The sequence below is a fragment of the Crocodylus siamensis genome, chromosome 6 (assembly GCF_052110815.1).
Source record: "Crocodylus siamensis isolate JL-2025a chromosome 6, ASM5211081v1, whole genome shotgun sequence".
Taxonomy (NCBI): domain Eukaryota; kingdom Metazoa; phylum Chordata; order Crocodylia; family Crocodylidae; genus Crocodylus; species Crocodylus siamensis.
In genome coordinates, this window is record NC_143400.1 from 38265984 (window position 1) to 38329750 (window position 63767).

The 63767-nt window shown below is 42.3% G+C and overlaps 1 protein-coding gene across 2 annotated transcripts; it reads left to right on the plus strand.

Moving 5' to 3' along the window:
• The first annotated feature begins 16991 nt into the window (after window positions 1–16991).
• ADAM28 (ADAM metallopeptidase domain 28) lies at window positions 16992–56791 on the plus strand. 2 transcript variants are annotated; one of them, XM_090051693.1, is made up of 24 exons: window positions 16992–17123; window positions 24439–24551; window positions 25495–25571; window positions 28680–28758; window positions 30096–30172; window positions 31468–31660; window positions 32652–32714; window positions 35355–35426; window positions 36882–37051; window positions 38756–38840; window positions 41846–41976; window positions 43344–43521; window positions 44784–44873; window positions 46516–46711; window positions 48545–48647; window positions 49564–49720; window positions 49822–49902; window positions 50905–50983; window positions 51447–51549; window positions 51984–52083; window positions 53658–53723; window positions 54186–54263; window positions 54433–54492; window positions 54833–56791. In XM_090051693.1, exons 1-24 carry the CDS (start codon window positions 17075–17077, stop codon window positions 54863–54865), a joined length of 2433 nt encoding a protein of 810 aa, XP_089907819.1. In that variant the 5' UTR covers window positions 16992–17074; the 3' UTR covers window positions 54866–56791. The 2 variants fall into 2 exon arrangements, with proteins under 2 accessions (XP_089907819.1, XP_089907820.1); XM_090051694.1 differs by having other exon boundaries at window positions 51987–52083.
• The last annotated feature ends 6976 nt before the right edge of the window (window positions 56792–63767 follow it).

The window sequence follows — 63767 nt, forward strand, 5'->3', positions numbered from 1 at the left end:
AAGCTTCCTTGCTTGAAGAGGTATCTTTATTTGTAGAGCTCCAGTGTAGGTATCTTTATTTGTAGAGCTTTGTTTTTATTTGTAGAGGTCATACTAACAAAACACAGAGTCCATAAATGATACAGTTGTGGAAGTGCTCCTATCCCTAACACAGGCTCAAAGTCTCCAGAGGTCTCCAGAGTCTTAGAACAGTTTTATAGAGCCCAAAATAAAATAGAAAAAGAGAAAACCTGGATTTGGACCTTCAGAAGTGAATAAAGATTTGTGCAGTTTTTTTACCCGGAGAAGGGTTAGTAAACGGGTATGAATCATGAGACAGCACTTAAGAAATACAGGGCTCCACTACATTACAGGGATGCTGCTGCCATGTCTGGGTCACTCGAGCCCCTTGTTTGAGATGCGAGCCCCTTGTTTGACATGCAACCTATACCAGAAAATGCGCTGGGGGGAAGAAGTGGGGAGTCCCTTGCTTTTGTTTTTTTGGCTCTGAATCGGAACTAAACCATAAGGGGAGATTCAGAGCCTGAGATCCAGGGCTAGATATTGTCCCTAAGCCCAGAGTTTTCTTGCTTTTTGGAAGGGGGCTGGAACAGTGGGAAGGGGAAGAGGTGGTAGCTTCTAAATACAAGTCTGAAACAAGCCCCAGCTTTAATTCACATTGGTATGTGTTACCTTGTGATGCGTTCCAGGAAAGTGACTGTCTCTGTGTATTCAAGACCAGATCACCTTCTGTCTGATTTCTGCATACTGATTCTCAGAGATACATTCCTGTCCTCACAAATCATAAGGTCCATCTCTTCCTGGATTTGGGCTGGTACTGTAGTTGCATGCTTGACTCTGGATGAGACTCAATCAATGGTGTGCATCAATGGGACAGATACAAGAAACACCTCCTGTGGGTTGGAATGGAAAGGCATTTTTATTATCTCTGTGTACAAAATGATTTTGTACACTACAGAAAGGTAGTAGTACCAACAAAACCAAATTCTCCGGATCAGATATGTCTTTAGGGAAGTATGGGATGTGACTGGCAGGTAGGAAAATTTTGCCATAACGTCATCATGCTTAAGAAAGAAAGATAAACTCTGTTTCTGACCAGAACCATATCAGGCATCTGGGAGTCTTCTGTACAGGATCCATCTTAACAACTGTGACATTTCTGGACCTTTTGTTACATAAGCTAAAATGGGCTGAAAATCTAAGAAGAATGCAAGGGAATTTAATTAAATTTAATTATCCTGCAAGATGCTCTGATCAAGTAAAAATAAGAATGTTCTGGGGTCAGATTTTTTGGTCTGCTACACAGCATGTGAGTGGCTAAAAGTGTCCTAATAGGAAGCCACTGAGGAATTCTTCCTGTGCAGTGTACCCTGCTTTTGCATAATCTATTCGGGCTGCCCTTCCTACCCTGGGGAGACAGGAATAGCGTTCCATTGGTAGGCTAGGCATTGCTCCCCTCCATTAGTGTCAAATAGGGGTGTCCTTCTGTTATCCTAGTTTGTGCCAGACCCAGTTAGTTCAAAATCAGGCAGTCACAGCAGGCATGTCCTAGCTACTTGCTTCCTGCAGCTTGGATGGCCTGGAAAATGAGAGCCCTTGCATTTTTGCAGGGCCTTCAATGTGGCAGTCTCATGGCATTTTTCAATATTGGTGCTTTAAGCCTTCCTGGAGAGAGACTGCTACATTTACTTTACACCTGGTGAAACTGAAACGGAGAAAGAGTAAGTGACTTGCCCAGAATTTAATTACATGTAATTAACTTGCATGATGCTCTGATCAAGTAAAAATAATAATAAAATGGAGAAAGAGGAAGTGACTTGCCCAGATTCAGACAACGAGTCAACGAAAGAGGAGAGGACCGAACCCAAAACCTAGACCCTTGTTAGGCCGCATTGTTTGCAGAGAGCTTTGGTGATGTGCCGGAGCTCTCTGAGTACGATTCCTAGAAATGGGTCCCAGATTATAGCAAACCTATAGAGAAATTCTGCCACATTATTGTTTATGCAACTATATTAACTGTTGCCCACCTTCAGTTGTTTTTGATGCCTCAACACCTGGAGAGTATTTTCAAGTCAAGCGTACGATTATATCCATTTTACCCAAGAAGATGCTAGTCTTAGTTTCACCACTGTAAATGTTATTGAGTAGAGTGGAGCTAGGTGAACTTAAACCAAGTTAACCACAGCAGCTATAGCAAATTTATCCTTGTCAATGTTCCTTTATGGCCCCTATCACTATAGTATCTGAGCACCTTAGAAATGTTAGTAGATGTATCCTCACAGCACAACCTCCAGCTCAGAAAGGATTAGTATTCCCACTTTACAGATGGAGGCTGGAAGCAAGACTGTTTAAATGACCTACTTAAGGTCACACAAGGCCAGTGACAGAATTGAACTCAGGTGTCCTGAGTCTTAAACCAGAGCCAAAACTGCTGTTTAATCCTTTATTTAACACACAAGAAATAAAGTGCTATATGATATTACAACCCATACTCTGGTAGAAAAGTTAACATTCTTATCCAAATAATCTAATCCCAAACCGCTGTCAGATGAAAACAAAGTTTACATGAGATTGCCGCAATAGAACACGCTACGTTTGATCTGTCAAGGATTAACTCTATTTATAGCTGACATTCGGTTAACAAATCTCACAGTAACAAGTCCTTGATCATTCAGGTATCTCAACAGTTAGTTCAGTGACAAAAAAGGTGGAGATTTTTGGGAATATAAATCTTCAAATATTAAATGTAACTGTATTAGCCCTGAAGTGACCATTTCTTGAGCTATATGTTAATCATTCTGAAGATTTACTTCCTAATGCACTGGTTACCAAAAAAAAAAAAATTATTATTTTTTTTTAAACTTTATGAGCCAGCTAAATTAAAAGTAAAACATGATGTGCAGTCAACACAATATTTATGTCCAGGAAGAGCACACACCAACTGCAGAGCCTGACAAAGGGTTTTTAAACCTGAAAGCTTGCTAAAAATTTTTTTTCCAACTATTTAAGCTGGTTTTATAAAAGATATCAGATTCACCCAACGAACCTTGTCTGCCTATGTATTCAATAATGCATATGGATTAGAATTCTGTCTAGCCAGAGCACCTAGTATCGTAACACAGGTCTAAGTGAATATGTAGAATGCAGGAAGATAATGCTTCAGAGGTTGGAGTGCAGGATGGGAAATATTTATCAAGCAGATTATCTCATAGACAGATAGGACGTGTCCAGACAAGCACACACATGCCTCTTGCAGTGTCTCAAAGCCCTTTCAGAAGCTGCAAGAGGCACGTGCAGAAACAAAAAAATGTTCTCTGCACTGCCCAGCCCCATCCTCTGCCCCCATGGTTCCCTCCCCTCCCCTCCATCCCCCCATCCTCTACTTACCGGCACGGAGCCTGGGTCCAGCTCTCTGTGGCTGGCATGCCCTGCAGGGGCAGGCAGTGTGCTTTAGCACCAAGGCAAGGGGCAAAATTAAGACCCCTGGATATCCAGGGGTCAAAAAATACACAGGGGGGAAAAAAGCAGGGCAGAGCATGGTCCAAGACTGAGGCAACCGGAGGCTTGGGTCCTCCACAGACACGCTCTGACAGCCAGCCCTCTGAGCCATCTCTATGATGGAGCGGTATAGGGGGGCAAGTGAGAGTTGGGCTGGGCAGGGCAGGGCACCCATCGGGGGGCTACAGGACCCATCAGGGGATGGGGCCATGTGAGGCAGCAATCTGGTGGGCTGGGGGAGCTAGCAGGGGTGGGGCATGTGGGCACTGCAGGGAGCATAGCTCCTGCAGGGGCCATGTGGCTCCTGTTGGAGGGGGCTGTAGTCCTTATTGTGGGGCTGTAGAACCTGTGGGGGTCTGTAGCCCAGTAGGGAAGCAGTCCATGAGCTGTGCAGGGCGCTGCAGGGGGTAGGGGACTGTAACAGGTTGCCCTCCCTAGCACCATCTTCCTGGTAATCTGCACCTTACGTGGGGTGCCCTTGGAGCCTTCTTTGGGGTTCTTATGTCCCACCCTATACTCTCCTGCCACATCTTGATGGAAATTATTATGATGATGTTCTTGCGAGCAGGAGACTGCCTATTGTATTGTGTATGTTGCAGCCTTTCACCTATGTGGGCCTGACCCCTGTTTTTCTCTAGCTAGGCCTCCCAGTCTAAACCCACTAAATGGGGTCTGACTCCAAAGCTCTAGCCTTTTCCGGTGTCTTTAGGCTCATGGCCCCCTTCCCTGCTCCAATCTGGAGCCCAGCCCCCCCCAGCTCAGAGGCCTGGGCGCTGGCCCCACAGCCAGGGGGCTGTGAGTTCAAAACCAGGAGATGACCCCAAACTTGCATCCCCGCAGTCCAAAAAAACCCCCAAAGCAAAATAAAATTGCACCCCAGGTGCACCAGACCTCCCTGACCTTTTTAAGATCCTGCCTTCAGGCGCCGGGGGTCTGTGCCCCACCAAAAAGCCACATCCTCACTGACATTGGAGTCTGTGCCCCCAAAAGCCGTGCCGGGGTCCCCAAAATGAGGCCTCCTCACCCAAACTGCTGGTTTTATTCAATGACCAAAAAAAAAAAGGAAAAAAAAAAATAACTGTCACCAATCAATATGATTAAGCAAAGCGGCAGGTCAGCTTACATTCGCAGGGTTCGTGCCTCAGCTCCCTTCCATCGGCTACAGTCCTTGCTGTGGTGCAGCTGCCGTCTCCCCACGGCTTCCGTAGTTCCCACCTTTGGACTGCTCACCCATCCTCTCTATGGAGCTCTCGGAGGCACTCCTTCCTCTTCGGCTGCTGTCCCCCTTACTGCCTTTCTGCCCAGGGTTTTTATAGTCCTGCCCCTTCCGGTCAGCCGACTAGCTAGACAGGCTCAGCATATAACCACTTCCTCACCAGCACTCTGTACCCAGAAAGTTCTGGCCCAAAAGGGGCAGATCTGCTTTCAGATGACAGGGCTAGGGTTCCCTGTTACACCCGCCCCCTTCTCTTTTGTCTGGGTTCTTCCCTTCCCCTCTGAACCCTTTTCCTCTTCATACTCTCTAGATAAAAAAATTGGCACCTACACTCTTAGTCCCTGGATGATGCTCCACCTCAAAACAGTATGGTTGGAGTCTGAGGGCCCATCTCATCAGCCTAGAGTTATTGGTCTTCATCCTCTAAAGCCGTTGTAGCAGGGCGTGGTCTGTAATTAATGTAAATTTCCAACCTAACAGATAATATTGAAGCGTTTCTATGGCCCATTTGATCACCAAACATTCTTTTTCTATTGTCGCATAATTCCTTTCTGGGGGGTGTAACTTTCTACTAATGTATGCTATTGGATGTTCCTCTCTTTCCTCCATTTGGACCAACACTGCCCCAAAAGCCCAGTTGGGCACATCTGTCAGTACCACAAATGGTTTGTTGAAGTCTGGCGTATATAGTAGTGGCTGCATACACAGTGCCTCCCTCACCTTTTGAAATGCTGCTTCTGCTTATGGTGTCCATCTCACTTTGGTTGGAGCCATTTTGTTAAAGGTTAAAGGCACCACTAAGTCTGTAAAATGAGGGATGAATTTCCTGTAATAATTTGCCATTCCCAAAAAGGCCCTCACTTGTCTCTTTGTTCGTGGAGTTTGATATTTCTTTATTACCTCTACCTTGTCCAACAGCGGTCGTACCTTCCCACTTCCTACCTGGAACCCAAGGTACCGCGTTTCTTCCTTTCCAATTGTACATTTCTTCGGGTTAGCAGTTAATCCTGCCTTCCATAAGTCCTGCAATACTGCCCGCAGTGCTGTTAAATGCCCTAGCCAATCTGCGGTATACACAATAATATCATCTATATACACAGCAGTGTAACCCCCATGTGGAGTCAGGACTCTGTTCTGAAATGTCACAGCCTCCCCGTGCAATCCAATTGGCATGCGTCAGAAATGAATTAGGCCCATGGTGTGGTAAAGTCTGTATTTTCTTGGCCCTCGGGTGCTAAGGGGACCTGCCAATAGCCTTTCGTGGAGATATAGCTAGCTTGCCCTATATTCTCCACCATTTCGTCCACTCTTAGCATTGGATAAGCATCAAACTTGGCCACCGTGTTTACTTTTCAGAAGCCAATACAGAGCCTGATTTTTCCATCTGGTTTCGGCACAGCTACAATGGGACTGTGCCACTCACTTCGGGACTCTTGTATTATGCCTTTCGCTAACATCATCCCAAGTTCCTCTTTTATCAGGCCTTGGAGTTGTTGTGGGATTCACCTCCAGTTCTTGTGGATCACCTGGCTTGGAGGGGTCCTTATTCGATGCATCACGCCCTGAGGCTCCCTGGGGACCTCTTGGAACACGTCTCCATATTCCCTCACTAGTTCCCTTGCCTGCTGTCTCTGGTCTTCTGAGAGTCGGGGAGCCACTTCCACTTCACTACCCCCTTCCCTCTCCCTCAGGGAGGGTCATAGTTTGGGTTCATCTGGTTAGAGGGCCAAGTACAGGCACTCTTATTCTTGCCATGGCTTCAGCATATTAATGTGGTATATCTGTTTTTTCTTTTGCTTGTCTGGTTGATATACCTCATAATCTGCAGGCCCTATTTGGCGTGTTCTTTCATAAGGGCCTTGCCATCACGCTAGTAACTTACTCTCCTGATCCGGCAAGAGAACTAGTACGTGGTCTCCTAATTCGAACTTCCTCTCTTGAGCCCCTCAATTGTAATGGGTTGCTTGCCACTCTTGGGCCTCCCACAGACTTCCTAAAGCTTCCCTCCGTGCTGACTCCAGGTGTTCTCTCAGTTGCATTACATATTGAACTAGGTTCTGGTCTTTACTTTGTTGTTCTTTCCAGCCTTCTTTAACCAAATCAAGAATTCCTCTTAGTTGTCATCCATATAACAGTTTGAAGGGGGAAAAGCCTATTGAGGCCTGGGGTGCCTCTCTTATTGTAAACAAGGGCAATAGCATCTGGTCCCACTTCTGGGGACTCTCTACCACAAACTTTTTCAGCATCTGTTTCAAGGTCCTGTTAAATCACTCCACTAGTCCGTCAGTTTGAGGGTGGTATACCGTGGTCTTTAGGTATTTGATTCCCAGTGTTTTGCTCACTCCCTCGAACACATGAGATGTAATAGCTTCCCAGATGGCCACATAGGGGGCACATATGGCAGCAGTGCCACACAAAGGCCAGCTTTGCAGCCACAGCCCACTAGCAGCTGGCCCAGAGGGGCAGATGCCTCTACTGGCTGTGCAGTCCCCATCCAGGTCTGGCAGGTGCGCAGCAGGTCATAGCCACGCAGCAGCCCCCACTGCCAGACTGCTGCAGTGGGTAAAGGGTGCAGGGAACTCTCAGCTGGTACAAGGGGTAGTGTCCCCAGGTACCAATTGCCTGGGCTCCAGAAGCTCCTGAGAGCAAGTAGCTCTGAGCTACTTGACAGGGCAGCTTTTTGTACTGATGGGGGCCAGGACAGGTGCTGGCCCCAGGTTCTAGCTCCCCCTGGCTGCAGATCCCAGAGGAGCCAGGCAGGGTTATTTTGCCCCAGGCGGAACAATCTGCACCACACCAAAGTGCATGAGGCAAAAAGCCCCGGCTCAAATGTGTACTGCGTCTATTTGAGCTGCTGCAAGTGCACATGCCAGCATGTATGGATCCTCCCATAGTAATAACTTGGGACCCAACTGCCTTAGGGTAACAAAAATAGACTGGAGACCTGGATTTCAATTCTGATCTCTGCCATTAACTTGTTGGGGGATCTAGTACAAGTTATTTCACCTCTCTGCCTCTGCTTCCTCTTTTGTAAAATTACAATAATGACACCAACCTTCTTCGCAGAAAGCTTTGAAACCACCCAATAAAAAGCACTGTGTAAAAGCTAGGTGTTAATATGTTTGCTAGCTCTGATACCATTTCACAGCAGAGCAGAGCAAAGATGATTTAAAGTGGGCTTCAGTGACATTTGCCTTCACTAGAAGGCTGCTTGACACTGGATGACTAAAGTAAACAAACTTTAGTGCAAATGAAATCAAGATCATGATGGAATAAATGAAGGAAAATTTGTCCCTTTTAAGGTTGGTTTACCAGTCCAAAATGAACTTATAATGCTACTGTTCTAACAAGTATCGCTTTATCAACTTCACATTGAGTTTCTAACAGATGCAAAGAAGTGGTGAATCAGTTCTATAGCATTCACCTTATCGGATCAAACCACCGGAAAGGAAAACCACTTTCTTCCATTTTATCAAGTCTGCACTCCTGTTTCCAAGTTACCACTATCTGGTGATTCAGAGGAAATCTAAAAAAAAGAGACAAAACATCCACAGCTAACTACAGAAGGCTGTATTTTGCTGACAGTAGCAGGAATTCTTTCTAGACCTGCATGAATTCACTTAGCAGATGAAATGTTGCAATATATATATAACATATCAATGTTGCGATTCTAAAGCTGTTGTAATATTTTCTTTTAACTTGTGACTCAGTCTTCGCTGGAATGAGAAGCAGGAAGCTGCATCCGCACATAATAAAATGGGTTAACTCTTTTCTACGAGGAAGTATGTGAGCACTAAGCTAGACCCTGAATTTACGCAGTACATTTAGTTCTATTCCTCGTAATTCCTCATGAGAACAGCCTAGTGCACAGTAAGTTACCTTAGAAAATAGAATAACTGCCTCACACCTTATGTGTAACTACCTCGCATAAAATGCATAGTAGTAAGTGTGCACAGAAAGTATGGAGTAGCTAATGTACTGTAAATTCACACCACACCCTCCTGTTTTAACAAGTCCCTCAATACACTAGGTAAAATCTTGAGTGACTTAATAGCAAGTCATTGATGGTCTTGATTCATCACTGCTTTGTGGCTTTTGTAGCAACTTCCAAATGAACACAAAGAGAGTGGGGACATTCTTGGTAGGTGTGTTTGGGGTTGAAGGACATTCTTAAGCACTTTCCTAGGTCAAGGCTTAAGAGCCACACTAACTGCTCCTGAAGTGAACTGCAATCTCCCATTGACATCAAAGCTAGCAAGCTCACATCTGTAAAAAATATCAGGACAGACTCCCCAATCTCTGGAAAACATCAAAACAACCACAGCTGCCCCTCTACACTTACACTGGTCTTCTCCATATGCTACCAAGGCTGGGTCTACAGTAGACTTCTACGGACACAGCTCAGACCAGCACAATCCCCTATTGAAGATATGGTTACACAAGGAGCACTGTCCTTCCGCTGGTAGAGTTTGTCACTCATAGGGATAGCACTTTCTCTATTCTGATACAGCTTTGCTGATATAGCTGCACCCACATTAGGAGGGTTTGGCTGCATTCATATTCAGGCAGAGCTCTCCTACACGTAGCTCATATTACCACATTGCTCTTTTGTTTGTGCTCTTACCTTATGTGCGAAGGAGGTGATAGGGTTCAATGAAGGAGGTGATAGGATTCAACAAAATGTTCAGTACGTACTTGGTGTGGGTGGGAAGCAATATGAAGCCATCAAACACAATACTCTTAAAATATGCCATCTAGACAGAAACTCTGCTTCTCCTTTTTGGGGTGCACAATAATAACGCTGTATGTGGCTCTCTTCCAAATTGTTTTTTTGTTCCTCAGAAGGTAAATAAACTATAATTCAGGCCCAGTAGGAATACTACTTGCAGATCAAGAGAAGGGACTTGCACCGCTGAACCAGACTACCATTTCAACATAGCTATGAAGGAGATATGGAAAAGACAAAGGCTTTGCTCCACTTACCCAGTACACTAGCAGTAGAAGCCAAATACAGTCTAGGAATTGGGCATTTCCACTAGGAAATAGGAGAGTGGTATCTTTTAACCCCATGAGCCAGACGAGTGATTGGTCTGCAGGCAAGATTGGATCCTGTGCACCAGGATTGGGGCCCCAGCAGCCTCACTGGGCCCCCTGTGTGCTGTGAGCAGGCCTCACGTGGCCCCAGCATGCTGGGATCGGGACTCTGCACTGGCTCTGTCCAGCCCTGTGCAGCAGGATCAGGCCCTGTGCCACCACGTCCGCCCAATCTAGCGTGCAGGACCACAACCCGCAGTGCTCCCCATGGGCCTGTGGGGAGCCCCACAGGCCAGATAACATGGCACTGGGGGCCAGACCTTGCCCCCAGCCTAAAGACTGAGCACCCCTGAAGTAGGAAACTAAGAGATAAACTGGGATTTTGACACTCAATCTGCTTTCTAATGTCCCCTGAGGCCAGCACAAGTTGCTGTCCCTTAGCAAAACCACAATTCAGCTGCTATTTAGTATAATAAGTTTAAAGAAAAGAGAGAAGAAACAACATCATAAAGAAGAGAACACAGGATGCAGGGCTTCATTCTCTATTTTGTGTCATGTTTACATCGCAAGGGTGTGAATCTCTGCAACTTTCAGTAGGTGCAAATTTTTGTTCAAGATGTAAGTCTATTGCAAAGCAGCCCCTCTATAAATATAAAGTGTTACCAGATGTCAGTGTTTCTTGAGCTAACTCCCTGTAGTATGTGTTGGATCAGTCGTACTTGTAATGCAGCATTATGGTGAGAAAGTGTGGGATAAACAATATATAGCAAGCAAGAAGTTATGGGAAATGAAGATATAGAATAAATCATTTTCTTTGAAACAAAAACAGGTAGGAAGTGACACAGAAGAATAAAATAACAGTTAGCTTATGTCTACACCATACTACATATGTATGCAATGTTTCACGTGCCAGGAAAAGTTGCAAAAAAGTCTATGGACTTTTTTGGAATGACTTGACAAGTTTGTTGAAATAATCAGTGTCTTGTAAAGTTGAGCCCTAATATAGGCAAAACAAAATGGGAGAATCCAGCTCTAGTACAGGGGAGAGTAGGAAGGAGAATGCAGGAGAAAGCTTCACACAAAAAGTAGGTTTTAAGGAGAGATTAACTTTTAAATCTGCTTCAAAGTTCCTTGAAGGCAATACAAAAACTCCCACTGGCTTCTTTAAGTTTTGGATCAGCAGATTTTAGATTTGTCTTGATTTTGTGATTTGGGTTAAGAAAATGGAGAAAGTCTGTCTTGCTCCAAACCAATATATCTGTTATCAATGATGCTGCAGAATGGGTTTCTATGTGCAGCATGTCTGAAGGTAACAGGATCTCAGCCACATGCTCGCCGGAAACATACTAGGGAAGGGGTGACTAGTTGGGCTGTGCGAAGAAGCACCGTTATGTTTTCACTTGAGTTTTCAATGGAACAGTGTTCTGTTTCAGCTTTAATTTTGATTTGAAACTGCTGTTCCGTTTCGCTTTGTCGAAACAATGACGCTGTTCCACACTGTTTCAACATTTCGCCCATTCGCTATAATGGGGAAGCTCAAAACAGCCTCTCTCATCTGGCAGGCAGATGGGCGCCCACAACCCCAGGAGGGCTGTGGGGGCTGTGCCAGTCCTCCCAGGGCTGCAGGCCCCCGATCTTCCTGCCAGACGAGGGAGGGAAGCCAGGTGTTGCTGCCTGGGGCTGGGGAAGGGAACTGAGCCTGATCGCTCAGTTCCCCTCGTCAGCGCTACGATTGGGCTGAGTTCCCATCCGCAGCCCAATCTAGCACTGGGGATGGGAAGTCAGCCCAGCTGCGACGAGTTCCTTTCCCAGCCTGATCATAGCGCTGGGGAGGGGAACTGAGCCCGGGTATGTTCCCTTCCCTTGTGCTGTGATCAGCTTCCCAGAGCCCGGCCCCAGGAGGTGGGGAGAGCCAGGGCTGCACTCCTGGCTGAGTCACATGGGGCTGTGGAGCCGCTGGGAGCACAACCCTGGTTCTTCCCTGTTTTCCACCACCTGGCTGCTGGCTGCTTCAAAATGTTTTGACCAGCCTCATTTTGTTTTAAGGCTGTTTTGAAGCCCTTCATTTCAATCCGATTTTGCTGTTTCAAGCTCAGACTGAGTCGAAAGAGTGTCAAATTGAAACAGCCGGCAAAATTTTGCACAGCCCTACTGACTAGTAGGGCTGTGCAAAGCTTTGGATGCTGATTTGATTCAGAAGACATTCGGCCAGATTTGGTGGCTGAATCTCTGCATCCAAATCAAATCAGGAGAGCAATAAAAAGGTCAGAATTGATTTGAAGCTCTCTGAATCAATTCAGAAAAGATTTGGAGAGCTTCGTGGAGGAGGGGGGAGGGGACCATGAGAGGACCCCTGCCAGGCCCCATTATCTGCCTGTGCCCCCAGCACTCCCCCTCCCCACTCCCAACTCTTAAAAAAAAAAAAAGAAAGCCCTGAACTCACTGGCTACTGCCAGGTGTGTGTGTGTGGGGGGGGGTTTCTGCTGCCCCTCACTGCCCCATGCTGTGAGGGGAGTCTACCACAAGTCCTCATCCCCCGCACACTCTCCCAGCCCCACCAATGGCTGTCCTGCCAGGCCCCAGATCCTGGCTCTTTAAAAAATAAAAAAAAAGCCACTATTCAACCGACTACTGCAGCAGCCTCAGGGCTTCAGGGGGCTCATGGCAGAGCTCCCCCATGCAGCATGGGGCAGTAGGGGCCAGCAGGGATTAGTCCTGCACCCGCTTGGCAGCAGCTGGTGAGTGCCAGGCTTTTTTTTAAAAAAAAGCCAGGAGGTTGGGGTGGGCGGGACCTGTCCGATTTGGAGATTTGACCGATTCAGCAGCAGCTGACTATCCAAATCAGATTCAGTCAAACTGACTCGGGACAGTGATTCAAATCACCAAATCAAATCACTGTCCCCCAAATCAGCCGAATCTGAAGCAAATACTAGCTGCTTTGCATAGGCCTAGTGACTAATGCTAACCATTTACTGAGAACTGGAGCTCTCTGAACTATTCTCTAGGTTTGAACCGTCCAGTTGGGACACAAGTCTCTGCACTATTTGTCTCTCATCTCTTATTAGATATTTGCCTCTGCCACTATAGTGCCCAAGAATTTACTCTTTAATGTACTAGAGACAGACAGTGTGATTACCCTCAGTTCACCAAGAGACACACAGTCATGTAGTCCAAGGTATTTACATAAACAAAGTTGCAGATGGGCTTCTAGTAGGATTTTCAAAAGCTTCTTCTACACAGGACAGGCATGTGATCCCTGTTGAAATAACTGGAAAAAAACCACTTCTAAGAATCTTATTAGGCTTCTTAATATCTTTGGCCCTAAATCTAGCCTTAAGACACTTTCCCTTGGCATCCTATAGCAAAACTGAGAATTAAGCTCTGTTTTCAGCTTAGTCCTCTAGTACTAAGGTAATCTTTCTGCATTTAAGATCCTATTCTGAGGACCTAAATGGTACTTAGACATTTTGCCAGTATTCTGTATGAAGGAGAACTTCAGCTTTAGAGAATCCATCTACCCATTCAATTAATACAAAGAAATAAACTCTGGCACAGTTTGAGTCAGAGTCCACTGCTTCTAGGTGTAGTGTCTGCACATGTGCCTGGGACAGCAGCAGTTAAAACCAGGGAGGAGCAGCCCTGGGCTGGCAGCAGGCTTGGGGGCTCAGCCCTGGGCACTGGGTGGCAGCACTGGGAGGCACGGGGCCTAGCTGGGGCACAAGGGTGCTGAAGTGCAGAACTATGCAGTAGGCAGCCCCTGTACTTTAGCACCCTTGCGCCCCAGCCAGCCCGTCACCGTCTACGCATGCATTTCAGCACACATAAGTACTCTGTCATAAGACAGTGCCGTCCCCAACAGTGCTATCTTATGGCAGAGTTAATTAATTTACTGTGCCCGAATACCGGCACACGTGTAGACAGGTACACTTTACTGCAGAGCTGATTAGTCAACTTAGCTGTAAAATGCACATGTAGAGGTTCCCAGAGATACTAAATTATTGTGGGAATTTGGAAACATGTTTTCCATTTTGCCCCTTAATTAAACACAAAGCATTTGATGCCTCTTTAAGGAAAATGAACCGGAGGTAAGATGCAAAGTTTCTAACTACTGAAATTAGATATGGGGGGGAACCAGACTTGCAAAAAAATTGCCATCAACTTTTACAATTCAACTTTACCATTACAGGGAAGATTCATGACAATGAGAAAGTCAGTGATGACATTTCTGTTAATCAGGAATTCCTCCTTGGAGGAATCCATCTCTGACTCCCTTTGGCGGCAGACGTTGAGGATGTTAAGCTATCAGAGAATCAGTGAAGCACATGAGGAATTATCTAATGTCCCAGTCTATAACATTAAGTTACATCTAAAGCCCTTTCCATTGTACCAGAAGCCGGTGCTGCTAACGCCTGTTGGTTTTACAGTGTACTGTACCTTTCTTTAGTTTAATTTTATTCATTTGGGTTTTGAAAGTGCTTTTTAAAAAAAGAAGAAAAATGAATTTATGAGATCAGTATGGACACTGCACTGGTACATGATGTTCAAAGGCATTGTACTGAGTGAATGCCTCAGGATGAATGCCTGGAAGGTAGCCACACATTTTCAAGCAATGGGGAAAAAGCCTGTTTACAACAGTGGGGAATGTGGCCCAATCATATTTTTTTTTATTTTCATTTGTATTTCAGCTTTTGTGGATGATGATGAGGAAGAGGAGGAGGAAGTAGAGCAAAAATTCTTATATAATGCTTTTCTTCCCTAGATCTCAAAGCACTTTACAAAGGAGGACCCCAATTTTAGGCATGAGGACATGGAGGCACAGGGAAGAAAAGTGCTTTGACAAACAAGTCAGTGGTAGAACCAGGAAAAAGAACTCATAATGAAATACTTCCTTTTCAGTACTGATACATACTGATTGAATACTGATATATATCCCCCTGCTTATATAAGGCCTCTCAGAAATCTAGTATCAGATAGGCAACTCACAAACATTAACCAAACCACACAATCCTCATGTGAGGTTTGCCATTATTAAAAAGTTCTTCATATGCGTACATACAGGCACTTTACAATGAGGCTGTTTGGGTTCTTTGTGTAGCTCATGCTTGCACAGTCAGTATTGGTTATACCCACGGGTTTTGTATGCAAGACTTTTTTATTTGGAAAAGTCTATCTTTAGAAAGTAAACTTTCTGTGTCACTCAGCTGGACTTTGGCAAAACACTTACTTCCAAAGATCATTCCTGTCCCAGGGGTGTCACGTTACAGCTTCATCCCAAAGAAGTTTCACTCCCAAAAGACTCAAGACACCTTTAGTTAATAATAGAAATAGGAGGACTATTTGCTATGGTGTTCTTTGTGTGAACAGAATACAAAATGAAAATAGACAGGTCATAACAACAGAGGGAGAAAAACTGGAGATTATCATTGGCATTGATGATAGTCTAATTGTAGCTTGCCAGAACGCCCGTATTCCATTCTTTGAAATCAAAGGGGTGTTCATCTAGTCATCAGAGGTGGGGACCTTAAGTCAGGACTTTGTGGTTTTAGTCCATGTTCTGCCACTGTGTGGTCTTAAGTAAGACTGCAGAGTTCTCATCAAGTAAATACCTCGACAGCATTACCCCACTGGGAAAAGAGCACGGGTGCTAAGGTATTTAATTGATTTAACCCTCTTCGACCTCACGTCTGCACCAGGTTCTGCTCATGCAAGGCTTCAGAGACCTTACAGATGCTACCTGACACTACTGGTTCTCTGCATGAGTAGGGTTTGCACTAGCTAATCCCAAAGCAAAGCCAGGGCCCACAGAGGGAGTCTGGTCTACCAGAACCCATGTAAGGGAGCGTTCTCCCCCTCTATGAAATACACTGAACAATGCCACCTGTCACTGCCAAAAGTGAGGCCAGGGTCGCAACTGCTCTGCAGTTTGTGGAGTCATGTATATCAGTGAAAAGTACTGAGATTTTATTCTTTATGATGCCCTACCTTTCCCCATGTCTCTACAGATAAAGTAAATACTGTTATTTAAATTGTTTCAGCCAAGATGTAAAAAAACTGAGAAACAGGAGGGTTAGTACTAAAAATTTCAAATGTGGATTTCTAAAGTTAGGCATCTAAATAAATATTTACATTTATAATTAAGGTCTGGTCCACAATGGGAAGTTTTACTGCTATCACTATTTCTGTCAGGGTGTGGCTCTCTTCTGGAGATTTTTACGCTGATAAAAACAGATTCCACATGCAGTTACACTATATAAAGGTTGCTTCTATAGAAACAGTTATTCCTTCTTCCATATGAGAAAAGCTGTATTGCTATAAACTTCATTGTATAAAGCATTTATATATATGGGTAGGTACACTGACTCTAGTGGTACTATGCCACGTTAATTATGGTGTTAATACAACACAAATTCCTAATGTAGATGAGGACTAAAGTAGACTTTTTTTCTTCTTTTCTTTTTTTTTCAAGGTTGTTAACTTCCTGGTTGTGTAATGATTCTTATTTCATGGACAATATCTTAATTACTCAATATTCCAAAACCTCTTTCTTTAGGAATCCAGTTCATTAACTTACCAAACATTATTAATATACAAGTTGGGTGGCAGGGATATATGGCCAGCACTCATAAAATGGAAATGATTCAGACTCAGGATTACGTTCACCTTATGGGCCTGGCTCATAAGTCTGACCTTCCGTATAAATCAGATGGTGATCAGTAGAAACAGGAATTCACATTGATTAAATGGTGATAAGTCAGGTCCTAAACCTTTCAACCATTGTTTAAAAGATCAGGAGAGATAATTTGCACTATTAATTCCCCATGGAAATTTAAAGTGCCCAGCATGCCACAGAATCAACCCTCTTATCCTATCCTCATATGCGTGTGTGTGTGTCTGTGTGTGTGTGTATTGATTACAGTACCCACACACATATTTATTTCAAGTTCAAATGATAGAAAAAGAATCACATGCCATCCCTTAAATTGGTAGTGGCCCTGCATATTTTCTACCAGCCAAGATAATAAAAGCAGCCTGAGGACAACTCCAATTCCTTATGCTTTTGGGCAGAAATCATTTGAAGGAGCAATCTATACATCACAACTCAAGTGACACTAACCAACAGGAACTTCCGCCTTCTGTGCCACTGTTGTAGCTTGAAAGTTGTGCAACACACCTTTAGTAAACACTTCCTCATGTAGAAACAAGAATAAAGCAGAAGCATTCATTCTCTCTCCTTCACTGCACAACTGAAGAGGGGTTAAGGCTGAGATCAGCTAGAGGCCAGTCTCTCTCAAGGGACGGGAACACTCTCCAATAGGATCTATTGATATGACTACGCTACTTATTTTCATGCTTCTGTTACTTTTTCAGCAACAAGGTAAGCTTTTCCCTCCTTTACTGCAAGGTAAAGGGTAAAATAAGTTTCTATACCTTTTTAATTATTAAGATGTGGTGATACTTAAGAATCATAATAGCATTTGTTATATTCATGCTCTATGGAACCATTTGAATAAAAGAGCGGTTCAAAGTTAAAAACTATTATAATTCTTGAGGAACCCCAAGAAAGAAAGAAAGAAAATAATAAATTGAAAGATTAAGAGATTGGATTAAAGCTTGGACTGAGTTAGTTTTAGTAGTCAACAAGAAAACAGTTTTCCCTTCACAGAGTAAGTAAGAATTTCTCTAATTCAGATTGCTTATAACATGGAGAATGCTTTAACTGGTAAAAAATAAATAACCTTATTAGAATTAAATTAACAATTGTCTTGCCCTTGAAACTAAATGAAGATGGTAACTGTTGTAATGTTTGTATGGCGTTTTCAATATTCAGATTAATACTAAAGTTAGGAATCCTTATTTAACTTTGTTCTGGGCAATGGACCATGACTTTTTTAATACATACATTTTTTTCTTGTAATATTGAAGACATTTCTGAGGAAAAGCTTCTTTAGAACCTGGAACACAAATACACATTTACTTGTGTACATAGTTTGTCTGTGTAATTCAAGGTCAGTTGGACATGTTTTTACCTTCACTGCACACTCGTATTGTATCTAGATATACATTCATGTGTGCGCAAGACTTCTAAGGTTCTCACCCTTAACACATAATGCTTCTTATTTCTTTATAAAATTGAGCTTTCTTTCCCAAATGCAGCTGAACACTAACTTGTAGAATTAACTCCTGATTAAAGATGATAGGGAAATTGCAAAATTAGTTTTACTTTATCACCATTTTTGTGCCTGTTACAACAGGCACAGAGTGTGTTTGGTGCTCAGAAAAGCTATGGAGTTAAAATATGGCCTGAAGCAAAACAAAGATGATATGGTACATTCACTCTAAAGACCTACCTGTAGGGAAGCTAGTCAAAACAGAACGTAACTGCTTACTTCATATACCTGAAACTTCACTGCTGTGAATCATTATAACATAGGCAAATGTCAAAATTAGCACAGGCTACCTGTGAAGCCCAGCCTAAACTCCAGTTGCCTGGGCTATAATTTGACCTGCTAAAACCACAGTAAAATATCACCCTGAATACTAGCAAAAGTTTAGGAAAGTTTGGGCTTAGTTTTAAGACTTAACCACTTTTCCTAACTGGGCTGTTTCATCAACACTCACTTAGAGAAGTGCTTCATCATCACACAAACAGTCTTATTATGCACCAAATAGGCCACTGATTTCATTGGAACCATTTGCACAAGAAGATATTTCTAAAACTGACTAAAGTGTGCTCATGAAGGAGCACAGCCTTAGGGCAGAAAAAAAGACCATGGACTAATGCATGAATCCATTAATTGAAACTAAACTAGACATATTGCTCATTAAACACACTGCACTGTCAGTGAGGTGTTATGAGCAGCCCCAGAACTGATTAGCTCCCCATAATTTTCAAGGCTTCTAATGGTAGCTTTGGAACTGACTATTAAAAGCCTTGAAAATGAGGAAAACTAGTTGTTTTTGGCAATGCTAAAATCACAGCGCTGACAGTGCTTTGTACTCGATCAGCATTGCTTTCACTGTTAGGGTTGTGGTTGTAAACAGTTACAAAACCAACCAGTGCAACTCATTTTCAAAAACTTGTAATTGCATTCCCTTCCCAGCTGCTTCCATTTCTCTGCTTCCCTTTCTCTACAGGTGTTACCTGGAGTACAGGTAGTTACAAGACAGAAAGATACAGTGACATTTAGTAAGCAGTTAACCAGAGGACAATTAAATACTATCTAAGGCCTGAAAAACCTTATGTGCTAAAGCACTTAATGCATTTAACTAGCATGGTGACAACTGATGTTACCATGTAAGCCACAGGTGACAAACTGGGTCTGGCACTGCATCACATAATTAAGCAAATTATGCATTTATCCAGTATGCATCAAGGCGGAGTACACTGTAATTGTAAAGCTAGAACCATAGAAAGCTGCATACCCCAGGGGCTGAGTTCTTTAAAAAATCTGAGAATATGTCTGCCATCTAGAGGATTAATGGGGGCTTTAAGTGGTGCATAGACTTAAAGCTGTTTCACCAACCAGAAATAAATTTCATTCTTAGAGCCTTTTTTTTTTTTTTTTTTAGAGCAGCTGCATCCCTGCTGCTCCCATTAACTTCACCTCAAGTTATATATGTGGGGCATGTCTGCAAAATAGGTCCTAAGTTAGTTTCTGGCATGAATCATTAATGTTCTTTGTACACAAAATTAGAAACATTCTTCAACACAGTTTTTTCTCAGTAAGGTCCTCACACCCGCATAGATACACAACACATCCACTTACATAAAGTCAGACAGAAAAGAACAAATTGAATCATCGGTCTGTCCTCCTCACCGCTTTCAGCATGCATATGTGTATTCCTCGACTACAATATATTTCCTAATATAGTATTTCCTAATATCTTATCTGGATTATTTCAAACACTTCCAGGAATCAAAAGCCACCATTTCTTTTGAGGATGCCATTTAAAGTTGAAAGACCTCACTCTTAGGTCGCATACCGAAAATAAATATTTCCGAGATTCCTGGTGCTTAAATTCACACCATTATTTATAGTTATAGTGACCAAACCTAATGGATTCTTGAGATGCTTGTATGCTCTAGACCAGTGGTCTCCAAAGTGGGGTGCATGCACCCCAGGGGAGTGCGCAAGATGATCCATTGGGGCACGGGAAGAAAATATTAGAACTTCTATTTATATTTATATCAATATAGATATATTGGGGGTGCGTGCTCAAAAATTTTTTTACTGATACGGGTATGCGAATATACATATACAATATATTGGGGGAGGGGGCGCTCAAAAATTTTTTACTGATGGGGTGCGAGATCAAAAATGTTTAGAGACCACTGCTCTAGACAGGAATATGCATATCTTAGATACCCTTTCTCATTGGCTCTGGTGTACCCCTCAGTTTAGCCATAATGGCTATGAACAGAAGTTAAACATAAACTGGTAAAAGTGACCGGAAACAGGTTTAAACCATAACAGAACAGAAGTTCAGTGCACATAAACCAGATTTACAATGGCCAAACCCAGTTTAAGATAATCCAGGATGACTATAGTAGCAGATTTAACTGATTTAGGTTCAACTGGTCTATGGCTACCTAGTGTGTCTTGCCAGAGCCTGGCACCAGTGGCAGCTGGCAAGATGCGCTGGGCACCCCTGGGGGCTTGTGTCAGGTGGTGGGGACTGAAGTGCTCCAAAGAGGGTAGGATCAGGCCCCACCACCTGGTGCTAGCCCCCCAGGCCACAAAGCGCATCCTCCTGGAGCCCAGCATTAGCCCCAGGAGCTTGTGTCAGGCGGCGAGACCCAATCCTTCTTTCTATGGAGCTGGCTTGGTGGGGGGAGAATGGGACGGGACAAGAGAAACCTCCCCCAGGGACTGAGACCAAGGTGGGGGGCTTTGTCCCCCCTCACCCTCCTTCACATTAGTGACTCGCACTGGCTTGGCTGCACAGAGGTTGAATCACACTCCTGCAGCTGGGCAGACCAGTGCTCGGTAGTATCCCTGGAGTGGGGCTCCCTCCCACGTGGGCAGATGACAGTCTCGGGGACCGGTCCTGGGAGTGGGGAGACTGCTTTCCCCCTTTCCCCTGTGCATCAGTGACTCTTGGGGCCCAGCCACAGGGGGAGAAATTACCTTCATTCCCTCCCCCACCCCACAACTGGGCAGGCCTGGGCTGGGGAGATCCCAGGCCAGCCTGGGAAGAGCTGTGGGGCTCTCCCCATAGCCAGACACTTGGCTCAGCGGGGCCAGCACTGGGAGGGGGGATCTTCCCCTGCCACAGGGAACAACAGAGGGTTGGGGGCATGTGCTATTTAGCAATGGTTTCTGCTTGGCTGTGTTGGGCTGGCCAACAGCTGGCAGGCTGGGAGGCATGCTCTAGTACCCCCGGCCTTCTGGCCTGGGTCAGTGCAGGCTTCCACCTGCCTTTCCCCGAGTGAAAATTTGATGTTAGTTCAGTTCCTGATTGGTTCAATCTACACAGGTTAGAGAAAACTGTGAAGAATGAATTGATTCTGCCTCAGGCTTTTTGACAGTCTGTACTTAGCCAATCTCTCCAAAAGAGGGGAATGGTGGTAGCCCAGTGAACCACTCAGATGCATTTTGGTATATTAAACCCTGTTGAAAGGGAGGCTAGGACAGATTGAAATGACACAGACCTAACTGATTCATAGCAGCCAGGTAGGATGGGAAGGTACCTGATAGGTTCATGTGCCTTTGCACACGTACATCAGTTTGCAAGCAATACCTAGTAAAAGCAACAAACCACTTACTAGAAATACAAGACCAGAGCAATGGCATATTGCTACTAACGTGCATCGACTGTAATGATCAAGGTCTCTAAAAGTTTGATAAGAGCCCAGGCAACCTAGTTCTTCTGTAATGAAATATCTTAGAAGACTGCCATACAACTGCGTTATTGCTGCTATGTTGTATTTAATGATACCCAGCAATGTACCTGATGGCTACCTGCTATCAAATCCAGAGAGGTCTCTGTTGGAACAACAAACAAAATTACACCCTAATTCAAGAAAGCATCCCCATTCAGGGCAATACTTAAATATGTCCTTAAATCCTATTTAGTTCAGTTAGCATCTGCTTAAGTGTTTTCTTGTACTTGGAGTTTGGATCCAACAAATGGGTTGTAGGGAAGGTTGGAGGAGAGAGGACAGGGTTAACAATCATAAGATTACAAGATTGCTCAGCTAGTGTAAAGTGTCTTGAAGTAAGATAGGATGTTTGGGTTTGAGTTTTATACTGAGAGCAAACACATCAGGTAGCATGAGTATATTAAAGCCAGTGTCTTGTAGTACCCAAAAGGAAATTTGTACCTTTGTACTCCTACTCAGAAAAGACTGCTATTTAGTCGGTCAGTCTGAAAAAAAAATCTGATTTAAATAACTACTTGGATACACTGGACCAGATGCTCTGGCCCTTACCCTCTGGTCTGCACTGATGTAATATCTAAGCTAAGTGCCACAAGAGTCAAGATCATACCTAATCCAAACTACAGGCTTAGCTATCACCTGAATATAGACTGGATCTGGGAATGAGGAGCTGGAAACCATTCCAATATCCACAGGCAAAATACCTATTTTAAGTTGCAGGCAGTCCAGGATCTGAAATACAATCTGTTGTCCTACTCAGGTAAACCTCAGAGTAACACCCAATAGGGATATTTGAGAGCCTAAGACAAGGTTGCCCTTCTGTCTGGGAAGGAAACATGCACCATCAATATGGCTACGGACAGATAAATAGTGACAGTCCCACAGGACCAAGAGAAGGATGCAGGAAGCCTTCACATCTTGCAATGGTAAACTGGTTACCTCTACCCACCTATGCATCACTGGAGATAACACATACGCCACAGGTTTCATGCTTCCCCTTCATCCTTACTCATACCTACACAGCTGTCAGCAGGCACTGCCTGACACACTGGCCTCAAAGAATAATCTACCTTGGAGATAAATTTAGTTGTTAAACAATGTTTCCACTGCATGTCAAGGCACAATCTGATCCTAACATGAACTGCAGCTTTCTCACTCAATAATGGTATAGTAGATAACTAAAATGTCCTGCAAAATGTGAACATGCAGACAAACTGGCTAGCAATGAGGTACACTGATTACTTAGTAAATTATCTTGTATTCTGTCAGGATTCTGTGTACGAGTATTTCCAGGGAAATGTCCTGTCAGTCCTCCACTGCCCAAGCTTCATTGCCACAGGTCATTTTAACATCTAACTTACAACATGCTTAGATTTCTACAGGGTCTGTTCTTGAAATCAGAGAAAAGCCTCAAGAGGAACAAATTAATTTTGTAAACATCCAAATGCATAAGTTATTCTGAATCAAACACTCGTATTCTAACAAATAGTATCCCCTGCATGCAAACCGCTGGGCATGGTCCATGGCACGGTTACTTTTGCTCCATCTTCCTTTGAAATCTTTTTAGTTTTCAAGAAAAGACAAAGAGTTAGCTGATTTGTGTTTTTTTCACTAGAACGTATTCCTCTGCAAAACAGGAACAATAACAATATCTGTTTCCTGTGCATGTTGCAAGTGTTAATGTTTGCAAAGGCAACCTCAGATGAACGAAGCATGGGAATACCTGCCACTACTGTAAATGAACACAGGCCTGCATTTTCAAGAGTTACAGGTATTTTGAATGCCTTCACTTTTCAGGGCCCAACATGAGACACTGACTCACAAGACACTTTATGCCTCTTACCACATGAGAACTTTAAAGTGCTCAGCACTTACTGAAAATCAGGTCCCTTTAAAATATCTCAAGCTGACACTCAAAACCCAAGGCAATCCAAATAACTAGTCACTTTTCAAAAAGTAGGCTACCATCCAGAGGTGTGTGCTTTTCAGCAACAAGTGGAGCCCAGGTGCTTGTGCTATGAACTGTACGGAGTAGCCAAAACAGATATTCAGTATGGTGGCTACATGCCCCTCCCACTTTTCTCCTGATGTATCCTCCCGTGTCTTCCCCCATCAAACTTCACTTTGTCCATTCTATGCAGGCAATTAGACTGTATCGTCATAATGGTCCTATTTGGCCTTAAAGTTGTCCATGTATGTAACTAGATTCATCACAAAGCAGTTTGGACAAAGTGTTCTCATAACAAACACAACATATTTCATTACGTTCTGTGAAACCTCAGTATAAGGAGCAAGCAGCGAATTGGAGAAGAATACAACAAAAGGACAGAAATAGAAGGCTGTAAAAGCAGAACTTTCAATTACCACATGCATGTAATCACACCCAGTAAAATATAATCGCTGAAAACATACCTATAGGAAGAGGATTAACTGGAAATACTTCTGTGAAAAGACTAGCTGTGTACATTTCTAAAGAAGGAATCTGAGAGTGCTGCAGGCTAGAAGCAAATGCTGTGAGTTTACTTACCTATCATATATGTGAGAGAAGACAGGAAGAATTCTTTAGGTGGCTTGCACATGTTTCTGCAACGAGGTCCAGAGATTAACTTTACAAAGCCACACAACCTTATCCATGCCATATGCAAGTTTCCAATGAGGAAGTAAAAGCTGAATCTTGAATATCTGCCTCAGTGTGCTAAAACAAGATATCAAAAAGAATGGTGTGACAGTCCAGTAAAACATAATAGTGGTTAGAAACTTGGGAATTTAACAAGTCAACAACATTTGTTTTGATAATGTTTTCCCCTAGGGAGTGCTAAAAGGAAATTACCTGGGATAAAGGAGTATGAAGTGGTATATCCAGAAAAATTACATGTACTGCATAAAAGAGATGTAGCGGGAAACCAAAATCCCAATGGAAAGGTAATAAGAGAGTTTTTTGTTTATACTGGGAGAATGGGAAAGTTTGTCTTGGGTAGAGTTGCCTTGACTTTCAGATCAAGTTCAGATCCAGACATCATATTGTAACAGTTGGAGATGGAAGAGCATGACTAGGATATTGATTCCAATGCCTTGCAAGGGATAACCATTAAGTACATAATAATAATACTCATTAAGTAAAAAGAAGTAGCAAAATGTAAACCTTTGCTTCATGCAAATTTATGCACAGTGAAACCAATACAGTAGCTGGCATTACTAGTAGTTTTTACATAAAATCAGAGCTCAGTAGGCAGTGAAAAACACCAGAATGGAAATACATCGTGTGTCAGGATGTTGAACTCTAGGTCTAAAGTAAAGCCTTAATGCCATCCCACAGACTACCTGTGAATGGAAGCAGCACAATGAATTGGCCAGCACTATGAGTTCTGCTCGCCACTCTGCCTAACCGGCTCTCTGATATAGAGGAGCTTCTCTGGGTGTCTCTGCAGCTGTGAGATGTGGCAATGAAATCGACTGTGTTTCATAAAGGACTCTAAAGCTACATGCCTGAAAGCACTTAACTATGTGCCTAACATTATGCACTTTTTAATACTGGTATTATCTGGGCTCCATTATGTGAAAACACATAAACAGAATAGCAGACGGCTTTGCCCCAAAGAGTTTACAAATAGACAAGCAAAGAGTAGGGTGAAGAGACAGAATATGCCAGGAGGTTCAAAATGCTTTAAAGGAATCAGATGCTTTGATGAAACAAGATGGGATCAAGTTAAGCATGTAACATCACTACTTTCCTGAATCAGGTCTTCGCTGGCTGTTTATGCTAGAACTGCCAGAGGGTTTATTATTGCCTGGGATTTTTTTGGCCCCTCAAAACAGTGAGGTCCCACTAATCATAATCCACATTCTAATCCTTAAATGTTTGTAGGTAAAATATGACGACACAATGCAATATGAAATTAAAGCCAATGGAAAGAAAATCATACTTCATCTACAAAAAAATAAGTAAGTTTGATTTCTTTTTATTACAAAAATATAACTCCCTATAACCAAGATCATTGGAGAGAGGTATTAGAAGGTATGCAGGGCAGAGTTTTCAAATTAAAATGGTATTTATGCTCCTGAGAGTCTGGTGAAAATTTAATACTCAAATACCAGATCCCGAACATTGGACTGGAAAGGAATAGAACAGAATCAAACTGAAACAGGGCTTGGGTTGCATGATGGCACTCCAAAACCAGCATCTGATAGCTCTTTCAGGGTAATGACAAGCATATGACATCCCACATCATGTTGTAATACCTGATACGTTCTTCTGGAACTGAATACTGTGAACTTGTATGGAAACATGACTTGACAGCTACTGGAGTAGAAATTACTTAGGCTGGCTGTACCTCAATTTCCCTTCTACAAACTGGAGAGAATGATACTGACCCACCTCCAGAGATTATTGTGGCACTTAATTCATAATAATCTTGGGGAACCTCAGAAAGAAGGTGTGAGACAGAGAGAAAGAGAGGGGGAGAGGTCTTAGATTAGGCTGATTATTCAGTTTTACTATTGTTCATTTAGACAATCATACTTGCCTCTATTGTTTCCCATTTACTCTCACTTATTTTTGAGACTTCACCACTTGTTTACTATATATAGCTTAGATTATGAACTCTTTGTGTCACAGCTTGTCATTGTGTTATATACCGTCCTTGTGGCACAGAGCATTATAATACATAAAGGGCACATCTACATGAGACGTTTACAGTTGAGCTGTCTAATTAGCTCTGCAGTAAAGTCTCAACACCTACACACGTAGCCCTATTAGGCCGCAGGAAACCAATTAACTTTGTCACAGGTTAATACTTTGTCACAGGTAAATCCAAGTGCTATCCTGCTGTGGTGTTTGTTAATGCTCAGCGATGCATATGTAGATGCTGATGGGGCTGGCTGGGGCACAAGGGTGCTTCAGTTTGGGGCTGCCTGCCAGCTAGCCCTGCACTGGAGCACTCTTATGCCCCAGCCAGCTCCTCCGCAGCACATGGAGCCAGGTCCAAGCAGCCCTGGGCTGGCAGGCTGACTCCCCATACCCCCAGGCTCTCTGCTAGCTGGAGCTGCTCTGCTCCAGCTCACCATGCTGTGGTCCCAGGCTCATGTGAAGACACAATGCCCAAGAGCAATAAACTCTGGCACAATATGCACTGGGGTTTATTGCTCTGCGCTAATAGCATGTATAAATGCACACAAAGATTCATATTCTGATCAGAAAATCCTGATTTCTTTTTGAAGTTGCTAAGTATCCACCTAATAGGAAAGAAGTCATCCTGCTGGTTCACAAAATATTAGGCTTTTAACTCTTAACTACTAAACCTAAACCCAAACAGATCCATCTGTAGTAGGGCCAGTAGTAGTTATAATGTTGTCTGTGAAGTAAGGACTTTATAATATATATATGTATGTATGTGTGTGTGTGTGTGTGTGTGTAATTTATGTCGCAACAGTAGGTTGCAATACAGAATGAAATGAGTGCACAAGAGAAAACATACAATACTATGCAAATATTTTGTCTGCTGGGTGTGACAATATTTAATATTGTGTGGATTTCACTCATTTTTAATCAGCATGGTTTTAAAAACTTTAAATACAATCAAAGAGGCAACACATTTGGGCTATATATAAAAATGCATAAAATAATAAATGTCACCCCCATTTTTTATCTAATTAAAATATTTTGAGGGAAGTGGGACATATTCTGTACTTGGCTCCAGTCTTTAGAAAATAGTGACTCTGTAAAGTTGCTCATAGAACTGTGGAACTTTAGTTCTACCAGAAATAAATGAGACCTCAATTTAGTACAAACTTCAAAGGACCTACTCACTTGCTTAATGGTGGGTAATACATAAGTGCTTTCCTGGACCTGGGCCAGACAGCTCAGACTCTTGCAGGACTGAAACCTTCATGAGCAAAGTACAAGGCACAGGTCAGAATGCAAATGAAATGCAAAGGACTCAATGTGTGCAGAATTAAAGAATTTATTTAATTAACATTGTGGCCTCCCTTGAGGTTAAGAAACATACCCTCTCACCCATTCATTCATATATATTAAAAACTATAGATCTATATAAACTTCAAGTAAATTAGTCACCGAGAGAAACTAAGCTGAAAAACTTCAGCCCTAAAGGTTAACATTTGATAAAATTATAAACAGAGGTTTAGGATAACAAGTGTTGGGCAATTATAAAAACTGGTAGAACTTCTATCTCAAACATGGTGTCTGTGTGTACAAGCATGTGCAGACTTTGTCCTATACTTTGGTTATTTCTATCAGTGCAAAATGTGCATAAAACTGAGAGATGTGAATAGTCACATTTCATACCCACAGTGTCTATAAAAGAATGCAGGATAACTGGGTGCATCTACATGTGCAATTAAGGCGAAGCAATAACCCCTGGCACATCACCTGCTCCCTGGTGTGGTGTCTATTCATGGGCCTGGGACCACATCAATATGACCTGGGGCAGAGTAATCCTGGCCTGGCCGGAGGCCTGGAGGGGCTAGCCCTGGGCAGTGGAGGGGCTGGCTGGAGCACAAGGGTGCTAAAGTGTGGGGCTATGCAGCAGGCAGTCCCCTTGCCCTTTAGCACCCTTGTGTCCCAGCCAGCCCCTGTCAGTGTCTACAGGTAGGTTTCAATGTATGTAAGTACTCTGCTATAAGACAGTACCGCCCCAAACAGTATTATCTTACAGCACAATTAATTAATTTACTGCACCCTAGTACCAGCACACGTAAACAGTGATGCCTTACTACAGAGATAATTAGTCTACAGTAAAGTGCATGTGATGACGCACCCACTAAGGATAAAAGCTGCACACGGTTACAAACTGTACATTCATATGCTATCCAGAAAATATAACAACAGAATCAACTGGCTTCAGCTGTTATGTTTTAGAAATTTCCCTTGGTTTGGATTCGGTATATGAACAGGCCAAACTGTCCATCCAGTAGGTTTGATGCTAAAAATAACCCTGTGCAGGCTTGAGACTCATTATGTAACTGCCTCTTCCCCTGATTGCTCCAGCTTAATTATTATCATGAATAAAAGATGCACTGTATTCTCTCCAGGAGTCTATTCGCCAAGAACTACACTGAAACTTATTACTCACATGATGGTCAAGAAGTGACAACAAGTCCTCAGATCAAGGTAAAATACAAAGAGTTTCCCCCAAGTCTGTAATCATGTGGACTTCCATGTGGGGTCTGCAAATCCGTGAACAAACAGCACAAGACTATGAAAATAGTCAGGTCCTACGCAGGCAAAAAGCAGCATAGCTCCACTTGCTTCAGTGAACCAAGAAATGTTTGTTCCTTAACCACAATGGAACCATGGTGATTTACACTAGTTGGGAATCTGGAACAAAGTTTAACTTACAAAAAAGAAACCCACCTTGTGCCTCCAGAGCTGATGTGCACATACACTGACTAGCTTCAATGTCAGCATATATCAGAGTGAAACCGGCTGAGACTAAACATTTTTACACCAGGTGACTTTTGTGCTTTCATTGTGAAACTATGGCATTCATTTTTACAGCTTAATCTAGGTGAGAACACGGACTCAGATAAACATGCATTCACTCACTCGATTACTCACTCTGCCACCCACACACAGAGCAGACACATTACAGCTTACACCAGGTGGTTTCTTTGGACCATGACAAATCAGTTAGTTATAAGCACAAAGCCACTGTACGAGTTCCTTTTTAATTAAATGCCTGTCTGTGGCCTTGTCCATACTAACCGCAACAAAGTTTGCATTTTAACCTTGGCGTGTGTTTGTGCGCACGCGCGTGTGTTTTAACAACTGGAGTGTAAAAAATAAATATGCTCAATTGTGGAGTAATTACAAAAAATAACAGGAGTTTAGGTGGAGTAAAGCCTAGGTTAAGACTTTCGAAGCCCTGGGTTAACATTGCAGAGGCTATTTCTGATTGTTCCAATATATTTATTTTACCAAATGGATGCGTATAAAACAAATGGCATCCACATTTGGTTAAACACGATTCCGAATGAAGCATGTTGACTAAGAATTCCAGCATCACTGATACTTCTAAGTGGTCAAATAACTTTTGGCTTCTCTTACAACACTTGGAGGTATGCAACAATTGTTCATCGCTTTCTCTAATGTTTGTTTTATCAATAATTCTTTCCAGTATTTAGGTGCCTAACTACCTTTAAAAATCTCGCCCTAGGTCTCTGAAATATTTTTCTATGCTGGACAGAGGCTGAACTGGGTGGATTTGCCAGCTTTCAGGCAGTGTTGCATTGAAAGACTAGCATAGTGCTCCCCCACCAGACCAAACTTATGAATCATAATTTTTTATTTTCATTTGAGGCAGAAGTTGAAACTTTGGAAATCTGGACAATTAAAGTGGATGATCTAGAGGGTTCATTATGTGTTTGACAATTAAAGTGGATGATCTAGAGGCCTATGCCAAGCCAGTAATTTGCCCAAAATAACAATATAACACTGCTTTTCAACAGGACCACTGTTACTATGAAGGTTACATCCAAAATGACAGTGATTCAGCAGCAAGCATCAGTGCCTGTGATGGTCTAAGGTACGATTGTAGCTAATCTTCAACATCGTAAAATGATATTGATAAGAATGTACTTGTCATTCTCAGAGGCTACTTCTTCCCGAATATTACTAATGCAGCCACCGTTGCATCCTGTGCTATAAATAAGCCCTCAAAAGCTAGACTTTCCTGAGATGAATCATATGCAAATAGGGCAAGTGGGTATTTTCTGTCTCTACATCCTGGGAAATCCATTTCTGAAGGAAAGGAAAAGATAAGATATAAGGAAAAAATCCTTTTTGTGATGTGAATTCATTCATTTCCATTCTCGTTCTAGAGCTAAGCAGTGCTTTTGTACATTGTTAGTAGGAGCTGTGTTGCAAGCACTCCACTCTTTTGCATGCAACAATTAACTGAAAGATCTGTTTGTTCCTAACAGATTTCATGGCACAGTTTGGCAAGGCAAGAACATTAACCCTGGGTCTTGTCTAAAAATCTGAAACTGGGTATCAATTGATTTCAGCCATATTTGCTGTCAAGTAAAACCACCTGCTTCCAGCTGACACATTCTGAAATGAAATGTTCTGATCTGAGATGTCAAAACAGTTATTTTGATCAAAACATCTTTTGTTCAGTGATTGAGACTTTCTAATTGAAATATTCTGAACTTTTCATTCCGGGGAAAACTTTGGTATTTCAACTTCTCATCTCAACGAGTGTCAAAATATCAGCATTTCCCAGAAGAGGGAACTTCATTCTTCAGTCAGCTTGGACGAACGCAAAACCCATAGTCAAATTTCTATTGCATATGCCTATTTGAAATATAAATAAATCCATTGTCTTGACCTAATTTCCCCTAGCTTGACAGCATCTGACTTGGAAATGTCACCTAACCAACTAGTTTCCCAAATTTCATAATGACACAGTGTTCTTTACTTCCCTTTTTAACTTTCTGGTACTCTAAACAGAAGCTGGTTAATGTTTTTCATATTTCATCACACTGGTATGTAAAAAGGTCCATATGTACATGTAAAGGCAGGGGTGGGCAAAATGCGGCCTGGTGTGGCCCGCCAGGCCATTCTATTTGGCCTGCGAAGCCTCTAAAAAATTTAGAAAATTAATATTTACCTGTCCCTAGTTGCCTGTCATGTGGCCCTTGATGACTTGCCAAAACTCAATAAGCTGCCCTCCACCCAAAATAATTGCCCGCCCCTGTGTAAAGGGCTAATAGAAGAAAAGTGCTAAATGTAAAATACTATTGTTTTGTCAAAATCCTATGAATTCTTCACAATTATTGTCTTTATTGTAATATGAAAGGCTATAAAAATGTTTTCCAGAGGCTATTTCAAGACAAGAGGTCAGAGATACCTTATACAACCCCTGAAGCTCAACAATAGCGAAGAACATGCAGTCTTTAACTATGAAAATTTGGAAGATGATGGGACTCCAAAAACCTGTGGCGTAACCAACACTACGTGGGAATCAGGAGAACCTATCAAAAAGTCATCCAGATTGAGCAACTATGAGGAAGTTAGTATAAATCATGAAATAAGTTAAATGCTTAGGAGAATTTTGGGGGACTGCTGTTTTTAATTCCAAATTTGCGAGGGTGAATTTCATAGATTTCGTAGACCAATTTATTGGTTCATCAGCAGTAACCAAAGGATAATGGGAAACTTGGATTTGCATAAATATTGGAGGGAATTCACAGTGGAAATGCAGGAATGGGGACAATCTTTTGGCAACGTGTTTCATATATTGTGCGCTGGCTGATAGCAACAGGTGACTCCGTGCTTGTAAAGCTGAACAACTTCTTTATAAAGGCGATTATTTACAGAGACACTCTAACTATGACTGGCATGCCAGCGATGCACACACAGACCTTCCTCCTGGTGACTCCTTGCAATAATCCTGCCCTTCATGCAGTGATCCTCCCTCCGAGTTCAATACCATTTACTGCAATGTATATATTGTTGCTATAGTCAGGATTCACAGCTTTACAACTTAATTCACCAGTGATTCTTTCACTTTTCTTTCAGACCAAACTAATTCTTAAATCAGCTTCTGTAACTATGATCTGGATTCTCTAGCCCCTTCACACCTTCTGTGGTCCCTTTCAAAATCTTTCTAAGCATGAAATACTGCAGGGTTCCACCTGTATACCATGAAGAAGTGTCCAAAGTAAATGCACAGACATTGCATGGTAAATGCAGGTTTTACACAGCAAAAGAAGCCACATGCTTGTGGCACCAAGCAAACACAGCTATGCTGCTTCTGGTCCAGGAGACCCTGAACCTACACATGCAGAAGAGCAGAGGATGTGGGAGTATGCTGCTGCTCAGCACAGCAGGTTATTGGGACAGCTATCCTGTTAGTTCCTCAGCTGTAAAATGGAGGCAACAGCATTGCTGCTCTGAGGAACTTAGATAGAGGAACTACTTTATTATAAAATATTCTTCTAGAATCTTAAGTGGGAAGGTTGAGATAGTTGCTAATAATCTTTTAAAAATGCTTTCTTCAGAAACAAAAATACCTGAAAGCAAGAAAATATATTGAATTCTACGTAGTTGCAGACAATGCCATGGTGAGTATTCAAAAAACACTTAATTTTACCTTTACAAACACAATGCGTGGGACTGTAAAAGCATTCAGAGTGGGCATGATTATGTTCCCTTGAACATCAGTGCAAGTTTTACTACTGACTTCAAGGAGGAGCAATTAAACCAATAAAAGCATCCTATGAAGGTGTGAAACTTGGAATGGACAACAAGGTGTGTCACAAATAAGGCTCACTATCCACCAGCTGCTCCAAGGCCTGTAGATCCCAGTCGCCCTGGTGACCCCAGAGGGATTCTGGGGAGTGCATCTCAGTATCTGCACAGAGCACCTTGCAGATCAGATCATAAGTTTGTGAACTACCAAAGAACGCTTTGTTCCCATTACCTTTAGCAAGTAAGTTCAGCAGCACATTGCAAAGCTGGGCCACTCTTGAGTAGAGGACACAGGGAGGACTGCAAAGAGAGGCATTTAGGGTCAGCAAGGTATTTATGAGATATGTAAGGGCTTGCAAACAAGGAAGGAGATTTTGAATACAGAGAATAACATACAGCTGGTTTTTGATCCTGTTATGCAAGTAGGATATGGATATAAAAACAGTTCTGATCCTAAAAACACTTAAAGACATGACTAATTTTAAGCACAAGTATAGTCTTAGTTGCAGGCAACAGAAACACCAATGGGCTACCCGTTTTTGTATATAGGATCAGATTCACAGCTCATGATAGCTTTGATAGTGGGGTTTTAAATTTACTCATTCTTCAGCATCATATTTAAAATCCATCGGGTCCAATACTTTCCAATTCATGGAATTATATCATGGGTAAATTGGTTTCCACTATCTAAACAGCAGAATAACTGGAAAGGCAAATCACCTTGGCATGAAAAGGAAGAAAAAGTAGACAAGTAGACCTAGTCCATAGTTTCTAAGAAAGCTGTGAAAGCATAGCACTTCCATCAGATGGCCCAGTTTTCAGGGGGGAAGTTTACTTAGGCTCCAACATTTGCCAAATGCAGAAACTTGACACTGGCCCAAGAGCAATTTCTTTTAAAGTAATTTTCATAAAACTTGCTGTTACCATTTGTTTTTATGTTCTAAAAGCCACATTCTCATATGCTCTAAGGCCTCTTTATATTATTCTGGCAGTGTAAAGGGACCTTAAAATGGGAGGAAGTAAACTTTATACCTGCTATAAGGCCCCTTACACTGCTACAACAGTGTTGTCACATAAGAATGAGAATCAGTCCTTTAAAATGACAGGAAGAAAACCAAATCTATCTGAACTCGGGGGAATTTTCTGCTTTTGTGCTGAACCCTTGAAGTCTCTAGAGAGTTGCCTAAACTATGGCAACAGAATGCTAAGTTGTGCCACGGAGAAAAGCAGCCCTGCCCACCCACTCCTTCCATGCATCAGTCCGAGATGTGAGGTGCTAAGGACACCCTGGAGCTGCCCCCAGCACTGTGCACACAAGTGACAGCATAGGGTCACTCAGAACACAATCCTCTCTTCAGCTGCAATTGTGTAAACTGGAATTAAATTAAGTGCTGGGGACTTACCTTGGGGGAAAATGGATATAAATGGCATCAGAATAAGGTCTTAAGTATTTACCTTCTATATAACTTCTCTTTACTTTCTTTGGTCCCAATGCTTCTATCATATAGGACACCCAATCAAAAGACCATTAAGTCAAGGAAACAGTATTTCCATTGGCTTTAAGGGGTTTCAGATAAGACCTGAAAGGTTTATTACAATGAATAATCTAACTAATTTTATATTGGCAAACACTTGTGGTAAGAAGTGCTCAATCTGATAATAAATTTAGCAAGCCTCGGGTATTTATAGTTATCTTAGCCTCTAAGCACTGACTTAAAAATATTGTTACTGTAAATGAGCAGACCAGGTCAGATCAGATCCTAAGTTACTGTAAGTGTCTGCAGACTAGCTTATGTATCATTTAAAATCTAGAAACGGAGCTTACATACTACATAGGCATGGTGTTGAGACGCTGCACAGATTCAGCTACCTTCCACCGGAAGCATTTTGAAATATATTCACAAGGCCAGCCCTTGGCTTAAGGTTAAATGAACACCTGAAAAATGCACAGAGGGGATCAGGAAAGGCTGAAAGAACTAGAGCTGTTCATTCTAGAGAAGAAAAGACTGAGGTGAGGATTTGAAAGCACCTTGAAATACCTGAAGGGGAATTATAAAAAGGATAGAGACAGACTTTTGCCTGTGGCTGTAGGGGACAGGATTAATACCAGTGGCCTCAAACTGCATCAGAGGAAATTTAGGTTGGAGATTAGGAGAACGTTCTCACTACGAGAGTGGTTAAATGTTGGAACAGGCTACCTAAAGAAGTTGTGTAATCTCCATCCCTGGGCATTTTTAAGAGGATGGTTAGACAGTTACTCAACTGAGATGATCCTGCCTTGAGCAGGTGCGTGGACTAGATGACCTCATGAGGCCCTTCCAGCTCTGCTTTCTTACGATCCTATATGAAATGAATGTTTGATGAAATGGGAAACTGAGATCAGAAGTTACTGTACTTTAAAAAATACCATCACTTTGCGAAACGGTTTAATTTGAAATGTTCAAAATCATTTCTTCTAATCACTTTTGATTTTTCTTATCCAGCTACTGATGATTTTCTATTTATTCTTGCAGTATAAAAAGTACAAGTACAGTGTCCCAAGTGTAAAGGCAAGAGTGTTTGAAATAGTCAACTACGTCAACACGGTAAGTTCAATTTGTTGAGTAATACTGCCTAAAATTTATGGATTCTTCTCTGGGAATGTGAGCATTTTTTTGTATTTAGGAAATAAATAATTTCAGATTCACTGGCACTTATGAGAGTGAATAAATCAAACAAAGGTCCAAATTAAAAAAAAAAAATGAAAGAGGTATTTGTCCCTTCATGTTTATAACAGCAAGAGAACTGCAGTATCAAACAAATAACTTAAGCCTGGAGACAGAGCCTCATTCTATACATTTCACAATGTCAACTGCACATTTAAGGGTGCACTCAGTTCCATCCGCCAAGTTATTAACAGAGATATGATGAAGTACTGGACCCAGACAACAGACCGTTATAGAGCTCTGACAGACAAACAGCTTCCCGCTCTAACTTATGACTTTTCACAGAAAGCGCCATGAGTTAGACTGATCCCCCACCCCTCCCCATCCAATAGATGTTCACTGTTGGTTCAGGGAAGGGTGAGGGGGAGAGGCTTTGGAGCTGATCCAGCTGAGGAGCTGCCTGCCTGCAGCGTCTCTCCCCTAGCCCTGCCCTGCCTCTACTCCCAGCTCTGGTGCTGTCTGCAGGATGGGAGAGAGGAGTGTGGGGGGGAGCTCCAGGCTGGGGGTCTCCAATATACCCTCCCCACCCTCCAGCTCAAGCTGGGCAAACCTCAGTATGCAGCTCGCTCCCCTCCCTTCTCCCCTTCCCATCCTGCAGACAGCACTTGGTGAGGGGCTGAGCTACATCAATACAGCCCTGATCACATGCAGGGACTGACAGAAGTTAGTAAAGATGCTCTGCTTTGGAGTACCCGAAGGTGAGGGTTAATTTGTCACTCCATCAGGCACTTTTAAAGTACTTTGAAGCCATACACTTTGGTCTGGGCATAGCTGTAGAGCGCTTTCAGGGAGCCAATTGTATGACAAATATCACTTCTGTCAGTGCCCATAGAGTCCCACTTGATACCTCTTCCCAGTCGGATATGATGCATAACGATGCAACCAGCTGGGTATCCAAATTCCGGTAGTTTCATCTAGACTGTATTTCCTCAACTTAATAATGAGAAAGACATCCTTAACTAAATCAAATATATTAAAGAAGGGTTTATGGCTCATTATCTTAGCAGTTGTTATTAAAAACTGCTTAATGCTTGTTGAAAAGACAGGGTGCATGCTTTATTTCTCTTAAATGCAAATTTTTTCAAAATTACTGTTAGAATTTCCAACTGTGAATTTTTCTGTATTTGGCTGAAAAAATGGGGGAATCTTTTCCCCAACAATTTGAAGATTTTTGTGTTTCAAAGTTTTGTTGGACTTCTAAAATGCAGAAAAGTTCACTCTTTGGAAATGATCACATTTTGAGCACTCACAATGGATTTATTATCAGAAAATGTCCTTTGTTTCTGAAAAACTTAAGTGTTTACTGCTAACATCAGTGATGTCTCCTCATTTCAGGTTTATAAAATGATAAATATTCATGTGGCACTAACTGGCATAGAAATCTGGTCAGATAGAGACAGAATAGCTGTGAATTCATCTGCGAGCGACACCTTACAAAAATTTTCATCGTGGCGTGTTTCAGATCTGCTGGAGCGGAAGAGACATGACAACAGTCAGCTACTCACGTATGTGTCATGTTCTCTCCCAATGGTATTTCCAAACATGTCCAAGGGGTGTGTTTTTAAAATTTCTTTACAGATAACCCAAACAAACAATCTCTAAAGCTGAAAACAAACATCTGTTTTGTGCCACCATAGTAATGTTTAGGGTGCACAAAGCAAAAGCCTATGCCCTTTGTGACCTCCAAATGCCTTTGTTTGTGGCTACAACAAAAGACAGTAGTAATTTGTGCAACTTTTTCATGCCCGACATCTATTTGCTTTATGGTGCAAGAGCATGGGCAGCCTGGAGCTGCCTGCATCCACCATCCACCCTGGACAAGTACTTCCAGGGCTTGACAGACCTGGCCCTATGAATTCCAATGAAAAATCAGGCTTCTCAAGCCCTGGGAGCACCTGGCCAGCTTTCCCTTCTTACAGAGACGTGTCCCCAGAGCACATCTCTGCAAGCAAAGAACATGTCCCCTATTGTCCCACGTGATCAACAGGCAGTAAAGCGGGGACATGCATTTTGCCCAGTGAAATGGAGCAGCTGTGCTAGGCCATATCCCAGCCCAGATGATCCACATCACTTGGCAACCTCTATTTATATCCTAAGGGACTTTGTTTTATACTTTCAGACACTGAATTGTTGCATGCATAAATGGAAAGGGCAAGATCTAAGTCCCAACAAAGTCACTGGGGCTAAGTACAGACGGTCCAAAAGCCCAAGGCTGGATAGATTCAGTCTTTGCAGGTTAGTCTAAGCTGAGTAGACTGAGCCAATAAACAAGGAAACAGGCATTTACTTTAGATTCCAGAAATGTAGCCACATGCCTGCAATGGCCTAGGCTAGAAGCCAGGGCACACTAGAGCACTCTTCCCTGCTGGGCTCAGGGGAAGGGGCTGAGGGGGAAGTGCAAAGCATCCTGGGAAGCTGGGGGACTGTGAGTTCATTTGAATCTGGAGGGGATCTGGGACAGAAGTTCAGTAAACCATTTTAACCCAAATCAGTTTAGACTGATACTACATCCATCCAGGTTTATTTAAAACAATTTTGGCCACTTTGAAGCTGTTTATGTACACTGAACTTCTGTTGTGTTACAGATTTGAAACTGTTTCTGATCAGTTAACCCAGTTTATGTGTAATTTCTGTCCCTAGCCTGGGAGTTTTATGACTGGCTCCAGTGAAATCAGTTGATCATAACTGGATTTCAAGATAAGAAGAAACCATAATGTCCATGTAGTTTGGCTTAATGCACAACACAGGAATACCAGAAAATGTGTTTTCCTAGTATGACTACATTACCATTAAGATTCTGTGAGCAAATCTCATGGCCCAGGGCTTTTGTTGATCCTCTTCAGAGGCCAAGCATTTTCTTCCCTTAATGGACAATAGGACAGATGTATTTTAGGGACTTTTTTCCCCCCACTCACTTTTTCCTCAAGTGTCAGGGATTAGACATGGCTAACCACAGGATACAAAGCAGGGGGTCACTGTTCTGAAGTGGTACAGAAAGTTTTCCTTCTTATATGACATGCTGAAGTCCAAATGATAGCTTGGTTTAACTGTCAGAAGAAACTTTACCCAGGCCACGTTGGCTTGTCTAAAAATCTCCTCCCACTCCTTGATTGGTCCTACCTCTTCAGTTCCATTAAAAATAGCACCAGTATCATCAGGTTTGCAATGAATCATTATGTTTCACATTGTAACTTTTTTGTTTTGTACAGAGGGATTCACTTCCAAAAGGGAACAGTAGGACTGGCCTTTGTGGGAACCATGTGCAGTACCCATCATTCTGCAGGTGTTATTGAGGTCTGATTTGCCTTTTTAGCAGTTAAATAGCGTTTAACCAGGATGCAATCTTTGTAAGAATGAATAACAGAGCATTTTTGATGCACTTTGGTAATACATTCCATTGCCTAATCACTAAGGAAGTGTGTACAGCGCTATTTATTTGTAAACTGAATGTGAGGGTCAAAGCAATCCTATACAAATTGTTGTAAAAGAAACAGATACATGTTTTGACTCTGATGAGCAAATCACAATTTTAGTTTTATTAAAACTAGAAATAAACAAACTGCTTTGTAAATGAATGAATGGTTTGGAAAAGAAATAAGAAATAGCCATGGGACTAAGCAAGAACTCTAGATTTAAAGCCTACCACTGAATACTGGGAAAGTTCACTTTTGAAGTCAGAGTCTGAGTCTGCTCTCACTAAGAACAGAACCAAAACATCAAGGCCAAACACTCCCTGATCTTTGATGAAATTCAGTTTTGTGAACCCTTTAAAATGCCTGGGGTCCTAGATGTAACAAAGTGAAGGGTAATGTCTGAAATAATGCAGTGTGTTCATCTTGACTTCTATTAAGTTCCATTATCAATGTTATCTGGACTTCTATCTAAGAGAAACTTTGTGCCAATAGGGCTAAGATGTCTTGATATAGTATCATAGCAAGTGCATGCAATATTAAAGATTGTGTGGTGGGATAAAAAGTAAAAGTGCTGTTGTTTTGGATGACCGGTATTCTGCATTTGCTATGATACGTTAGAGAGACAGAGCATGCGTCTGTATGTGCAATTAATGTGACTGAATATACTCCAGTTCAATCTAAGCCAGAGTAAACTAATCCTGGAGTCACCATCTACACATGTGTTTAAGTACGGTAATTTACTGCACTGCCGGATGCCACTTGTATCTGACAGTGCAGTAAATTAGTCTACTGCACCCTAACTGCTGCACACATGTAGACAGTAATGCCTTAGTGTGCAGCAAATAAGTCTACCCTCCCCCCCAAAATGTCTTGTGTGGACATGCCTAGGGGGAACAAATGAATGAAAAAAAGTACCAACAGGGTAAAAAATTAAAATTAGGATTGTCAACAAAGAAATTTCAAAAAAAATTAAGGGATTTAGGTGTCAAAATCTCATAGAAACGGCATGACAATGCTGCCTCTACACCAAAAGTTATACCACTATTACTATACATAAGTGGCACTAGAAAATATTATTTGCGGGGGGGTGGCTGGTGCAGAGTGCATCTGCCCGACTCCGCCCCTCTCTCCCACAGGGCCAGTCCAGGGCTAGCACATGCTGAGGCTGTGCACACAGTGGCAGAAGAGCACACGGCAGGGGTGCTGGGTGTGGTGCTGCAGCAACAGTGGCGCTGAAGCCACTGTCGCAGGCCCAGTTTGGGGGGCACTAAGCCCTGTTAGCCCCGGCCTTCCACTGCCTATGTTACTATGGTAGTTAGAGGTGTGAACTTTTAACTGACAAAAGTTATTTAGTATAAACCCAAAGGAAACACCAGAGTATTATATTGGTGGTAAAACTTAGTTCTCAAACTGAAATAAGTTATATTAATATAAACACTATACTGGTATAAATAGCTGTTTTATATCTATTTTATATTAGTTTAATTGTATTAGCAGTATGGTAGGTGTATCGCTTTAACCTTAGTGGTGTACTATGGACTAGCAAAACTCTCTAATATGGAAAAACTTTAGGCTTCTTTAAAATATCTACTCTAGGGAAACATCCAGACAAACAAAGATATAACACTGAGTTAAATAATTTAAATGCTCTTCAATGAAGGTATAGTAAAATAAACATTAAGACTTCCTTTCCAATTTTAAATTATGTAATTAATAGCTTCATCTTACCTGTTTTATAAAAATAGACACTAGTGCTGTGTGCAGCTTTGGGTGGTGACTCCATTTGGAGGAGATTTGGCCCAATTCAGTGGCTGAATCTCTGAATCTGAATTGAACTGGGGACCAGTTAATAGGTCTGAATCAATTCAAAGCTCTCCAAATCTTCAGAAGAGATTCAGAGAGCTGTGATGATTTGGACAGTCCGTGGTGGGTGCAGCAGGGAGCTGCAGCCAGACTCCAAGTTGGTAACTACTAGGGGTGAGGGAGGCAACCACGAGGGGACCCCTGCCAGTCCCTTGACCCCCGCCCACTCCCTCAGCCCCTCCATGGCTGCCCCGTCCGCCCTAGCTCCCAGCATTTTAAAAAGCAGCCCCAGTGCTCACCAGGTGCTCCCTGGTGAGGGGGTGATCCCTGCTGCCCCACACTTTCCCATGCTGCATGGGGGGCTCCACACAAGCCCCCTGACCCCCCCTTCTCCCCCGCCCCCCCCATGTACCCTGCCTGGGCCAGCTCTGTCCCTTTAAGAAAAAAAAAAAAAGAATAGCCCCCGGATTCACTGCTCCTGCAGCAGCCTCGGCGCTTCGGGGGGCTCATGCAGAGCCCCCCACATGGTGCAGGGCAGCGGGGCTTGCCCCCACTGGCAGGATCAGTGAGTGCAAGGCTTTTCTCATTTTTTTTTTTTCTTAAAGGGCCATAACTGGCCCAGGTGGGGCACCCGTGAGGGCCTGGGGGAATAAGGAGTGGGGGCTCGGGGGGCTTGTGAATAGTCCTCCATGGGGCAGTGGGAGTGGCGGGGATTGCCCCCCACCCCCTGTGGGGGTTCCAAAGAGCCAGGAGCTGGGGCAGGCGGGAAAGCCATTGCCAGGCTGCATGGAAGGACCCGGCTGATTTGGAGATTCGCATATTCAGCAGCAGCTGAACCTCTGAATCAGATTCGACTAAATCATTTGGGACAGTGATTCGAATCACCGAATTGAACCACTGTCCCCCAAATCGGCCAGATCCAAAGCAAATACTAGCCGCTTCACACAGGCCTCATAGACACACACATGTATATGGGAATTCCTACGTCTTAGTTATTCAGTTTTTCTTTCTCCTCCCACCGCCCCCCGCTTCTAAAAACAGTAACAACTTTGTAGAACTATCTGTTTGTTCCCTTTGTCACAGGACCATAGCAGCAATCCAATTGCAGTTGGAGCAACTGTAGCACATGAGATGGGCCATAACCTTGGCATGAATCATGACGCCAGCCACTGCAAATGCAATTCTCAGTCTTGTATCATGACAGCAACACTCAGGTGAAGCTTTTACATTTGCAGACCAGCAGAGTTTGTGATTGCATTAAATTAATACAGCTGTAGTAAATTGTGGGCCTAAACCAAATTCCTTGCGGTCAATGAAGTATTTTTATTTGCTTCCCAGAGCACTGCATAAGGGTTTGAACCTACTATTTTAAAAACAGACTAGTGATTTTATGTGCCTTCTTCTATGGGTGTGCAACTGGGGATTTCCTTGAAAAGGCCTGATTTCAGAAAGAGCTCAGGCAATGGCTTTTTGAAATACAGGTCCTGATAGTCCTCAAGCTGGGACTGTTTGAAATGGAAGCAGTCAAAACTCACAACGGCAGACAGAACATCCTTGTGATGTTCGTCTCCCGCTGACAAAGGCTTATCTGTAAATGATTAAAATAACCGTTTCTTCCTGTGGAATGAACAACCCAAAAACCAACAATCTTGTGAATACTTCTGTAATGCCTTGTGGTGAGACAGAACTTACCCAATCTGTGCAAGACATGCATTTTTTTCATATCCTGAAAGTGGACTTTGCAATTAAAACAGTGGATTTATTTTATATAGTGAAACTTGCACTTCCGATAAGCACACGTCAAGCACCCTGAGGTTCCCAGTACAATTTGATTTAACTTGAGTTAAAACACATTAAACAAAGACCCTACTTTTCTCTTAGGCAACCTATTTGCATTTTATTAAAATGGGCTTGCTGCATTTTTTCCAGGAAACCCATCAATACTGTGTTGATTCAGTGCCCATTAAAGTCAACAGAAAAATTCCCAATGACTTTTATGGGCTTTGGAACAGGTCCCAGATGAATAATGTTTGTGTAATCCATACTTAAACACTCTTGATGCATGCCATTCTATTGTGACTCACACTCTGTGTTTTGATGTCCCCCTACTGATTTTCTTGGAAACTCTGCATTCTTTATTTACTTCTCTTTTTCTTATCTGCTCATTTGCTCTTTCTCCTATGTCTAAAGAGTGGTTGAGGATTTTTTTTTCTTTTGTTAATAACAGTAACTGGACAGGATATTCAGAGCTGAGTTTGAAAAATAACTAATCTTGCTGCCATGGGACAATAGTAGGGAAAAGCTGAGCTTCTAAGGGTGACCCTGCTACTATTTTGTAATGCTCCAGGAAATGGAGATGATTTCTGTAGGGTGTTCATTACCTCTAAAATGGTTACCTTTTTAAACTTTTCCCTCCCAAAATATTTTAAAAACTTAGAAATTTTACTTACTGAGTTTGTGAAAAGTATCCTATAGGCGACTAACTGGGTTAGGGCATTCATTTCATTCAGATTCCAAATGGCATTGCTTTGCCCAGCTATACTCTTGGCAATAATTGAAACATGTTGGTTCATGTCTACAGCTACCAAATCCCCAGGGAATTCAGCTCATGCAGCCTGCAAGCATACGAGCAATATATTTTGAGCAAGATGCCATCCTGTCTCCTCAACGTTCCTGAACGACAAAACATAGTAGCACCCCCTGTTTGTGGGAATAACTTCATAGAGGAAGGAGAGGACTGTGACTGTGGAACTCCTGAGGTATGCAGGAATAGTTTTGAAAAATGTTGTACATATACGTAACACCACAGAAGCTCTGGGTCTTTGAACATAACCTACATAACCTAATATTATTTTGATAGATATTTACAAAATCACCTTACTGTTGTACAATAAGTCCTGCTTACTAGAGGGCTTGAGAGACATCTGCAGCTTTCTGTAACTTGAGGGTAGGATAAAGGGACTCCAGTGCAACTGGAAATCAGGCCCTTTGTCTTCTGCCCTGAGAAATGTAGGACCCCATAGAAAGGCAGGCTACTCACTTTGCAAAAGTGAATCTTCAGTGAATGGACCCTCAGGTGACATCTACTTAATCTTTGAATAACCCTGAGTTCAGTAAAGAATTACATTTTGGTAAGCTTTGCACATGTTTCTGACTTAAACCTAGAAGAATTAGGGTAGACTCAAGTGGTCATTACCATGGAAGCACCTTCTTTGCTCTCTCCTACTTCTACAATCGGCACTACCAGCAGTTCTCCATGGAGTATTCAAGCAAATGTCATAAGCCAAAATATAGTGGAGCCTAAAAACTCATTTGGAAATGTATTTCAACCATTCTAAAAGGAACCCATGTCAGAATGACAGGCATATACACAGCAATGTATATATATATACCTGTGTATATACACAGGTATATACACAGCAATCCAGACACTGGATGGCATCTTGTATAGAGAAACCCAAGCTAGCTTTAAACTAGGTCACCTAGCACAGCAGCATTGGCCTCCATGAGAGCTACCCCATCCCATCCCACTCTTAGAGTAATTACTTGGCAGTTCATACCTGGGCTGCTAGTGTCACACTGCTGTGTGAACTCAAGCTAGCTAAATTATAGCAAGCTTGGATATGTCCACTTGAGCTGCAGTCACTTGCCATCTGCAATGCAATATAGCCAATATCTGTTCTGAACAGAACTCCTGAATGTTGAGTCCAGAAGAAGTCATACACTGGTTATGTCAGAATAAGGCAGAAATGTCTCATGGGAAGGAATAAAATCAGCAGTTTTCTCAATCCTGTAGTTTCATAATTAACCACACAGCAGCTAAGAACATTTAGTATCAGATTTCTTCACTGTACAAAAAATATTTGTGATGCAGTTGTGTTGCACAGATCCATCTCTTGGTCTCTCTAAGCTAATATGAGGCTGTCCTACTGAAAACGTGCTAATACTAGGTGTGCTATGGGGGAACCAAAATACGACGCACTGTGCTGTACCAGTAATGTTACCTATGAACATTTCACAGGAATGCACAAATGTCTGCTGTGAAGCCGCAACATGTAAACTGAAGCCAAATGCTGTATGTGGATATGGAGAGTGCTGTGAAAACTGCCAAGTGAGATGCTTCTTCATTCACATTTATTCTGCAGTTACTCGAGGTTTTTGGGGTGTTGAGTCAAACAAGTGCCAGCAAAATGGCACTGTGGCTGTTAGCATTTTTCACTGTGGTAGCATCATAATAATAACCAGGCCTTGCCTATCCCAAGCATTTTCTACTGGAGTTTTTCAAAGTACTCCACAGAAATTAATTTGGTCTTTCAAAACTCCTGACCACTGCCCATTGTTTTGTTCAGTTTCCCGGGGCAGGTTTTGGGAAACTGATGTTCCACCAGCCAGATCCTCAGCTGATGCAAACAGGCAAGTCTTAGAAGAGAGTGTAAACAGGCCTAACCCCAGATGAGGATTTCACCCAAGCAGTTACTGTGACTCATACAGTAAGTCTGAGGCAGAAATGGGAAATAAGATACATTTCATAGCTATGCCTCAACCACAGAGCTGCTCATTTCCTTCCTATTAAGTCATGTGAGAACAGCACTTTATTAAAGACAAAGAAATCACAACAGGTCTCTGCTCCAAGCAGATTCAAATCCAGACTGGACATTACACAGTGAGATACGAACAAGAAAGGATGCATGGCAACTGGTCTATGTGACAAGGGTTTGTTAGTATAATAGCTCCATTTTGCAGGGAGCGTGAAAAGATCACACCCCCTGGCCAGGGAAACTATGCCAGCAAACCCTCCCTTTCTCCCCCAGTCACACACACACACACACACACACACACACACACACACACACACACACACACACACACACACTTTCATGCAGTTATACTAGCCAAAGGAAGTTTCTATCAGATTCACAAATGTCATTCAGATGGGTGGTGCAAACATTTGGGGGGCAGGAAGGGACACATCTGTCTGCTGGTATACACTGTGTCCCCATGAAGGGGCATTTTGCCACAGCTCTGGTGGCAGCAGCCCCATAACCAAGATGAGCCCTGGGGCAGAGGGCAGAGGTGATGCTCCAAGTATCACTACAGCAAGTTGTACACATGCTCCAGAGCTGGCCCTGTGCAAGTCCCTTTTTCTATATAGTACAGACTGATGACATACTTGTTAACCAAATGCACCAGTGTGCAACCTCCATTGTTTTGCATCTAATGCATCTCTGATGTCCAGTTTGGTATTCAGCAAAGCATATTTTTCTAGTCTTGTGCAAAATGGCCATAGCTGCTTAACCAGGGATATCTCACTAGAAATAATTCAAGTCAGCAAATACATTTTCTGCCCCCGAGCTGAAATAATCCTCTCCTGTGATATTGTCTTAAGTGTTTCAATGCAATGGCTGATGTCCCTTTAAGATGATTCAGTAAAAGCCTTCTGTAGCTGGCAGTGGTGAGCTTATAGGAAGGCTTCTGCTGACACGGATCAGCAAGCTCATGGAAGGGGCCGAATCCGGCAGTCAGAAGTTTAATTGGAGATAAAATTCTGTCTTCACTGGGAGATATCTGAAAGGAAGGATTGCACAACGGGTCTTGTGTGGCCTGGTTTTCAGAAGTGCTAGACACTAAACCCTTGAATTTAGTGTGCGGTATGGGCCCCCTCATGCCATTAGAGTTTTCAGTTCGTATTCATTCACATTTTAAATACGGAGGAGTGGAACGGCTAAATCTACTGTCTCTTCTCTCTGCTGCAGATTAAAAAAGGAGGAAGAATTTGCCGAGCGGCCAAAGACGAGTGTGACCTAGCTGAGACATGCACTGGTCAATCCCAGCAGTGTCCAAAGGATCGATTCCGAGTGAATGGGCACCCTTGTAAAAATGGTCAAGGTTACTGCTACATGGGGAAATGCCCCACCCAGGCTGACCAATGCATCAAAATCTGGGGATCAGGTGAGTGGATGGGTTCACAATGAAAGAATCAAATTGGGCAGACCAAAGGGTTTGAAATAAATTCTTCTTGCTGGTTATCATACACATTTCAAGAACAGGCACCTATGGGTGCATCCAGATGAGTGCTCACATGTGCTTCCCCAGGGACAAATAGCAACCGTGCATAGTTGTGCCACTGCTACTTGTGCCCAGGGAACGCCCATGCAAATGCATTGTGGCACATGGAAAGTTGCCCCTTGTGGGGTATGGCAGGCTGGGGCCAGCAGCATTCCCTGGAGCCTGGGGGTCTCCTGGGGCTCCAGCAGCTGCAATCTGGGTGCACAGAGCCCAGCCAGCCAGGCTCCTGTTTCAAGCAGTGCCCTTTTGTTTTTTTGGTGAGGTTTTTTTTTTTTTTACCCCAAGATCTCTCAGTGTCAAAAAAACCTGCTGTGCTGCAAATTAGCAGCGCAGCAAATGCTTGCATGTGCAGTTTGTAGCACTGCAGATGAGTCTGTGGTGCTGCAAACCACACGTGCGCACTCATCTGGACATGCCCCATATGTCTATATAACTGTGCTATGAAGTTGTAAAGACACGGGCTTGGTGTCTTCCAATTTTACCTTTCACAGAAATAGATAAACATGTTCCATAAAAATAAAAAAGTGCCTATCTTACAGTGAGTCCTTTTTATTGTCAGGATGAACTTATTGTTTCTCAAAGCAGACAGTGACCAGTTTCCCAGCATGGCATGAAATGTTTATAAAGTGTGAGACCACTGTTTAAATATTTTCTCCAAAGGAAGAAATCTTTAATCTTCTTCTCCATGGGGATATACAATGGAAGACAAAGGCCACAGATGCCTCTGAAAAAGAATGTGTAGAGCATTGTAGAAATAATCATACAGCTTTTTTATCTTTGTGACTAAAATAAGCACCCAAATATAACTGAATTTCAAAGAAAGTTGAGCTCCTAAGTCTTTCAAGTGTCCAAACATGAATCAGATTCAGAAACTGTCTCCAGCTCTTCTGACCCTAAATGCTTTATCTCGTTCCCCATTCCCCACTCCTGCAAAAACAAAGAAGAGTCCAATGGTTATAGACTGAAACTATATCAATAGCAGTCGTCTCAAAATTTGTAGCTGGTTTACTGTACAAGTGGTGCCTCCTCCAAAAAAATAAAAGCTTTAAAAATGCTATTCCAGTCTTTAGAGCATGGTTAACATTATTTTTATGCATCAGGTGATCCCTATAAGTCTCATGACCTTGGTACCACACTGCACGGAGACAATTCAATAGATGTATCTGGAGAAAGAGGAAGTTGGAAAGCAATTCTTAGTAAATAGGTTACTTAGTAATCTTAGTAAGACAGCTTCACATCAAGATAACTGGCAGGGTGGAGAGTCTTTGCTTGATACGAGTAGAAAACACATTGATGCAGAGATGATTATCATTCCTCATATTTGCTTAACCCACCACAGAACTGGCAGAGACGGGGAGACAAATCCCACTGCATATTATCATCAAATTCAACGTTAGGTCCTAACTAGAGAATCTTTGTAAGTGGTATTTAAAAGACAAAAATCCAGATTGCTCTCCTGACACCTGGTACCTCATATCCTTAGTGCTACTGTTATTCAACTAATAGCAATGCATGATTCAGTGGAGTGAAGCACCACTGCAAATACAATTAGATGCATGTGTTACCTGTCATTTCAAAGTGAGGGTTATTTCTCCAATAGGATGGGTCATTTCTGCAACTGATGAAGCTTACAGATCATGAAGAACAGAGGATATGACTCATGTTATATTTTTTCCCTTACTGTTCATGACTTCATCTCATTTTTCTCCTCCCCAGGTGGAAAGAAAGCTGCGGAAAATTGCTACGATACAAATAAGGATGGGGTTTATTATGGATACTGTCAAAAGGAAAATAACAAATTCCTTCCATGTGCTAACAAGTAAGTTGTTACCTCATTGCCATTAGTGGGGTTCTAGGAAAGAGAAACAATTCATGATCCTAGAATGATGTGGGAAAGGAGAACTCTACGGAGGCTTTGTGCATAAACTTTTTAACCAGGATAAAGGAGGTTATCTGCTTATTGCAAGAGAGAAGTATATTTTCTAAATGCAATTCTTATTTGGGAAAAGTGAGTCTAATGCAGTATAGTAAAAGCAAAAAAAAAAAGATTGAGCCTACATGCTTGAAATATGGCTTTGAAATGCAGTATGTCTGTATGTGTATGAAATGGTAATTTTAATTGTGTTTGTACGAAACTGGGTAATTGAGTGTTGGAGAGGGGGCAGAGCTTTTGAGCAGAACACAAAAACTGGGCTCAGTTCATTTAATCCAGCTAAGTAGTGTAAGCGTCAGCTACTCCTCGGTGAAGCCAGCAGGAACTGAGCACCAGGCTTGTTTACAAACTGGAACCAAACTATCCCAGAATATAGCTCACTTCTAGTGATTTCAAGTTCAAGTCTGTATGCAGAGACAGGGATTTGGTATTAGGTGAAAGAGGTTCATAGTTGTTAGCCGCTGGAGGGGACCTTACAGATCATTAGGTCCAGCCCCCCTAGAAAAGACTGCTGGGGTCAGATGACCCCAGCAAGGTGGGAGTCGAGATACTTTTTGAAGATTGCCAGGGTGGGTGACTGTACCACCTCTGGGAGCAGCCTGTTCCAAACCCTCAGCACTTGACTTGTAAAGAAGTTTTTCCTTATGTCTAGCCTGAAAGCGATCTTCTCTCAGTTTGTGCTCATTGTTTCTTGTCCTTCCCTGGGGGGCCTTAGTGAACAGATGCTCCCACCATTAACATTTAGTAAGTGTGCTGTGCTTCCTCACTTTTCTAGCCAATGAACTCTTTTGTTTCTACACAGAGATAAAACGTGCGGGAAGTTATTCTGTACTGGTGGATCAGACATGCCCGTGATGGGAGCCTATGTGTCTTTTGACTCATGCAAAACCAGCATCCCTCACTTTGAAAAAGAAGATATAAGCTTAGTTGATAATGGAACTAAATGTGGCAATGGCATGGTTAGTTATTCAATTCATTACTTGCTTTCCTTATGCAATTAAGAGAAGGTTATGAAAGCTGAAAGTTCCTTCTTGCTGATCATGTGTGCTTTGAATTTCAGGTGTGTAGCAATGGCATATGTCTTGACATCGAGAGAGCCTACAGGTCAACAAACTGTTCTGCCAAGTGTAGAGGACATGCTGTAAGATTTTAGCTCTACTGCAAATACTGATACGTACACATTCATGCACTCTTGCATGTGAACAGCCCAGCTGTGATGTTCTAATAATGATTATGGAAGGATTTATGTTTGTTTGTTCTTTTAAATCAAAGGGTTGGGAGTTTGTGATCAAAGGGAAAAACCCAGGAAAAATGAATCTTGGAGTTAAAGCTTCCTATAATTTCATGGGAGTAAATATAACCTAAAAATATATGAGGACTTTTGTTAAGGAAAATGCATGAAGTAAAGGGGTAAATGGTTTTAAACTGCAGCCTCATCACTGAATAGCAAATGGGACTAGAAGACAGGGGTCCTTGTTCAACTCTTGGGGTTCTGCAACTGACTTCAGGTATAACACTTCCCAAAATTGTTTCTCTCTCTGGGACTCACCTCTATCCGTACAGTGGGAATCATCATGCCTGCCCTCCCTTTTCAAGTATTTAGAGGGTTACAGATAGAGGACCCGATTCCAAGGCCTGTCACCTTGTGCTGTGATTTACACTTGTGTAAAAAACTGGCCAATCCAAAGTATATGTATTTTACCCTTAACTAAGGGTAAATGACTGCAAAAGGCACAAGACAGTAGAGAACTGGCCATGTGATATACCACTATTATGTGAGCCAAACCTTGGTTCAATTAAAACGAATGGCGATTTTTACACTGTCTTCAGAGGGACCAACAGGTGCCTCACCCAGAGCCTACTGAAACCAGTGACAAGACCCACACTGACACCAGTGAATTTCAGGTCAGGCTTACTCATTTCTGTAGAGTGAGTCAGAAATCTGTTCTTAAAATGGTTGCAGTCTGGATGAACGCTGTGGAAGTCAGTAGAGTTGAAACCGAGGAAATGAGAAAAAAAACTTGGCTCCTTTTTAATTGGATGGGCAACCATAATTTTTTGCAAGCTTTGATAGTATTCAGCCAGCATTGTTTTCATCCTTCTCTCCAATTTAAAGACCAATACTAGATTTCTCCTTCTCTAGGTGTGCAACCATGAACTGGAGTGCCAGTGTGAAGAAGGCTGGGCCCCGCCAAACTGTGAAGACTCCACAACAGTTAAAAGTGAGAATTTTGCAATAATCTTGTACTGTCAAGTGAGATATTGGTCAGAATAGAGACTGCATCCAGAGACAGCGCAAGCAGCACAGTGCCATTAAGTGGAACAACACTGAATGATACCAGCTGCAGATCCAACCTCAAGTACAGGAATTTCTTTCTTTGAATATATGCTCTCTGTCTGTCTTTAGTCAGAGCTACTTATTTGAAAGGGTAGAGCAAGTTCTTAGTCCTGATACCTCTACAGGGGTCATGCACCTATGGGACAGAGAGAGAGGGAGGGAGGGATGGGGGAGAGAGAAGCAGAGAGTCTTCACAGTGGGAAGGCTTCAATCTTTAATTTCTAGAAAGGCCCTTCTGAAGGAGAATTTGGGGGCTATAACTATGTCCCTCTTGAGTAATATGTGCATCTGCCGTCTCTTGATGTTGTTTGGAAATAATCACGTGTTGCGCTGTATTATTATGGCAGGTTTCGCCATCATTTCTGGTGTCCTGGCAGCCCTCGCAGTTATTGTCATACTGGTTGCTTTATTCATCCGTTACCAAAAAAGTGAGAAGAAGAAATATCAGAGGTAAAGCAGTCACGCTTTTGAGAAGTATCTGGAACAGATTTCAGATAGGAGTTTTAATAGAGCAGAAAAGCAATAAGCCACCTCAAATCAGTGGGAATTGGTTTCTTAACTTCATTTGGCTTCTTCAAAAGCTTGAGTATCCAGAAAAAAAGTGGAATTTTCAACCACCAGATCAGAAATTGACCTGGTGTCACCCCTACCTCTTAGGATTAACTAACATTCATACAGTGCTCTTTGGGGGGAGTGGAGGAGGAAGGGAAAGTAAACTTCTTAATAAGTGTTAAGCAAACAGTAATGAGGTAACAAGCCAGGTGCTGAATGCTAGCCATTCATGGAAAATTTTCCAGGATTTCACATCTTTTTTTTTTAAGGGGACTGAGATTAGACACACACACTCAAATGAAAATCCTAATTAATGTGCAATTCCTTTGTAGCAGCCAGGAGCCAGCTGTATCTGGAGCCACAAACCAAACCTATGGAGGGCAAGAACCAAGAAGAAAAGAACATGTTGCCCCCAACGTGCCTATCCAGAAGGTAAGAAGCTAGAAGCACAATTGGGTTATAGACTGACCAACTAATACCTATGAGGTCAGATCCTATTCCACGTACTAGGCACCTACATGGCTTTGGGCATGTAAATATGATCCTTCTCCACTGTTTCAAGCCCCTAACAAGCCATGTCTGACTTTTGTAACAACTTTGCACAGGATGAAGGCACTTTATGTTAATAGTTTTCAAGTACTTGAATAGGGTTGAACACCCTGTTCAAATCTGCTGATGACACTAAAATGTGGGGGATGTGGGCACGCTAGAAGGGAGGGATAGGCTACAATCGGACCTAGACAGGTTACAGGGGTGGGCAGATGAGAATAGGATGGGTTTCAACACTGACAAGTGCAAGGTGCTGCACCTGGGGAGGAACAACCAGCACAATACCTACAGGCTGGGGAACTCCCCTCTTGTCAGCACGGAGGTGGAAAAGGATCTCGGAGTCATCATTGATGCCAAGATGAACGTGGGCCGGCAGTGTGGGGACACAGTCAGGAAGGCCAACTGCACCTTGTCATGCATCCACAGATGCATCTCGAGCAGGTCCAGGGAGGTGATCCTCCCCCTCTATGCGGCACTGGTCAGGCTGCAGCTGGAGTACTGCGTCCAGTTCTGGGTGCCACACTTCAGGAGGGATGTGGACGACATGGAGAGGGTCCAGAGGAGGCCACTCGCATGATCAGGGGACAACAGGGCAGGCCCTATGAGGAGAGGCTACGGGACCTGAACCCGTTCAGCCTCCACAAGAGAAGTGGCCTGTTACGAACTAGTCAGGGGGGATCAGCAGGCACTGGGGAAGTCCCTGTTTGGGATTGGCCTGGATTGGGTGGTTGTAAAGCAAAACTAACAAACAAAATAGAATAGGTTAAAGGACAGCTCACACGGGCTAGGAACAGACATTTAAAAAGCCTGAGCCTGAAAATGACTCAATCATTGCGGGTTAGTCTAACCTGGCTAGGCTAAACCAGTCTGTAACCCTACAGACATTCCCTCTGCACTGAAAAAATGCTGGCACATGCCTGCAGTGGCTCAGGCTAGAAGCCGGGGGGTGCTAGAGCAGCCCTTCCTGCCCTTTCATAGTGGTGAACTGAGGGGGATGTGGCCAAGCCCTGGCAGGGAATTGATAACATGGGTTCCCCCACCTTCTGAGCAGCCCAACAGGGAATTGATTACACAAGGCTCATCACCCCTAACTCAGTGTTTATCACCCCAGTAAGAAAACAACAGAGGGACATTACCAGCTACCTGCTGATTCTGCTTTGTCCTGTCTACCGCAGCACAGGCCGTAGCCACCATGTGGCTGCTAGCTAATGCTGTGTGTCTGTGTAAGGCAGAGGGGATGGGGCAATGCCTGTGTAGAGGGCAGGGGGGGAGCAGAAGCCACGCAGATGCCTACAGTTTCTGCCAGAGCTGCAGCCAGGGAGGAGAGGGGGGAAGCCAGCCCTGCTGTAGAGCAGAGAGCCCTGCCCAGTGCAGAGAGCATACCGAGATGCTGGGGGAGTCTGATTTAACTTAAACCAGCAAGGATCAAGTTTAATTTCAATGTTTTCTGTTTTCAGTTCAATGATAAAAGAGTTCTCCTTCCCATACCTCCAGCACAGGAAAACAAACCAAACTTTCATCAAGTAAGGATATTTATAGATTTTTTTTTCTATTCATTTTATTTCTGGTAAGGAACCTTTCAAGGTTTATTTGAAATCTCAAATGTATAGCTTGCTAGAAAACTCTAAGTCACCTTTTTTGTCCCTTGTCACTAACACTGTAATTTATTCCTACTCCCTTAGCAGACCTCAGAGAAAGGATCCAATAGAAAGCCAAACACTGAAATGGGTTAACATCCTAATAAGGGGTTTTAGAAAAACTAGGGTGAAATCCTGCTCCTTGAAATGAATGGCAAAAATCCAGCCGACTTCAGCAGTTAGGAATACATCGCTAGTCTATTTAAATTGGGTTTATTCTGAATTCAATGCTGTTCTTTAGCAATATCCTTGTAATTTTCTTAAGGAACAGAGGTCTTCACGTTTCCTCTTTACATGCAGACATGGAGACAGTCAGGGTAAACATAGCATTATTTTCTTCTTTTTCAGCCTATCATGAAGCCAACTGTTCCACCACCTCCAGTTCCTACAAACAAACGAGCCTTTTTGCCTGCCACAGGTGATTTTGTAAGTACACTCCCATATCTCCCATATATTTATTTCTTCTTTCCTGTCTGGAAACGTTGTAATAGATAGGTGAGACAACTATAGTAGCCACTTGTTTCTGAAGAGGAACAAATCATAACAGTACATAAATAAGGAAATATATAACATTTAAAACTATTTTTTGTCACAGGCAACAAAGAACTCAGCTCCTTTACCAGCCAACAAGGGCAAGCCTCCACCTCCACGCCAGGTAACAAAACAATTATTAACTGTGGACCAAATTATAGTTTCCTTATTTTATAGTTACCCCAATGACTTCAGTAGAAGCATTTTTGGAATAAAGTATCATTCAGACAAGTAAGAGAACCAATACATGACTCTTCTGATTGGGTGGGTCATGGGAACATAGGATTAACTTCATAAGATTCAACTTCTGGTCCATCTAGTCAGGCATCTCCAGCACTGGCAATTTTTGCTGTTTTATAGGAAGTGGGAAAAGCCTGTCCAAACCTGTGCAATTGCTGAATTTAATGACTTGGGGTTTTTTAATATCAGTCACTTTATTTCTTCATGTGTTTCTTTTCACATAGGCTTTAAAACCCCCAATTAAACCCAGGGTATGATGCTGCTGAAGTGGAAGTGATCAATGGAAATTTACGGAAATTTGGAGAGGCACTTTCTCTCTGTTCACCTTCTGGGTCTTCCATTTACAAAGGAAACAACAGGGGTCCCTAGTGGTCCATACGTGGGTTTTGCTCATATTTTTTAAACAAAGGTGATGCTCTTATCAAATGAATACAACCTGCCAATGCTTGCTGCAGAGAGGAAAAGAGAGCAGAAGAGCAAACTGCACAGAGGTGTAACGTGTACATAAGTTATTAAAATCAGCCTTTTATATATTTATAGTCTTAGAAATATGAGAGTTGGGAATGCCTGGGACACCAGAATTGCTTTATAAACTCTAAGCTAAATTAAATTTCTGGATCAGTGGTCCAGCATGCATTTCAACAGGGACGATACTCGATGTTTCATGTGCAAAGTTATACTAGCTGGAAAAAAAATTCTTCCCGACATTCAAAGGAAATGAACTGATGTCCTTGAAGTGTGTGTCAGGATTACCCATCTTCCTGAGTATTTCATCAGCTGTGTGTACAGACTAAAAGCAACTGACACATCAAAAATATCTATTCTGGTTCTAAAAAGAAAAGGTTCTTCTGGGATTATATTACCCCTTTATTCTCTGCAATTTAAAATGTCCCAGAGTGAGCAGAATGGTTCTTTTGTATAAGGAGGACTAGAGATGTGACCATAGATACAGAATATCAAAGTCAAACAATTTGTTGCTTAGATCATGGTGCTCTAGGAGTGCATTCTTTACTAGCCAAAACGGAACTTCATCTACTATAATTCAACCAGGTTACAAAAGTTATAAAAAAAGAGCAAAAATTCCTTAATTTATTTTATCTACCCCTTAGCTCAGAAAATATCTAATAGGTTTTCCCTTCCAGCATATACACACACTGGTATTTTTTTAATTCTGGCATTGCTCGTTGCACTGTGGTGTGTTATTATTGTAAGGCTACTAATGAATACTAAACCAGGCACACGGTTTTATTACTGTAGGACACTTCCTGAGTATGGGGCTTTGCACACTGGTATACTACTATGGCGTTGTTCATTAGCTCTGGCATGTTGGCAATGGTATTGTTGACACTGTTGGCCCACTGGCATAGATTTTAATGGTACTGTTGGCATTGATATTATTGATGCTGTGAGGCTGCTGGCACTTTTGTTATTGTTACCATTGGCATAAATATTATTGATGCTTCTGGAAAAGATATTTTTAGGATGAAGCACACGGAAGTATTTTTCAAGGACTAAAGATGTTACAAAAAATAAAACAAGGCTGAACCTGAACTTATATCCAAAGCATTCAACTTTTCAGAGAGGTTCCAGTTGGAATCAGGTTTGGTTCTGGGCCTGAATCAAAATCAGAGTCGCCTTTTTGTTTTCAAAAGAAAGTGAGCCTGAAGAAGACAGGCTTCTGCCACTTCGGCACAAAACCCTTCCTAAGAAAGATTACATGATCGCAGAACCATCAAAACAAAATCCTAGTCTTGTGTTTGCCTCAAACTGAAATTTGGAATAGCATTTTAAACTCATTTTGTAATAGGTTCTCACCACTGCCTTTTTGTTTCAGAACCAGTTATACAAGTGAAAAACACATTTCTTTTGTTACACCATGATTACCTTTAGGCTGTTAATCAAGTACTGTATATTCTGTAAAGTAAGAATGATGCAATGCAATGCTAATATTCTCCAACTTTCCTTGGAGTTTGTTGGTTTGGGGTGCAAACTTAGGGAGAAAGATTTATTGGAAAATTATTGGTTGCCTTCACTTCAGCATAATTCCTTCTCTGAGTTTATTCAGAGACTGACTTTAATAAAAGCAAGTCTGAGTATAGTATATGGGAATAAAACTGTTTTCATGACCTGTGAATAATGTATTTATAAAAGTCTATTCACAAATAAAATTTGTGATTTTAAAAAGCAAAGCTAGTGCCCAGTACCTGCTTCTTATTTGGACCAACCTTCCAAACATCATTGCATTTACACAGTAATTGCATGAAGTGTAGCTGAGTATAGTATATGCACAATTGCAGTAACTCAAGCTTATAAACTCCTGAGCAGGTAACTTCAGCTCTGTTGTTCTGTTAAGCAACCATGACATCTACTGTTAGAAAGCCTCCATTGCAAGTAGAAACCAAAACTAAGCTTCTACCATGAAGGATACTGAGAATATTTTCACAGATGACATCTTCAAGGAGCTGACTCACAAACAGATAAAACTCCATTCATAGTCAAAGAATTTAAACTCATTTTCACCAGCAGAATTTCTGCCCCACAATATTATCACCTTAGATCAAGAAAGGCAACCCCTGGCATTTGTGCTAGAGCATTGCACATGAAAGCATTTTGCTCGACACTCATGCCTTGGGGAAGGGGCTGGGGCTGCACCGCCACAACAAGGATCAGGCTCCTCATGGCTTCCCCACTGTCCGCCCCGGCATGCCAACAACTTACAAGTCAAGACTGCAAACATTTTTGGCGCGCTGGTCAAAAATGTTGCTCACCCATGCCCTAGACCTTAGCATTACATGCAAGTCTTAGCATTACAAGCAGTTGCAAACTGAGACTGTTCTCACACGAGTGTCTGAGACAGGCCTCTGTAATCAGAAGAGGAACAATTCAAGCTTCATGTGTGCGCACCAGTCGGAGTAAAAAGGGGGCACATGCCCCCCGACAGGGCTGTCCCCGCTGCCGATGCTGTCAGCGGCTTCTGAGGGTGTTTGCCAGCCCCGCCCCTGCCAGTGGCTTCTGCAGGCGCTCGCCAGCCCTGTCCCTGCTGCTGCCACCACCACCGACTTCTGCAGGTGCCCCCCCAGACTCAAGAGGCACCAATCACCCATGCATCTCCATTCTGCATGCTCTTACTATTTGAAAGCAGTAACTTGATGGGCACCCAGCAAGGATTCTTGTGATTTCACCTCTGAGCTCCCAATCTTGCTCGGTGTGTTTTAGTCCACATGCTTATGCATACTCTCAACACCTGGGAAGGTCCAGCCCAACATGTAGCATTCTACTGTAAACAATCTTAGCATAGTGAGATCAGCAAATCAGCACCCACAGGGTCAGTGATCATTTATACAGAGGTTCAAAGAAAGGTGGCTGGCAGGGGGCAGCATCTTCCTGTTCACTCCCAAAAGCAAAAGGATAACTTGCACTCCCCTTCCTCTATAAACTTCCTCCACTTTTGGCCAGTGTCCTGAAAAGCCAGTCAGGTTCCAATCTAACCCCCCTGTTTTTCCCTCCTCCTACAATAATTTTGAGGGATGTTGCTGCCAAAAATAGCTACTTCCATCACTTTGCACAATGTGCTGCAGTTTCAGCAGAGTTTTCTGAGGCCAAAGCAAGTCAGGAGCATGCTGTCAGACCATAACTGTGGCCTGGATACCATCTCATTCCTTGCCTTCTGCATGCAAGTCTACACATGGCCCTTTCAAACATCCACTTTCTCCTGCATGTGGCACAGTGAAAACACTGAGGGGCATAGAGAGAGAAACCCCGAGGACATTCACTACATTAGGAAAAAAGCATGACAAAATCCAGACAAGGTTCTTTGGGTGAATCTGATATCTTTTATTAGACCAACTTAAATAGTTGGAAAACAATTCAAATTGGTCTAATAAAAGATATCAGATTCACCCAAAGAACCTTGTCTGCCTGTGTCCTTAGACCAACATGGCTACAACCTACACTCCTGTGACAAAATCCAGACAGAGATGCCCTAGCAGCCATTATTTCAAATTAACTGATTACATTTTTCAGTGCAGTGCATGCTTTTTAGCCTTGACTTATGGATTCAAATACATTAACACTAACAGCACCAGCCAGGACGAGTGAGAAGATAAGGCCAGAATCAGATTCTCAGACAAAAAGGCACCAGCCAACTAATCAATAGTCTAAGCCCTACCCTTCCAATAAATACGAGACCCTGGAAATGACATGCTTACAGATATTCAAGTTAGGAGGAAGCCCTTGCTTTGTAAACTCTTAATGAACAAAAAGCTAAACCAGAAGCTACACTCATTCAGCCACGTATCTGATTGCATGAAATAAGCACCACTTCTATTAGCTTGAGAGTAAGGATTTTCTTCCCTTCAGCTATCTCAATCCAGTCCATAAACATGTCTGTGCCTAACACCAATGCAATCCATCATTAGTATTTCTGGGAGAACAAAAAACTGAAGGTCAGGCTCTTTGCTGGTATAAACTGATGTAAGTCTATTGAAATGACTGGAAATACTCAAACCAACAGCTGCAGAGAATATCCAACTGGTCCTAATGGCTCCCAATTGCTGAGAGACAGAGATGGCTCTTGCAGCAGGGTAATTTGCTGCCCACTGACAGATTAGCTTATATGATGCTCAGCCATTAGCTGCTGCTTATTATTTATCAGCAGGTGAAAATGTCAGTCTTTAATCATCAACTTATTGATAGCTTCCTGTGTGTTGCATAATAGGATGTTTCCAATTTTCCCTGGGGTGATGATGAAACCCTTGGGTAAGGCACAGAGATGTCTGAAGGGTTGCCACCAATTGCTGTGGCCACCAGATTACTTTAAAGCCATCTCCAAAAGAGTCATACGGATATTGACAGGCTCTAACTGACATTAGATCCATAAATAATTCTGCATAATGCATGGCCCAAGCCTTCAAAGAGTCTAGGGGGAGAAAGTGGAAGCTAGAGTATTGATGGATGTGTTTACAGCAGCAAAAAGAAGAGGAAGTGGTTTCCCTGGGATTTGCCTATGTCTCTTCACAAAGAAATGGAAGAAGTCTTGATCGCAGGTGACAAAGAACAAAAAAGGTCATAGTCTAAAGCACTGGCCATCAGCACAAACGAGTTAGTGTACAGTGAATAGATTGGCCTCCCAACAATGACAGATGAATCCAAAACCTTAAGTGGTTACGTCTCTAATGTGCTATTGACCGACAACACTTCTCCCCCTAAATGGATCTGTGCACTCCGTTTGAGAATACCTACAGTGATGTCTTAAGATGGAAAGCAAATAAACCCATTCTCCACCAGACACACTACACAGCAGTTTGTCTTACTAAAAAGAAGAGAGCTGCAGCAGGGCTCATACGCCTGAATCAGCTGACAATCACCAGATCTCCAGATAGCTGTAATTTGCTGTGAATTTTTCATGCAAGAGTCAGCTTTGCACTGCAGGCACAGATCAGAATGGAAAATAAGCCTGAAATATTAATGATACATATCTGAGTGCAGGCAGAATAAGGACAAGGCTGTAAGTAGAGAGATAGGAGCTTGCCCAGGCTGAGCGAATCGTTCCCCTTTTTGTCCAAAAGCAGGCTAAATGCAAGTAACATACCTATTTCAGAGGTGCTGATCATCTGAGATGTGTGCTGAAATCTCAGGGTGTAAAGCATTTCTGAAAACATGGCCCTCAGTTGACATCACAAGTTGGATATTACCAAACTGAAACAGCTTTGATGACCAGACTCTCAGGGAATACAGCACACGCATATTACGCAGGACTGTAGCATGACTGAGGGCTGAACAGGCCCCAGCAACAGTACAACTGGCTGCCATAAAAACTTGTGGTTTGTGTCCAGCTCTTCACTGGGAAGATAAATCCACCTGAGCCAAAAATCACAGCTTGTCACTTGTTTTATTCAACTAGGGCCATATCAGGCATTGGCACCCAATGTTGCCCACATGTTTTGTATCAAGACAATGACTTGTTTAATGACCAGAAACACAAGATGAGCACTCTAATTTGCATCAGTATGAATTTCTTTTGGCTTCTTTGGGTTTGTGCTTTTATATTTTACACATACTTCATTTATGTAGCCAGTTCTTGTTCTTAAAATTCATCCCGACATAAGGTTAGGGTGATTTATTTAATTACCACCCTACTTGGGAACACTGTAATCAGAGGAATAGTGCCTGCTCATTATTTATTTAAAATGTGCAAACCAGCATAGATTTCTGCAAGATATATTCCACCTTCTGGCCACAAGCACCCCAAGGGAAAGAAGGAAATACAGTTACATTTATATGCACCTTTTGCAGACCTGTAAAACCTCCCTCTCCGGGTAGGAATAATAGGCAGAATCTGTTGGACTTAAAAAAAAAAAAAAAAAAAAAAAAGAGAGAAGTCAGCAAAAACCACTGGTTTACCCTCATGTAAAAGGTGTTACTCTACGTAAGTAAACGCTACAGAGTCTGGCCAATTAAGGTTATGCTAACTGCTCTGTTAAGAAAACTAGAATGATAATGGTCTTGATAAAGAAAATGACCTCATTAGTTACCTACCTACCTTTAACCCAGACTGATTCTCAAGTGTTTTACAAACTTTTTCAGTGCATCTGGCAAAATCTGAACCCCAAGTGCCAGGAGAGAGAAGCCATGGAAGCATACTTTTGCTCAGGCCAGTTTGCCTCAGATGAAAATCTGACCCAGGGTTTATTAAAAGTGAACAAATCTGGAGTATGACTCTGCAACAAAATAAGGGAATCTCAGGAAAAACAAGGCCCTGGCTATGATGAACTAAATTTGTCGTCAGGCCAAGGGGCCCTAATTAGCAATAGTCTCAAGCTGCAAAATTTGGGCCAGGATCCAGGTTTGGATTCTGAACCTCTCCATGTTCAGAGATGTTCAGATTTCATGTTTTGGTTGGGCTGATACCCCTTCATATCACATTTAATGTTTTGGTGACCACAAGGGTAAGGAGAAAATGGTTTACCCTGTATGCAACACTTAATCTCTGGACAGTGGTACTTCAGAAGGATTAGGTGTTCAACCACTGCTAGAGCGAAAGATGCCACACTTGGCAAACTATGAATCTGATCCAATATGACACAGTCTTTTGACCCCCTGGAAAGAATGGAACAAAAAAACCCAAACACATACATTTTGCATTTAGGTCATGAGAACTACAAATTACATGGTCCTTATTGCCAAGAAGCAGCTGAAGAATTGTCTACATTTCCTCTGCTCACCACAGGATGGAGTCACGAAACTACAGCTCTGATTTTTGATTTCTGCCCATGGTTTGAAAGAGGCAGTGTAAATGCAGTTGATGTAGATGCAAACACAGCAAATATTGATCACAAGCTACAAAACTTTTGCTGCTCTTGTTATACTACTGGTGAAGTAAAAATCCTCTGTATACATTAGTGTTACAGTGTTAAGAGCACATGTCACAATGTGTTTTAAAAGAGGTAAGGCCAGTTTCCCAGCTGCTGTAAATCAACAAAGCTCCACTGACTTCAAGCAAAGAAAGCTGGGATGGGCAGTGGAGATATTCATCCCTACAGAAGCTCAGCTCAGCTTCTTCCTGCTTAGATCAGCTTTCTTTGTTTGTATTATGCACAAATCCTCCCAACTCCAAGCTCTGACAATGGCTAGGCTTCCACTCCACATAAGAATGTAACCCAGCACCTATGCCACAACACCAAATTGACCAATCAACCAGGAAATAAACTGGTTATTTATATCCCTATCCTGTCACATCACTCCTCCTCACAAGTCCCCTCAGATGGATGCCTTTTACACCTTGCCTCAAAGGTCAACCAATTCAGACAATGACAGAGGCAAATTTCAGAGCCAAGGAGCTTCACAGGGAACGTAACACCTTAACTTGGAGTCTAGTTCTGAATTGAGCCTTGTAATTGATTTCAGTATCCTAAAGAGCCGGATGCAAAGTTTAACGAAATCCATGAGCATCTCACTGCCGGTTTTCAAAAGCTATAAACTGGGCGTAAGACAAAGATGTGGGGAATGGGCTTGAACAGTTTAGCAGATTGCAGAATATGCAGCAATATGTTACACGTGGGCAGGCCCCAAGTCATTAGAACATATGGTAAGCGATACTCCAGCGAGATTTGGCCATAACCCCTGTGCAGTGTTTTTTAAACAAAATCCTTCTTATGAAGTAGAGAGACACGTCCAATAATTTGCTGCATGGATAACAAGGACTTGTATACCCATGGACAATCTAAGATGAATGAAACCTGAAGCTTATGATGCCTAAAACATACAATCTTCTCTGAGTGCATATAGTAAGAACATCGTACATGTGAAAAACGTATTGGACCCATGCATTTAATACTGTATACATAACCAAAAGATATATGGGTGGATATTCCAGCCGATACTGTAGATGATTTGCAGTATCACATGTATATACATACGTATACCAAAATCACAGACTATTGTTTTCATTTGTAAAATCCACCTATACAGAAACAAAACAAAACACTGTATAAATATACAGACTAATGCATATATATATATATATATATATGCAGAAGGTAGAGAAAATAAAATACATATACAGATGTACAATATAACACAATACTTTTCATTTCAAAATGCTTGTCATGCGATTGCACTTTTGTCATCATTATTTCCTTCTCTTTGTTATCAAGCACATTGATTTTACTCCTTAATTCCTCCTTTTAAAACTATTTATTTTTCCCGCCTTTATCATCTGCAGTTTGGTCACTGAGGCCTGATATGCATTTTGCATTTAGGCCTGTTCAATAAAATGGCTTTAAAAATGATTTGCTTATCTTAAATTAGTGAGCAGCTGATTTCTCTAGGGAGGGAAAAAAAATAAATCAGCAATAAACCTGCTCAGCAGCTCCAGAACCTAGTTTAGTGTCAGAGAGAGAACAGAAAGCAATCAAGAGCTTCTTTGATTTTCCCTCTTTTTATGTTTTGGCCATCCACACTTCTGCTAGAAAAAAGTATTGACTGAACTTGGGTTATTTCTGAAAAGACTGGAATTAAATGCAATTTTTCATTCTGAAGATATTTTTCAATGAAAAATGGCCTCATCTCAGACAGAAAATGTTCTGTGGAATTTTTGTCTTTTAAAATTTTTCCAGCTTTTTGATAAAAAATGTCTCTGATTTTCAACTGTTTTTTTTT

Excerpts from the sequence above, each read along its gene's own strand:
- ADAM28 (XM_090051693.1), top strand. The coding sequence starts at position 17,075 with ATGACTACGCTACTTATTTTCATGCTTCTGTTACTTTTTCAGCAACAA. Across the intron at positions 41,977-43,343 it reads ATCATGACAGCAACACTCAG|CTACCAAATCCCCAGGGAAT; the intron begins GTGAAGCTTTTA and ends TCATGTCTACAG. Across the intron at positions 54,264-54,432 it reads TGCCTGCCACAGGTGATTTT|GCAACAAAGAACTCAGCTCC; the intron begins GTAAGTACACTC and ends TTTTTGTCACAG.